At 42.8% G+C, this 72,089-nt stretch overlaps 2 protein-coding genes across 4 annotated transcripts; both read left to right on the plus strand.

Moving 5' to 3' along the window:
* Positions 1–4,250: 4,250 nt before the first annotated feature.
* Positions 4,251–55,165, plus strand: LOC131327055 (uncharacterized). 3 transcript variants are annotated; one of them, XM_058360048.1, is made up of 10 exons: positions 4,251–4,318; positions 49,821–50,141; positions 50,238–50,494; positions 50,645–50,852; positions 51,635–51,693; positions 51,846–51,941; positions 52,044–52,148; positions 52,250–52,498; positions 52,590–52,927; positions 54,574–55,164. In XM_058360048.1, the coding sequence occupies exons 6-10, from the start codon at positions 51,870–51,872 to the stop codon at positions 54,584–54,586; spliced, it is 777 nt and encodes a 258-aa protein (XP_058216031.1). In that variant the 5' UTR covers positions 4,251–4,318; positions 49,821–50,141; positions 50,238–50,494; positions 50,645–50,852; positions 51,635–51,693; positions 51,846–51,869; the 3' UTR covers positions 54,587–55,164. The 3 variants fall into 3 exon arrangements, with proteins under 3 accessions (XP_058216031.1, XP_058216030.1, XP_058216032.1); XM_058360047.1 differs by lacking the exons at positions 4,251–4,318; positions 51,635–51,693 and having other exon boundaries at positions 49,537–50,141; positions 54,574–55,153; XM_058360049.1 differs by lacking the exons at positions 4,251–4,318; positions 49,821–50,141; positions 50,238–50,494; positions 50,645–50,852 and adding an exon at positions 51,319–51,569 and having other exon boundaries at positions 54,574–55,165.
* Positions 43,645–48,789, plus strand: LOC131327713 (uncharacterized). Its single transcript, XM_058360852.1, has 5 exons — positions 43,645–44,394; positions 44,494–44,552; positions 47,702–48,271; positions 48,365–48,646; positions 48,732–48,789. Exons 1-5 carry the CDS (start codon positions 43,645–43,647, stop codon positions 48,787–48,789), a joined length of 1,719 nt encoding a protein of 572 aa, XP_058216835.1.
* Positions 55,166–72,089: the final 16,924 nt, after the last annotated feature.

Below are 72,089 nucleotides of genomic sequence, written 5' to 3' on the forward strand. Positions count from 1 at the left end.
TGATCCGACGATCAAACCCCCAAAGTACAAATCCTAACCTTAGGGTTTCGAGAAAGAAGTCAGTCAATCACCCTCAATCTGAAGCAATCAAACAATTGAGGGATCAAAGTGGTGAGGCCCAGGGCCTATGGTTTGGTTCTTTTATGCTTTTGTACATTAATCGTAGTATTTTGATTTTCTGTTAATCGTTTAGTCTGATGTGAGGAAGAACATTAGCTGGATCTTCGATCCTTCGGCCGATACATCAATCCAGAAGGATTCCTCGACCGTGATATCCATTCATCATCCGAGAGATCCATTCTCTGGGATAGTTTGTTTTCTTTTTTGATGCATGTTTTCATTACTATTTTGGCTCACCTTATCAACTGTTAAAGGTTAATAATTAGATTACGTGTTGAAGAGTTAAATAAAGCAAGTATACATCTTATGTCAAGCGATTATGGGCCAGTCTCATGACTAGGCAAAGTGGGGTGCCTAATACCTTCCCCTTATTGTACTTTTGGCTCCCATACCTCGAATCTTTACTTGTTTTCCCTAGTTTTTATAAACTAGGTGGTGACTCTGTTTTGATGATAACCATTATCGTGTGGCGATATTCCTAGCCATGGGAATATCCACGATCTTGGTTTATGAAGTGGAACTAAAACAAGCATGATCAATATGTATGGCGATGCCCCATTTGGGAGGTGTCTATACTTGAGGCCGAGAGGAGAGGCGGCTCGCTCGAGGGAGAGGATTAGCTATATAGTGGCGACCGGCCTGCCTCGGCTTTCTTGGATGCTGGCGGTGCACGATGCGTAGGGAGAGGCAGCTATAATTCAGTTTGAGCCAGCCTGGATGGAGTCTGCATGGGTCACAAGACCGGTAAGATGTATTTTCAACTTGTTCCATTCCTTATATTTGAACTGTATTCTGAAACTTTTTCTCCAAAATGTATCTCAGGTGCCGGTAGAGTGGGTGGAGGAGGCAGCTTGCCTGATGCTTGTCATGGAGAAGGAATTTCATAAGATAGCGGGCGGCACTCCCCTGCGGTTGCAGTATCCAGCACTAGTTCCACCTTTAGTTCAGCCAACCGTTGTACAGAGGCCTCAGGTATAACCCCAGAAACTTGTTCCATTCCTGCTGTAGGGAGGTATTTCCGAACAGGCTCAAAGAGGGCCCGAGCACGTGGTACGAGGGACCATGGTATAAAAATAATAGGGACAGTCGCCATGCAAGACGGTGTTCAGTGATATGGACCAGTGACATGAGAAGTCATTGGTCCAGGATGGTTGTACGGGGTCTTGGTCCAGTAAACATGAGAAGTTATTGGACCAAGAGACTAATAAAGGAACAGTGACATGTGAAGTCACTGGTCCAAGTAGCTTGTTCGGCAATGACAAGGCCGAACATGAGGAGAGCTTCTAAGAAAACATTGGTCCAAGAAATTGATAAAGGACCAGTTGCATGTGAAGTGACTGGTCTAGGCAGTTTGTTCGGCGATGAGATAGCCAAACAAGGAAAGAACTCCAATTAAGTGTTGGAGCAAAGGGAACACTCTGGAAGGGTCCAGAAACAGTAGTATTCCGTTAAGGAATGAGATCCCGAGAATGTAGGATCTGGGAAAGATATCCAACGGGAATGGTATGTTCGGTTAGCTATGGAAAAGAGTCCTAAAAGGACTAAGGTAATAAACTGATATGTCACGCCCTCAATTTTCAACATAAATAATAATACCATTTTAAATACAAATCCTCACAATAGTACATACAATACCCCCAAAATAGATTACAGTTCCAAAATCCACAAGTTTGTCCAACCGATACAGTATTCAAAAAATAGAGAAAACAATACAATACAATGTAATTTGTTTTACGAAGATAGACAAGTACTTCCAAAAATAACGTAGGTTTGTGATGTCTGCATGCACTCCATACTCTCCATGACTGCGCCCCTGTGATGTACCTGAAAATGATAGATTGAGCTACACTAGCCCAGTAGAGAAATCTATATGCAAATTATAAGAAAATATAATAAGTCATGCACCTAGAATGAGTGAATACGACGAGATACCACAAGAAACATGAGACTTCCACCACAAACGAGCATACTACAACCAGTGGACCATGAATTCATATGGGTATTCCTAACAGCTCATATGCCAAATTAGAAGCATAAACTGACTCAAATTATCCTAATTAGACCACAATTTGTCCGCACCCATCACTTGTCCATTGCTACACAAATACTCCATTCTCCCTCTATCTATATGTATATGTAATGATCACGCACCAACAGTAATATGTGAACAACAATAAATATGTACAATGAACCCCAAGATGTTAATGACAACGAGTATACCTCTCGGCAGAATAGTACAAACATTCACTAAATTCCCTTTTTGAACATAATCAATTCGTCTTGTATTTCTCAAGTATTAGACATTTTCTGTTTCAATACAATTCTAGGCATTTGGGACCCCATGCGTCCATTAAAAACCTTTCATTCTTGTCCAGGCGCTTGGGACCCCGTGCGTCCACTAGAAACCTTTCATTCTTGTCTGGGCATTTGGGACCCCGTGCGTCCCATGTTCATTTCGGCATCGCACCATCCAGTGGATCCGTGGCTTTCTTTGTATTCATGGTATCGTTCTATTTCTGGTTTCCCATTTCATATTTCTGAATGACCTCATTCTCAACTTATAACCAATCTATATCATCCATACAACATGCCACAAGATCTCATTATATCCACTTACCAATTGATCATTAACATTTCCAAGCACTCCGAAATAATTAGCCATATCATAGCATCAACTAGTAGATAAGTATACTCATTCACCCTATGTATATCACCACATCCTACACAACATACTAAGCTCATAAGTAACTTTACGACACACTAGCCACTAGCCTCTATACTAGAATCTCATAAAACGAGAGCCCAAGAAGTTTAGGAAGATGCGCGAGATGAATCACAAGGATACGTGTTACAATGGCACATTTCGGATCACTAGCCAGACTCACGACTACCCATCATACTCACCACAATGCCTCGTATAACCTATAGTTACACTACAACAAAAATGAGTTTTAATAGCTTTATTTTATAACGTTCTTTAAAAAATGTTGTAATCGTGTTGCATCTCCGGGTTAAGATAACGTGCACAGAACTGTAGTGGAGCGGAAGATTTTCACAGCGTTCCTTTAAACTCAATTATAGCGTTCACCTAATTAAAAAGGCGCGAGTCTTTCCGCGATGGGGAATTTTTAGACGCGAATCACTTGGTGGGAAATCCCTTCTCTCTCTCCAATTTCGTACATATTGTAATTCCAATTTCAATTTTAAACGCTAACACACTCTCTATCTCTAAACTAGATGGACAGTCGCTGATTCCCATCCATTGGAAGATATGGTGCCGTGAACTCATCGTCGGAAAACCTCACAAAAACAATCTTCACAACCACTACCGTCTCTTCCTTCGATCTCCACCTCCACGGTGTTGTTGCCGAAAAATCTACACCGTTTTCTCGGAGAGAAAGGGCATCACGTTTTGATTTGTGTTCCACCTAAAGGTTTGGTCATTTCTCCTCTATTTTTCCAACAATCTGATCTAAATGGGTTTGTTCCCATCTCTCTCTCTCTCTCTCTCTCTCTCTCACACACACACACACCCCGTTGATCTGCCATCAACCATCAGATTGAATCATCGCACTAACTCAACCATGTCGAAATTAGAGTGAGAAGCTTTTGATCATGTACGATTAAGCAAAACCAGCCACAAACCTAGTTGTAGAGTGAGAAGCTTTCGAACATGCACAAACCCAGCGATTTTGACAGTGATTTTCTTAAATATTTAACAGACATCTATGTACGGTTAAGCAATAACAGGGTTGGATTTTGGGGGTTTGTGATTCTGCATTGTTTATTAGAAATTAGGAGTTTTTTTTTTGGGTCTATGTGCTCTAAATGTTCTATCTTGTTTAAATCTCCATTTTATATAAATAGTTTGTTGAGAAAAGAGCATAATTTATTTTAAGTTACGTGGGCTCCTACCCTACCTTTTGTGAAACAACTATAAAGAAAAACTTTGAAGTGGTCCACTAGTTGTGTTTTAATGGCTGGGTTCTAGTGTCCCTAAATTATTTGAGAGAATATAATATGCTTATTAATGTCGATGCACAAATATTGGTGTATTATTGTAAGTGCATGGATTAACCTTTGTTTCTTTATTAATATCCTGACCTTCATCATTCGTTTGCTTCTTGATTCCACAGTCAGAGAAGAATACATATTGCACTGATAAAAGTAAACAGCAAGTTCAAAGAGTGCTCAACAGGTTTGATTTGATTTTTGCTAGGATTGGCTGAGTATTTAATTTTTCGTACATGCCTTACTTGCCTACATATGCATTATCTTGACATAGTGCCCAAGAGTGGATAGGTTGGTTGTTCTACAATAGTGCAACTTTAGAAGTTCACTGGAGTTTATGTAGTGTGTGTTTGTCTGAAGTTAATTAACTAATTGCTTGTTGGCTTTGTTACGAAGGGCTGCATTATAGACCAGAAGTTTACTAAATAAGGATATCTAATCTAATTAGTCAAAGAAAGGCTTTTTGGGATGAGGGGACGGAATCATATTCCATATTCCATATCAAAAGAACCAATAGGCAATGAGATCAGAATTTCTCTTTCTTAGCGCTCTGCTCCCTTGTATAGTAAAGGGAACTTTGGAAGCTCCTAAGGCTTCACGCGCTTCGGTGATTCACTCGTATGACCAAATCAAACCTATATATTTAACCTACCTTGACTACCACTTTTCTTTTTTACAACTTCTAATATGAAAACTCTGCCACGGCATCATGCCATCCTTCTTTATCTATACTACTCTGGTACATGATGACAGCATGAAACTGAACTAAAGAATTGGTTGAAATTACATAGCTAGTATTGTACAAGGCTAGAGGGCTTTTGGGTTCTAGAGGGCTTTTGGGTTCTTCCAAGTTTGGCACACCAAAGTCTGTCTTTCCACCGTATAAAAGTATGCTTTGTGGCTCGTGCACATGTTCAGTTGGATGTTGACCCCATTTATTAGTAAGCTGCCAATGTAAGAAGACGTGTTCAATATTTTCATCTTCCATTGCCACAGTTTCCTTAGTGGGCAAAAAGTGATGCAGCAAAACAGACTGCCATAATCCAATGACGTTTTCTGTCTAAATAATTGCTGCCAATGCTAAGAACAAGCTCCATGGCTGAAATTAAATCCTCAAAGGGGTTGTAACTTGTAAGACATAATTTATGGAATTGATGTAATATACTAACCAACAATTTATTGTTTGCATTTTGTCCGAGCCGCCTTTGAAGCACCACCTATACATTAACACAAAGCTTTTGGCATAATTATTGTATTTCCAAGAACGGTAAATAAAAATCAAATATAGTGTAGGACTTCTGACATAATTGCAATACAAACTAAAAGATAACTAATGAAACTTAGCATCAATGAGGAGGCTTATTGATCATGTCTTCAGCTAGTGGGCTGCATCAGTCTCCCCTAGTTGTAGAAAACTCATCCTTGATTCACATCTTGACTATTAACATTGCCACTAATTCCATGCTGAAGAGTTTCACTTGGGTTTTCCTTAACCACATATACTGTCGTGAAGTTTCCAATAGGATAAACACATGGTAGGAATGTGAATTACTTGGTGAACACAATCTTGAACTGCAACCCTTTCATGCTTAATAACTGCAACCCATGAAGCAGGAACACGTCGGAGGTCATATGCCAGTGTTAGCCACTTGCCACTCTGTTTGGACACGTGTCCAACACTCAAATCAAGTGTACATTTGTTGTTCTTTTCTTTTTTATATGGACACTCATGAGGCACTCTAGAACATGGTCGGGACACATTAGAAAACTTTCAGGACACCTATGTACACTTATGGAACATGTTGAGGTGTCAAATGAAATAGTAGGCTCTAGTTAAGGTTTCGAGAAGTCTTCTTCTCGTGAGATAGATGATGGTTGATATAATAGACAAGTGAAGAGGGAATGCTGTTTATTGGAACACTTTTTATTAGAATCTTTTATTTATTTATAATAGAGCATGTCAAAATGTCGTGTTGACTTATTGATGGACAAATACTACACAAAGGACCATTAAATGAAACATGAGCATATACGGAGAGGCTTATTGGCCGAGCCCTTAATCATAGCTAGCTGCGAACTTCGGAAAGCAACTATTGACATCAACTACACTTGGTGTTCCTACTCAAATTTGTTGTACACATATAATTGTCTTGATTTATCGATTTTGAATAAAGTAGCATTATTTGCACTTGTAAGGATGGGTAACACATTGTTAATCCATTGAGGTATCTTGGCAACAATATAATGGTTACATTTACATGGTTACATCTTTGACCTGGGTACTGGACCCTCCTTAGGTTTTAACACTAAATGTATTTGCCTGCTGGGGAAAAGGGGTGGCAGTAAATGTAGAGACCCATATTATTCGAAAATGGTTTAAAGGTTTTATAAATGCTAAAATACCGAATAAATGGGAAAATTGTGAGTTTATTTGATTTGGGGCTTAAATGATAGGATTGTTGTTTGAGGGAGTGTAAGTGTAATTGAGTTGGATGTTAGTATAAAAGGGGTGTATGTGATGTAGGATATCAAAAATCTCCCTCATCTTTCTCTCTCCCCAGCCGACTCTCCCCCCTCTCCTTCGGCTCTCTCTCTCTCTAGCCCCATCACACAAAACTTCACCCCAAAACTCAAAACCCATGAAAAACAACCATCATTCTACCTTCCTCGCGTGTTCTTGAGCTCGTTGTTCATGGGGTTCGGCTCGGCAATGAGTGTGCTTGGCGTATTTTGAGATTTGAGTTCTAGAGCTTGCATGGCCGATCTCTCTTCGTGTTTGCTTTCCGACTTTGAGGTAGGGATTTCTTACTCTCTCTATGTGTTTATGAGGTGATTATGTGCTTGGATCGTGCCTTGATTCGTTGTTGTTGTTGGGATTTTGTTTTTTGAAGTCTGAAAATTCGCTGAAAAACTCCGGGGTATTGATACCCCAAAACGGGGTATTGATACCCCAGCCTTTTCTGGACAGCAGCCGTCCAGGTATCAATACCTCATATTGGGGTATTGATACCCACCCTATTTTTCTGGACAGTTTTGACATGTCTTGCTCTTCTCATACTCGTTTGAACCCCGATCACTTTTAGCACTCTTTAAACACTTTTGAATCGCTTCTAAACTTGATTGTTCGTACCTTGAAAGATTTGTTGACCAATCGATCTCCTTGAGCTCTCGTCATAACCTAGAAAAGTGTAAAATTGAATGATAAGGATACTCGTGTATTATTTATGCTCTTTGTCGACTGAAGTAGATTTTGTGGCTTTTATTAATGATCAATATAGACTTGTTAAGTGTTATAACATGATGTGATGATTGGTGAATTGAGAAACGTACTATGGAATTGTCATTAAATATCGTAGGCCGTAAAGTTTATCGTGGGGTGCATGGTTGGTTGATAAGGGTCTGTCAAATAGTCTAAACGGTAATAGAGTGATTCGTATCCTCCTCATTCGTCGTGTTGATCTTTCAAACTTCCTTCGGTGTTCGTTGCACGGAATTTTAGTATAGAACCTAATGGGTGGTGCATTATAAAGTCATTAGTGGATTCGATGCATGACGTGGGACATTGTGATAGACTTAGAGGAATAACATGAGTTTAAGGTATTGATTTATGTATAAGGGGACGTGTTTATGAGTTTGTCATGCCTCGTGTGATGATAAATGAAAGAATGTGACCTTAAGAACGTTGTCTTCTTGTATGTGGCTTGGTAATGCGTGTGTGTATGTGTAAGTTGATAATTTTGAATTGAGGGTCCTGCAACGCGAGGTGTGGTAATGCGGAGACTCTAGAGGGCCCGCAACCCAAGGTGTGGTAATGCGGAAACCCAGGTGGAAAGAATTCACTGTAACGCAAGGGGTGGTAATATAGTTGAACGTCTCGTATGATGAAGGAAGTTATGATTGGTTATAGAAGTTCATGATGTTGTTGAGTTGTTTGTTGCTCGAGATGGTAACTGTCGAACGAAGAAATAAATGATTGATTTTATCAAAGTTTTGAAAAGAAAGGACTTTGGTTTTGGAAAAAGGATTTTTATGAAAAATCCTTCGGTATTCCTAAGCGAATCAACGGTTCCGGTATTTGGGCACAAATCAACGGATTCTGGTATTCAAGCGAATCAACAGAGCTTGGCCCGTAAAGGTCGAAAGTTTTTCTCAAAGTTATTTTGGCAATCAAAAGGAAATATTTTCTTTTTATAAAAAAAAGGCTTGAAGGTAAATGGTAAGAAATGAGGAAAGGTAAAGGTGGTATTCATTTAAGGAGTCTTAAAATGATTAGAGAAACAGTATTGGGTTGATTAGATTGATTTGTACTCAAAGTTGCTCCTAGTTACTGTACGAATGGTTAGGCATATCTATAAGGCGTATTGAATTCCGAAGTCCTTGTTTGTCGGTTCATTGTGCTTCTTGTATCTTCTATCGTTCATTGGAAATTATTCATTCTTATAGCATGTTTCATCGTATTTATATATAGCTTGAGTATAGAATTCTCTACTGGGCTAGTTGTGGGCATGCGTGCCCGTTTTCGGAATTTCTGGATTTCGAGACGCGAGGCAAGGGGCCCGGGTCGAGGGAGCGCGTGCGGGGAAAGCAGGCGCTCGCAAAATACAGAGTCGCCACTCGGGTTTTGAAGGTTCGACACCCAAGGAACCGTATTTCGAAGCACTTGCTGCGCTGTTTGATTTGAAAAAGTTAAGGTACTAGTCCGTCATAACCATATCTGGGTTCGGGAGCCAGGTTACGAGAGGGGAAGGGTTTTATGGCACCCCTCTCGCCCAATCCGGAGATCGGTCTCTACTTAGGCATTTGCGAAAGATGTTTGTTTGCGATTCTGTTTGATTAATCAATTCTTTAGCCATTTAGGGCGAGGGAACAGTTTAAGGGATTAAAACTGTAACAGTTTGCAAGATGTGATAGATAGCATGGATGAGTGAGATGACAAGTAATAAATGGAATGAAGTTCAAAACGTCGATCATACATCAAGATAGCGCTGTGTATGATTTTGGCACGAACGAACAGCCAGCTTGCATGCGTGAATTCATCCGCATGCAAGCAAACCATCGCGCGACATAACCATATACTCGCGCGAGTATTGACGCTTCACCAACGGTTTGAATTTCACCCCCTTCTGGGCTCTGGAAGGACCAGTGCTCACCCAGGTGCAAACCAAGCAGTTTATAGGTACTTGAAAGTAAACAATATTACAACAAACAGATGGAAATATTATAAAAATGCAACCCCTAAACAGTGGGGGTGTCTAAACAGAGGCCAAGGCCAAACTGCTCATGCAAGAGCAGTCCCTGGAAGACGGAGAACCATCGCGCGACAGAGTGACACAGGCGCGCGATTGTTCAGACTGGACTTCCAGGAATTGCTTTGCATACTTAGGGCTCTGAGACATGTTCAGGAGCATCCCAAGAGCATTCCAAACCAAGAGGTGTTATAAACTAAGCTAAACAATGATTTTCAACATGCAAAACAGCTAAGCGGTGAGCTAAAGCTCTTTAAAAGACTTTAAAAAGACTACAAACACAATAATAAACTTAAAGACCAGGGTCCCTTCCCCACGTGGTCCAATCTCACACGGACAGAATTGTCGCGCGAGTATATGGGACCATCGCGCGAGGGTTTCCTAGGTAACAGCTCTTGAAACCTTGCCAGCTTTAGGGCCAGAACTGGTATTGATTACCAGCCTTGACCCTGCCAGCCCCCCTCAGGGGTTCGAACAGTGAGCAGAAAGATATTATACCTTTGCTTGAGTGTCTTGGGGATGGCTTGAATGATGATATGGTGAGATTTGGAGGGTGATTATGTGGGAGTGAGTGGGGTGTGAGATGTTTGTGCTTGAGTTTGCCTTCTTCTTTCTTGGAGAGAGATTGGTAACCCTTTGCAAGGAAGCATGGGGGGGGGGGTATTTATAGAAAAAGGGGTTAGTGGGTGGCTAACCAAGGCCTTGTAACCAGCCAACAATGCTGGTTACAATTGCTTGGTGGAGGAGTGGGGTAGCAAAGGTGATGGGAGAATGGGGGGTGAGGTGGTGCAAGGGGAGCCCCCCCAGAACGCTGTTCAGCCGAGAAAATGGGGGCACATAGGCCTGTAGCCCCCTGACCACCACGCAATCTGGGTGAAAATGACAGGTGTTGACCATCGCGCGATGAAGTGAGAGCATCGCGCGAGGGTCCAGCCAACCCCGCGAGGGTCAATGGTCAAAGCTTTGACTTTGACCACCACCTGGCAGATGGACCATCGCGCGAGGGTCCTAGTGTGTCGCGCAACTATCAAACCCAAGGTCCAGGTTCTGATTCAAAGGTTTTAGGGCTAAGGATGGGTTCCTCACATGCCAAACTCAAGCCATTCCAAGTTCTCGAGACTGTTTCGACCTGATTCATCATCGGGGAATCAAGAAACCGAAGAACAAAGTAAAACGATCGGGAAGTCAAATTGGGGTGTCTACAGTAGTCCCTCTTTGACGGCACGCGGAGCACCATTGGCTGGTACGTGTAACGTCAAAGATTTCTAGACACCCATCCAATCCACCCAAAAGCCGATTTAAACGAAAAGTGCTAGCAAGTATATACAAATACCGTGCACCAACGGATTGGGGAGCAGATTGATTGCTGATACGAATTTGGACGGATGGATCGGCGAAATTGGACGAATGGATCGTCGCCGATTGAAATTGGACGGATGGATCGTCGCTGATTGAAATTGGACGGATGGATCGTCGCTGATTGATAATCGGACGGATGGATCGTCGCTGATTGAAATTGGACGGATGGATCGTCGCTGATTGAAATTGGACGGATGGATCGTCGCTGATTCGAAATTGGACGGATGGATCGTCGCTGATTCGAAATGGGACGGATGGATCGTCGCTGATTGATAATCGGACGGATAGATCGTCGCTGATTGATAATCGGACGGATGGATCGTCGCTGATTGAAATTGGACGGATGGATCGTCGCTGATCCATAATCGGACGGATGGATCGTCGCTGATCCATAATCGGACGGATGGATCGTCGCTGATTTTGGTGCGGGCGGACCACTGCTTCAAAATCGTCGTGGAGCCTAGACGAAGACCCGCGTGTTTTTAAAGGATGGATGAGCAGGATCGGGCCTGTCCGGAGGTTGGATTGGGCCTAAGGCCCACTTGAATCATCGCGCGACAGAGCCATACCATCGCGCGAGGGTCTCGCGCTAGGACTTCGGTCTGGGAATGGCCCAAACCCGGCCCAACCTGTTCCACGCTTTTAAACTTCCCGGGGACGTTACAGAAGCAGTTTTCAGTGATTTCGAAATCTCACAACTCCTCACCATTCTCAAACTCTCCAAACCCACAACTCAAACCTTTTGATTTCTTCACCAAAAACCGATAAACCCACGCCCGAACACGCACCCATGGCGGATCATAGCAATGGTGGCGGTGGAGAAGAAAGGGTTGATCGTCCGGAGGACGAGGGGGGACCCACGGAGGTCAATACAGGAGATCAAGCGCAGGCGGAGATGGCTGTAGATACTGATGCAAAGGTAACTGGCGGCGGCGATGGCGAACAGGGCCGCATGCAGGAGACTGGCGACGACTGAGATCATCGCGCGACGCAGTCAGACCATCGCGCGACAGTTGAGATCGGGGCCGTGAGGGCTGGGGTCGTGCAATTGGGCCCGAGCGAGGCCGTGAGTGGTTCGGTGGTAGTTGGTGGCAGTTCCGAGGGTGTAGGCAGTGGAGGCGCCGAGGATGGTGGTGCCGGGCCAAGCGGGACTCCGTTAAGGGATCCGGCAAAAGGCAAGGGTGTGGCGAGCGAGGAAGAGGACACCGCAGAGGTTCCGGAGGAGGAGGTACTGTTTCGGTCGGGGGCCACGTCATCGGGCCACAGGCCGATCACGAGACAGGATCTTGCGGAGTTTCTGAGCGAGGAGAGGCTAGCCCGGCTGCTTGAGGAGGATCCCATGATTGGGGCCGCCGTTTTGGAGGCTCGAGAGGAGCGAGAGCGGGAGATAGCCGCTTCAGAGGCTACGGCGAGGGCCGAGAGGGCGAGGGCCGCTGAGGAGGAGGTTTTGAGGGACGCGGAGGCCGAGGAGCAGGTTGGAGCGAGGGGGGAGGGACCCAGAGTGACAGCAGTGTCAGAGGCGGAGGGCTTGACTCGTGCTCCGTTTTCAGCAGAGGGGTACAGGTCACCAGTTCCACACCTGTTTGTACCGTCAGGTTTTGCGGCATACAAGCCACGGCAAGCGGAGTACGACCCCGAGCTCGTTCTGAGAGACCCCGATACCCACATTTCTAGCAGCTGGGCTGAGGTAAATTTCTGAGAATCCCCCATTTACTTTCGTGATTGCCATTTCAATACAATGCATGTGCTTGAATACCGAGGAACGTAGTGCAACCCTTTAAAGTAGATCTAAATAGTGACACTACAGTTCACATTAAATGCCATGCATGCGACATAATAACTTGAACCAACCATCTACTGCCAAGTTGTATTGATTACCTAGAACTTGAGAATGAAAGCCTCACATGCTGATATACCTCCTGTTGCTTGTTTCCGTGTCTAATGCAGGAGAGAGCGAGACAGAGGGACATTCGGGGTTTCGGGGGCGCCTGTAGCTCCTTGGCGTTGTACCAGGGTTTGCCGGAGAGGGTAAGGCAGTTGGTGGATATGGCAGGCTTTGGGGAGTTCATACAGACCCTGACTCGGGCCAGAAATGACCATGCGGTCTTGGTTGCGCTTGCAGAGAGGTGGAGGGATACCACCAACACTTTCCACCTATCGCTCGGGGAGATGACAGTGACACCCACAGACTTTGCAGCAATCACTGGTTTGAGAGTTGGAGGCGACCCCATCCCATTTGACTCGGGCATTCAGGAGGACGAGGCGGCCCTGGAGTGGTTCTTGGGAGAGGTGCCCAAGGTTGAGGAGGGGATGGCGAGATATGGGCAGTTCACCCGGTACCTTGCAAAGGAGGTGGCAACGGAGCAAGAGGCGGAGCAGATGGCCCGGGCTTACTTGCTGTACCTTTTTGGTGCCACCCTGTATCCGAACAGGCGCAGCAAGGTCCACCTATCGTACTTGCCTGCACTGAGGGATTTGAGGACGGCTTCACGTTTTGACTAGGGAGGGGCTGCGCTTGGCGCGGCTTATGGTTTCATGGGGGACTCGTCGAGGACTGAGATGAGCACTGCTGGCTACTGGCGGATTTGGGAGGTATGATCAAAATTGAGTAAAGCACATTTTCCATTATGTACTTATCTGTTTGAATACATAAACTGCTTAAATATATTCCTGCATTGTACTAATGATTTGAACCTTGATAACTGTGCAGCTCTGGGCCTATGAAGTTCTGAACATGTGCCGTCCAGTGACAAAGAGCCTGGACTTGGGGATCCTCCCACGTGCTCATATCTGGAGCAAAAAGAATATGGGAGAGAAAAGAGGGTGAGGCGACCTGAACGGCTTCAGGGTATACCTAGACGAGCTCCAACCCTCACAGGTATGACACGACTTCATCAAATATAAATATACGTCCCTTTTATTGCTTTAATGCTGTCGCTGACCGATGTTTGCATTGCTTGCTTGCGCAGGTAGAGTGGGATCCTTGGAAAGTGGCAGAGTCAGAGCCTGAGTACTTGGCCAGGAGCAGGGCCGTGACGGCGAGCAGAGTGCTGCTGGAGTCGGCTTTTGGTTGGCAGTGGTACTTGGGTGACCGAGTGACACGCCAGTCGCTTGGCCACGCAGGGTTCCAGGTGCCCGGACCGCTTCCACCACGGGCCTCACACACAGGGGAGTACACGTTGGCCGAGCTAGAGATCTTCACGCGGCCTGACACCGACTTGACACGCTACCTGCGTCCCGGCATGGACTATGCAGTTTACCAGAGAGAGCGCTTGGCGGGGCCGCTGAGAGTACGAGAGTTCAGGGAGGTCCGAAGTCAGGCCCGTGGAGCTGCTGAGGAGAGGAGGGCCGTCACTGCGAGGCAGAGCAGTGGCGAGAGTCGCGCGAGGCGGGGTCCGAGTGGACCTGTGAGAGGTGGGCCACCAGAGTTGACATGGCGTATAGCTGTGGTGGATTCTCAGGGCAATCCGGCCGAGCTACACCTAGTTCCTGCCAGAGTTGAGCCAGCGCCTGTCACTGTGCCGGTAAGGCATCGTACCCTTCATTATTGTACTTCCATAAAGCCTTGAAATATTACTCCATTACTTATGTTCAAGTTATCCTTGCAGGTGCCTAATGAGTGGGCGAACGAAGCCGTTCGGCGTATGCTCGCATTGGAGAACGTGATAAGACGGGCGGCAAGTGGCCTGCCTTTGGACTTGCAATACCCACCACCGGCAGCTCAGAGATCTCAGGTATATCCTTTAGAGAAACGATACATTCCTGCATTCGATACTTGACATATGCATGCTTTGTTCGATACATAGTGTACTTTGATTGCCGTCAACTTTGAAATTGATTGTACCTGCTTGCAAACATACAATACATAGAACATATACTAAATGTGCAAAATTTTACAATGCAGACTCAGGGACGGGCGGCTCCTAGGAGGAAGAGCGCGAGAGAGCCTCCACAGAAGAAGCTAGCAAGCAGGACTCCTGCTCCTCCACCTACTACTAGACCACAGAAGCGGGGCGTACAGCCACCCGCTGCGAGCGAGGAGGCGGCCCGAGAGGCCGTGGCGCGCACAGAGGAGAGGTATCAATTGAAGATGCGCCAAAGGCCCTCGCAAGACGAGCCGGTCCGCAAGAAGCGGCTGATCCTACCCGAGGATTCTGAGGAAGAAGAGGAAGAGGAGGGAGAAGAAGAAGAGGAGGATGAGGAGGCGCCTGACAGCAGTGGTTCAGACGATTCAGCCGATGATCCTGGTTTTAGACAGGATCCTAGAGAGAGAGACGACGACGATGACGACGACAGGGATGGTGACTGGTTCGGGGAGGACTGAGGGCTACTAAGAAGCCTCATTTGTCTTTCCACATCTTTGATTTTTGCTTTTGGGCTTGCGTGCCCGCGTAGATAGATGGAAGGCTGGAGTGCCTTAGTTGATACTTGATACACGTTTTTGGGGCCTGTGTGCCTTTTTGATTTGATGGGCGAGTGTGCCCGAGCTGACACGATGACTTTTGACTGGCCTAAGCGCCGCATGCATAGTAGTATTCTTTGCTTTAACATGGATGGATATGGATTAGCTATAAAATTTGCATTTTCAGTTCATTTTACTCTTGCAATGAACTTAGAATAAGTAAACGCTCGCCACTAATACCATGCTTGCATTGATAATGTACCGAGACTGTTCACAAACGCACACATACGTACGGACAGAACTAATCTCAGAGAAAAACGAAAATGAACCCCAGGATACGGTTAGGATACGAGGATACGAGGGAATGGAATATTGGACATTCAAAAGCCAAAACCCAGAATATTCTAACTTGGATAAAAAGAACACCTTCGTGAGGTCATGAATATACAAAATGACTCAAGAGAGCTGACGGACTCGAGGAATACCTCCCGAAACGCAAAATTGCCCAAAATCCTTACGAATGACACAAAAGGGACACGAGATGGGAAAACATGACTCTATTATGTCCCAAACTGAAACCGACACCTCCGTACAGTCACAATAGGTCACCATGACCTGTACGGCCTGAGACAAAAGGACACGACCCTCCGGAACGATTTTCGACCTTCCGAAACACACATTTGGCCTTGAAACGAGCCACCGAGGGTTCAAAAACCTCGTTAAACGTGATATCTCGAATCCGATGCTTGGATATGGTTGCATATGCTCACATTGACTTGCCGGAACCACAAAAGTTGCAAAAGTACCCTTGGAATAGGACGCGACCAAAATTGGACAGTAGCTGGTGAAATCTGTCAAAATGCAGGCTGAACCATCGCGTGAGGGAGTGAGAATGTCGCGCGATGGGGTGGATGTTTCTTACTCGCGCGATGGTTGGGCCGTGCCAGGCCACCTTATTTTGACCATCTCAGATTTTTGGACGTCCAAGCCTCGTCATCAACCTTTAACTGCTCAGAGTACTTCAGGGGGGGGGGGGGGGCAGTGCAGAGATGCCCTCACTTTGGAGAAGAAAACGCCACATGGCATGGATGTTTGTACTGGGAAGGGACGACACTCTATGCATTCTGCCTATAAAGAGGCCAATATTTTGCAAATGAAAGGCATTCCTCCCATAGTTTGAAAGTCCCACGAGGAAGCAGGATGGCAAATAACCTTCCTGCTTTAATTAGCCCCTGGCTCATGGCCTTTGTTGCTGGAGATTGGCTGTCATTCCGGTTTCACGGGCTGGCCGCATTCCGTTTCCTTCGCAATGTGAGGGTCCGTCCCGAGTTTCTGAGGGCAGCCCTACAATTCTGGGATCCAGAGGTTTATGTATTCAGGTTTGGGATTAACGAGCTGTGCCCAACCGTGGAGGAATTCCAAGCATACCTCCAAGGAGTTGCCTCGAGCGTGATTGTCGTGCCGCCTTATAGGAAGAGCATGCCAAAGCTGTTACAGTCAAGTCTTGATATTACTAGAGGAGCGGCCGAAAGTTTGCTAACTAGAGGGCAAATCAACATCATGCGCCTAATGGAGTGGTATGGGCCAGAAGGGGACGTAGAGAATATAGCCGTGCAGGCTCGACGTCGATTTGCCCTGGCAATTGGCGTGCTGGCTGCTTATTTACTGGTATCTCCAAATGGGCAAGTCAACCCCATGCTGGTGAGCGTCGCCGGTCAAATGGGTGCCCGGAGAAATGTGGTACCACTGGTTCTGGCAGAGACACTCATAGGTTTGGATTTGGTTTCTTCCGGCCAAACAGACGTGTTCGGCGGTAGTCCACTACTACTGCAGGTTAGCTTAGTTCTCACTCAGCTCACCTTTTTCCGGCTTTCACACGTTCTGTTTTTACCTCATCTCTCAGCTAAGGCTATATCGAAGCTCCTTACTTGTCTTTTCTCTCAAGCTTTATGTAACTTCTCACTTGTTTTTTTTTCACTCATGCAGCTCTGGTTATCTGACAAATTGGGATTGCTCACAGCACCGGAAGCAAACTGGCCTCATCTGCCCGGCCGAATGCACCAGCGGGGTATGATCTATCCGAAAATGTCTGTGAATCAATGGTGCGCATTTATGAGGGAAATGCTGCCGAACGAGATCACATGGCGGCATGAAGCTTTAAACATTCCAGACATGGCCCTGAGTTCTGCAGGATTCGAGAGAGTAGTGATAGCTGGGCTGACCGCTTTCACATTCTACATCCCCCGGACGCATCCTTCGTCAGCTAGGAATGAGCCAAGGATTCCACCGAGCTGGGACTAAAGATTTCCATGTCCCTGCTTTCACTGCCCAGAATCTGAGAGGGTATGAGCACGACTGGGGCCTGCGGCAACTCGGAGGAGCTGACCCAGACTTTAACACGGAACTTACGCACCGATATCAAACATGGCTAAGAAGGGAAATCGCAAGCAGGCAAAACAACAATTGACTTCTGACGAATCCTGATGATCTAGAATAAACCGTGAGCCTGTTAAGGCCTCGAGCACTTTATTCTGTTTTTATGCTTTAATCTTTTTAAGACTGCTCAGCCTGTGTAATAGAAGTTATAATTTGAATAAAAATGAAAGTTCGAGAGTTTTTCCCTTTTGATCCAAGTGTTGAACCGCCGTGTCACCCAAGCATCGGGTCAACTCCTGGTAATGGGAAACCGTGGATCAAGTTGAAGGATTGTGACCGAATCTCACGGAGAGATTGCCTACGTATCCCTTTTCAGGGAATCAGGTCAGCACGTAGTTCAGGCTAAGGTTCACTCGAGTATTTTAACTCTCCTTTTACGCTCTAAATTTTGCTTAGTGCTGCCACTTCGGGTTTTCAGCCTAGCGAGCTTTGATTAATGCCTATTTATTTTTGCCTAGACCGCCTTCTCAGGTTTTCGGTCTAGCAGGCTTGCTCTAATTTTTGCTTGGAACCGCCCACCCTTGTGGTTTTCGGCCCAACGAGCTTCTCTCAGGGATAGTATCGTTTGAGTTGATCCAGGTTAACCAGAGAGCTGAATTCGTTGCCGTCAAGATCAATGAGCTGAGCCGCTCCCCCAGAAAGGATGGTCTTGATGATGTAAGGTCCGGAACGTTTGGGTCGAAACTTGCCACGGGGGTCAAAAACTGGTGCCCGAATCTCTTTCGTAACCATGTCCCCTTCGACCAAGTCTCTAGACTTCACTTTTTCGTTGAATGCCCGGGCAATTCTCCGCTGATACCCCTGAACATGATACAGGGCCCGAAGCCTCCTTTCATCGAAAAGCATGAGTTCGACAAATCTCCCACTGAGCCATTCAGATTCCGAGAGTTCCGATTCTACCATGATCCTCAAAGACGGCACCTCAAGCTCTATAAGGAGAACTGCTTCCATCCCGTAGACCAAGGAATAGGGGGTTGCCCCCGTTGATGTTCGAATCGACGTTCGATAACCCCAAAGAGCTAAAGGCAGTTGCTCGTGCCAGTCCCTGGCAGACTCTGCAGACTTCTTGATGATTGTCTCGACATTTTTGTTGGCCGCTTCAACCGCACCATTTGTTTGGGGACGATAGACCGTTGAGTGATGGACTTGGATCTTGAATTCTTCGAAGAGCTCCAGGACCCTGCCTTTGAAATGACTCCCATTGTCTGATACGAACGCTTGCAGAACCCCATATCGGTAGATGATGTTTTTCCTGATGAAGTGAGCGACTTGAACTGCCGTTAGGCTTTTATAAGATTCAGCCTCCACCCATTTGGTAAAATAATCTATGGCCACGAGGATGAACCTATGACCATTTGATGCGGATGGTCTGACCATGCCGATGACATCAATGCCCCATACAGAGAAAGGCCAAGGCGAAGCCATGCCAAACAGGTTAGAGGGTGGAACATGCATTAGATTAGCATGAATTTGGCATTTGTGACATCGCCGCACATAATCTACACACTGAGATTCCATAGTAGACCAGAAAATAGCCTTGGCGCAAGATTTTCCCAGCCAGCATGACGCCGCTCATGTGAGGGCCACAGACCCCCTCGTGGATCTGCTCCATGATTCTAACGGCCTCGGCCCCGTTGACACAGAGCTTGTGCATTCCGCAATGAGACCTCCTATATAACTTTCCCCCACAAATGATGTACTGGGCGGCTATCCTTCGCAATGCAGTCTGATCCTTCTTGGAGGCCTCAGCCGGATACGTGCCATTCTCGACGAAGTTCCATATGTCATGGTACCAGGGTAGGCCATCATCGACATCATCGATGGCGTTGACATATTGATAAGCGGGGCGGTCCCGTTGTTCAATTAAGACTGGGTGGAGTTTGACTCCCAAAGGTAATTCGACCATGGAAGCCAAAGTCGCGAGTGCATCGGCAAATCGGTTCTTCAAACGAGTGATGTGGGTGAAAGTCACTTTGTTAAAGCGAGGAATTAGCCCCTCCAAATCCTGATGATAAGGTTTCAACCCCTCTTCACGCACCTTCCAGTCCCCATTGGCTTGAGATACAACGAGATTGGAGTCCCCGATGACTTCGAGTCGTTCAACGCCGAGCGTGAGTGCAGCCTCCATACCCACGATACAGGCCTCGTATTCAGCTTGGTTGTTTGTAACATCGAAGTTAAGTTTGAATGCAAGCGGAATATGAGAACCTTCGGGGGCGACTAGCAAGACCCCGATCCCAAATCCTTTCTGATTGGCCGCCCCATCGAAGTACAGAGTCCAGACGTCCTCGACAACTGTTAGCACCTCTTCATCTGGGAACACGAAATCTGCATCTTCCGGTCCATCCACAGGGTGATCAGCCAAAAACTCAGCGATGGCTCGCCCCTTTACCCACTTCCTCGTGACGTATTCGAGATCGAATTCTGCCAGAAGGAGCAACCAGCGTGCTAACTTACCAGTGAGAGCTGGTTTCTCAAACAGATACTTGAGTGGATCCATTCGAGAAATCAACTTCACTGGGTAAGCCAGCATGTAGTGTCTCAACTTCTTGGAAGCCCAAACCAAAGCCCAGCACGTTTTTTCCAAGGTGGTGTAGCGCTCTTCAGACCCAACCATTTTCTTACTTAAGTAATAAACGGCCTTCTCAACTCCCTGGTCACCCTCTTGAGCTAGCAAGCATCCCATGGATGTAGAACTCACAGATAAGTATAGAATCAAGGGCTTTCCGGGCACCGGTGGCATCAAGACAGGCGGGTTTTGCAGATAGCTCTGAATGGACATGAAGGCCGCCTGACATCTATCCGACCATACGAACGGGGTGTCCTTCTTGAGTAGACGAAACATCGGCTCGCAAGTTAAGGTTAACTTGGCGATGAATCTGCTGATGAACTGAACCTTCCCCAAAAAGCTTCGCACTCCCTTTTCAGTCTCTGGTGGCTTCATTTCAAGCACCGCTTTGATCTTAGATGGATCGACCTCAATCCCACGCGAAGTGATCATGAAACCGAGCATCTTACCTGCTGTGACCCCAAAGGTGCATTTCTGTGGATTGAGACGCATGCGGAACTTTCGGAGCCTCTCGAAAAACTTCCTCAGTACAGGAACATGCCCTTCCCGAGTTTTTGACTTAGCAATCATGTCGTCTACGTAGACCTCAACCTCTTTGTGCATCATGTCATGCAGAATGGTCGTAGCGGCTCTCTGGTAGGTGGGACCAGCATTTTTCAAACCAAACGGCATGACCAAGTAACAATAAGTCCCTCATTCGGTGATGAAAGTCGTCTTCTCACGATCTTCCGGCGCCATAAGAATCTGGTTATATCCAGAGAAACCATCCATGAACGAAAGCAGGGCATGGCCCGTCGTATTATCAACCAGTACATCGATATGTGGCAGGGGAAAATCGTCCTTGGGGCTTGCCTTGTTCAAATCCCTGAAATCCACGCACACTCGAATTTGCCCATTCTTTTTAGGAACTGGAACAATGTTGGCAACCCACGTAGGGTATTGAGAAACCATGAGAAAACCGGCGTCGATCTGCTTAGTGACCTCTTCCTTGATCCTCTGCACCCAATCTGGCCTCATCCGCCTCAACTTCTGCTTCACAGGTTTGGCATTTGGTAGCAAGGGGATTCGATGCTCCACTATTTCTGGGTCGATGCCGGGCATGTCTTGATGAGACCACGCGAAGATGTCACTGAATTCTAAGAGCAGCTCTTTGAAATCGTGATGTTCCTCTGGAGATAAAGTGGAGCCCACTTGAACCATTCGGGGATCATTCTCGTCTTTCAAGTTTATTAAAACTATTTCTTCTTTTAACGGCTGAGCATGCCTTTCGTCTTCCCTTTCGATGAGGGCACGGATTTCCTTGGGAATGTCCCCATCGAAATCTATCCCTTCATCGTCGGGGTCAACACAGTTTATATAAAGATCATTCAAGTAGTCAGAAGCGGATTCCTTCATTTCATAAGACCCTGCAGGGTCGCCAAGTACAAGGGAATCAAACTCAAAGTAAAAGCCATGACGTGGAGGGCCAAGAGGCACAAACTCCGACTCAGAGCTAGACTTAGACTCAGACGACTCAACAGACTCAGTGTCAAACTCTGATACATCATCAATGCAAGTAAGGCGTGGTTTGAAAATGCAATTTTTAAGGCTACCCTTTGCTTCTGTGATGAGGGAGAGGGGATCCTTGAGGTCGTCGGAACCGAGCATGAACACTTCGGCCTCTTCAGCTTCATTGGCCAAACCCACCTGGGAGAACTCATAAAATAGCTGCTCCAAGCTCCCTTGATCAAAAGACACCAGCCAATCAGTCTTTAACTTGGGCTGACTAAGCTTCCTTTTGAATTCCGCCCTTGCTGGTTCTTCATCACTGGAGGACCAAGTGTCATCAGCGAAAACCTCAAACCCAGGCAGCAAATCCCCAGTGACTGAATCGATAAAAGGCTCAGGCTGTCCGGTGTAGACGTCATTCCCCACTTCGCGCACAAAGTAGCTGTCGGGTTCACCATAGAGAGATCAAGGTTTTCCCGTGCATTTCCTTCTTTTGGCATCCTTGGTAGAGGAAGAGTACCCCAAACCAAAGCGGCCCTCGCAGGAAGGAAAGGCAGGGAACTCCGGGATCCCTTGTTGGTGAATCCCAAGACCAAGACCAGGTAAATAGGACATCCTCCTCATTATGTCCAAGGCGACAGAGCTTATGATGAAGTCCCCATCCACGTTGATAGTCAAAACCGAACCAGAAGTGTCGAAAGAGAAACCCCCAAGATCAACGTCTTCCTCGCCATGTGCAATCCCCAAAACAGGCGTGCCATCTTCCTTAAGCGGGCGAATGCCCGAGTCCCCGCAAATAGTCAAAGTTCCAGTAGGCAGTCCCAACATAACCTTTTGGTGAAGAGTAGACGGTACAGCCATGATGTCAGATCGGTGAAGCCACGGCCTTCCCAGCAGAAGATTAAAGGTGGCGGGGATGTCGACCACATGGAACTCAACATCCATCTCAAACCCCTCAGCGTCAAGTTTGAGCACGAGCGTGCCCTCGACCACGCGACGAGTGCTGTCGTATGCCTTAACAGCCAGATTGGAAGGTGCAAAGTCTTTCTTGGCCAGTCCCAAACGGTAAGCCACTCTCAACGGGCAAACATTGATTGCCGATCCGTTGTCGATCAGAACAGTGGGAATCCAGAGTCCTTTACTCTTAACAGTGATGTGCAAGGGGCGATTGTGATCAACCCCTTCGATCGGTAGATCCTTGTCGGTGAAGACCACGGTGTGCCTAGAAGTAGGCGGGAGAATTATAGATATCATTGCTTCAGGCGTGACATCCGGTTGGATCTCAAGGCGAGAGAGAGTGTGGCAGAACTTCTGACGATGTTCGCGGGAGGAACAGATTAGTCCCCAGAGTGATATAGCAGCAGGAATCCGCTCCAGTTGCCTCTGAATCATGTCCTCATTCGGGGGGCTAGAAGGTGCCTCAAACGGTGCGGACCTTGAGAATGCAGAAGGTTCGTTCCTTTTGTTAGAAGAATTGGACGAGCTCCCGGCCTGAAGATTGGAAGGCTGAAAAATTCGTCCACTCCTCGTAACGTTGAGAACGTTCTCTAAAGAGGGTATCGCTTGAAGGTCTTGACGGTCATCCCAAAGATCAGCAGGGACCTCCCCCAATTTGCGTTTTCCTTTGTCAGAAGGCAGTGGGGCTACAGGTGCTTCCATGCCTAGATCGAGGTCTTGAGCTAAATCGTTCCACAGCAGCGACTCCCAGAAATCTGGCTCCTTAACAGCTACAGCCTCCCCAATGGGCTCCGTGTTAGCAATGAATGAGACGTCCCAGAGTCCCCCATCGGCAAGAGAGCGGTTGACAGTCCAAACCTCGGACCCAACTTGGATATTAACCACATCATCAACATCCCAGAGGTCTGCTGGCGGAACAAGGTCCGTAACCATAATGTTGTGATCTTCCTCGGTCGGATAAGGCGGTGCGGGGCGCGAGAGTTCCTCACTAATGATGTAGAATGTAGGGTCGTACTCAGTGTTAGTTACAGAGCCAACCAGCCTGTCAAGAGTAGAAGGGAGAAAGCATTCCCCTAAGTCGCGAGTTTCCTCCTGAACGAGACCCTCCTCTATGAATTGAATCTCGTGATCGGGCAGAGCATATCCTTGAAGAGGATTAAGGTCGAACTCTAATGGAAACTGCCACGCGGGCTCGGGATCCCAATAGTACTCCTCCTCAGGCAGAACGGGTTCAGGCTGTTGAAAAAGCATGTTCAAAGAGAATCCATCCAAAGGGTCAAGCATGCCTGCCTCATAATTAGCCATCCAGGTGTCATACCAAGCATGGTTAAATGGGACATATTCGGGGTTCTGGGGGAAACCGTCTAACTCTAGCTCCGTCCATTCATGGATTATGGGGGCCGCATAATCGTCATTATCGGCGATAGCTCATCCTACTGCTTGCATATCAACCTGCCGTTCCGGTAGAAAAGGGACAGCAGACCTAAAGCGGCTTATCAAATTCGGAGAGGAGTTTGGATCCATCACATCGAAATACGGGCTGTCCAAGGAAGAAGCAGAGTTGAGCTGCACGGAAGGAATGGACTGGTGAAACAGTTCGCTGATGGAGGCATTGAACACAAACGTTCCATTCTGCAGGCGTGCGAGAGGCACATCGGGATTGGACGACTGTCCTTCTTCAAGATGGATGTAGAAAATCTCGGCTTCGGGCTGAGAAGGGATGGGCACGACTGGCCTGGGTTGGTTTGTTGAGGTTATATGGTCAGTGGGGTTGAATGTAGTGGAGCTAGGGTTGATATAAGTGGAGCTGATGGATATTTGGTTGATGCGGGAAGCAGCATTGTGCTTTGGCAGGGAGTTGGAGAGGATGTTTGGTTTTTGGGTTGGTGGAGGTGGAGCGTGGAGAGTTCCTTCATCTATGAGATCCTGGATCGCATGTCGGAGACGGAAACAAGAGTCCGTAAGATGTCCAGCCCCTTGGTGGTAGGCACAATAAAGGTTAGCTTTGAAGTTGGGTGAAGGGTTCTTAGGCATAGGAGTCGGGTCAAGGGGTTTCAGATGCCCTGACTGGATTAACTTCTCCATGACAGATGACAGTGGAGCTTCAAACGCGGAGAAACTGCGGGACTGACCGCGGGGCCGGTTATTTTGTGGGGTTTGCACCTGGTTAATCTCAGCGACGCGATTGGTTGTATTGGAAGAGGAAGCATTAGTGCCGCTAGTTGCTGTGTTGGAAGATGTCCCACTGCCAAACAACGCATTGGTGTTTCCTGAGTAGACCCGAGGCTTTGGTTTCGAAGGGTTAGAAGACTCCCCTCTTGACAGAATCCCGCTTTGTAGCACATCCTCGATGGCCAACCCAGATTCGAAGAAAGTATCGAAGTTGGAGGAAGCTTGGACAAGAACCAAATGCCTAGCGTAATCAGGTTGAAGATTGCGAGAGATGATTTGGAGCTGATCTCTCTCACTCGGGCGATCGGTCATCTGAGCAGCCTTCGTTCTCCATCTTTTGACAAAATCCGCAAAGGATTCCTTAGCTTCCATTTTCGTGGACTCAAGCTCTCGGGTTGTCATCTTGAGCTGGGAGTTATAACTATACTGCGAAATAAATGCAGCACCGATATCCTCCCACGTCCTCCTTTTAGCGATGTCGAGCGACAAAAACCAGTGAAAAGCGGGTCCTGAGAGAGTCTGAGGGAACAGCTGGGACATGGCCTCGGGTTCAACAGCCAAGAGTTTCATGGCGGCATGATAGCCATAGAGATGAGTCTTCGGGTCGCCACTCCCATCAAACTTGGCGAGATCAGGCATTTTGAACTTGTCGGGGAGCTTAGCATTAGGATACAAGCAGAGGCGATCTAAATCAATTCCCCCAGCGCTGATCTTTTCAGATTTGGACATAGATTCCTCCAGCTTGACGATCTTTGCCATGAGAGCAGTCATGTTAGGATCCAGAACGGGTCTTGCCACAGCAAGATTCAGATTCGCAGCCTCCGGGTGAGCCTCTCTCGGGTTGGGCTGAATTATGATCCGCCCTGCATGGTTAGGGTCTTCAACAAAGATTGGTTCCGCATGGTCATCCTCATCGACCTCGCCTCCCACTTCTGTAGTTGGCGGAAGACGAGTGTTAATAAGATCATTGAGCCTAGTGAGGTTTGCATCAGTCTGAGCACCCCTTTGCTGCATGGTGGTGATGCTGTTCTGGATGTTCATGAGCATGGTTTCGAGACTCAGTGGTTGCGGATGATCTGCCATAATGGAGGTCCCGGATGAGCTTGACAAGGACGGGGAGGTTGGTGACGCCGGAGATTCAATTTCCTGGGGAACTGACGGTGATCCTGATCGTAAAGCGGCCAAAAGGGAACACGGAGAGTCTTCCGTTGTGACTAACTGAGCTTGCAACCTGACTAGCCTTTGAACGGAATTCTGATGCAGACGTTCCCAAGTGGGTTTGGCTTTCTGCCTCGATACTTTCCTTGGCGGCACAATGGTTCAGAGTTCTGCTTTGCTTTGCTGTAAGAAAAGGTTCGATAAGGGCCCTGCAGCAACCTTACTCTAAGCAAAAGACTTTAAAGTGATAATGCAGCCATCGTCGTCAGTGTCGCCCTTAGACTCTAAGACTACAGACGAGTCTGTCTCATGACGTTCGGACACTGCCAAAATCCTCGGATTTCTTTTTGAGAGCGTATCCTCGTTTGAATCGAATAATACTAAGAGATGTCAAAAATAGCCTAAGCCTCTGACTTTTCCGTTCTTGAAGTTTCAACTTTGAACTTGGAATAACTCGGGGTGAATGACGTGACACCTTAACCGGGGCGGCGTAGGCAACACAGTGCCATAGCCTGAGCGGTGTACGTGCTGCGCACGATAACCAGGGTGGTGTGAGCATCACGGCATTCTCTTCGTCGTTCCTTGTTTTCTGTTTGAGACTTCAATCGGGACATAGACAAGGACTTAGAAAGTTTTGATTTCCCAAAGTCTTGCTGATCCTAGGACTTTTGAAAATCTGACAACATGCACCGCGAAGATGCATGACTCTTCATCGGACCTAGCAACGTCCTAATGAACATAAGACAGACTCGAAAGAGAGACAACCTAGAAGCCGCCCTAAACATGCCCCTACGCAAAACGGTATGTATGTACAATGCATGCGATAGGGAAAGCAGTAACACGTAGACAGTGTATGGGGGTTAGATGCAAGTAGATCTTAACCTGTAGGTACCTGTCCTAGTTTGGAGAGTTCTAATGCTTTGTATATGCAAAGGCTGGTTTTGGCTTGTAACGGGTTCCTCGGACTAGAGCCAAGATATACCTCCCGCTGCCCGCGTAATCGCAGAGCAACAGTCAAACGGTAGAATGACTCATCATCGTCGAAGGTTGTTGGTCATTCGGGGTCCCCGAGCTCCGGTAAACCGTGCCGGATTGCCAAAACGATCCAACGAGGCTTTATCCCACATCGATGCAAATGAAGATGTTAAAGAAGTTGATTAATGAAAATAGAATCGCAAATTTGCAAATGCCTTTTTCAAATTCGGCTCACTTTATTTAGTCAATGCTTAGAAGAAACTACATAAGAGAACGAACGGAAAAGTTCCAGATTGATTTGGCCGGACACGAGGTCCCGTTAAATCACCGCTCCAACCTTCGGTAGCGCGAAGCTCACCGTTTTGACAAACTTTTGTGGGATCGTTCTTCAAGTGTATTGAAATCTAAGCATAGACAAATATTGGTTCTATTCCCCAGCGGAGTCGCCACTGTGGGCATGCGTGCCCATTTTCGGAATTTTCGGATTTCGAGACGCGAGGCAAGGGGCCCGGGTCGAGGGAGCGCGTGCGGGGAAAGCAGGCGCTCGCAAAATACAGAGTCGCCACTCGGGTTTTGAAGGTTCGACACCCAAGGAACCGTATTTCGAAGCACTTGCTGCGCTGTTTGATTTGAAAAAGTTAAGGAACTAGTCCGTCATAACCATATCTGGGTTCGGGAGCCAGGTTACGAGAGGGGAAGGGTTTTATGGCACCCCTCTCGCCCAATCCGGAGATCGGTCTCTACTTAGGCATTTGCGAAAGATGTTTGTTTGCGATTCTGTTTGATTAATCAATTCTTTAGCCATTTAGGGCGGGGGAACAGTTTAAGGGATTAAAACTGTAACAGTTTGCAAGATGTGATAGATAGCATGGATGAGTGAGATGACAAGTAATAAATGGAATGAAGTTCAAAACGTCGATCATACATCAAGACAGCGCTGTGTATGATTTTGGCACGAACGAACAGCCAGCTTGCATGCGTGAATTCATCCACATGCAAGCAAACCATCGCGCGACATAACCATATACTCGCGCGAGTATTGACGCTTCACCAACGGTTTGAATTTCACCCCCTTCTGGGCTCTGGAAGGACCAGTGCTCACCCAGGTGCAAACCAAGCAGTTTATAGGTACTTGAAAGTAAACAATATTACAACAAACAGATGGAAATATTATAAAAATGCAACCCCTAAACAGTGGGGGTGTCTAAACAGAGGCCAAGGCCAAACTGCTCATGCAAGGGCAGTCCCTGGAAGACGGCGAACCATCGCGCGACAGAGTGACATAGGCGCGCGATTGTTCAGACTGGACTTCCAGGAATTACTTTGCATACTTAGGGCTCTGAGACATGTTCAGGAGCATCCCAAGAGCATTCCAAACCAAGAGGTGTTATAAACTAAGCTAAACAATGATTTTCAACATGCAAAACAGCTAAGCGGTGAGCTAAAGCTCTTTAAAAGACTTTAAAAAGACTACAAACACAATAATAAACTTAAAGACCAGGGTCCCTTCCCCACGTGGTCCAATCTCACACGGACAGAATTGTCGCGCGAGTATATGGGACCATCGCGCGAGGGTTTCCTAGGTAACAGCTCTTGAAACCTTGCCAGCTTTAGGGCCAGAATTGGTATCGATTACCAGCCTTGACCCTGCCAGCCCCCCTCAGGGGTTCGAACAATGAGCAGAAAGATATTATACCTTTGCTTGAGTGTCTTGGGGATGGCTTGAATGATGATATGGTGAGATTTGGAGGGTGATTATGTGGGAGTGAGTGGGTTGTGAGATGTTTGTGCTTGAGTTTGCCTTCTTCTTTCTTGGAGAGAGATTGGTAACCCTTTGCAAGGAAGCATGGGGCGGGTATTTATAGAAAAAGGGGTTAGTGGGTGGCTAACCAAGGCCTTGTAACCAGCCAACAATGCTGGTTACAATTGCTTGGTGGAGGAGTGGGGTAGCAAAGGTGATGGGAGAATGGGGGGTGAGGTGGTGCAAGGGGAGCCCCCCCAGAACGCTGTTCAGCCGAGAAAACGGGGTCACATAGGCCTGTAGCCCCCTGACCACCACGCAATCTGGGTGAAAATGACAGGTGTTGACCATCGCGCGATGAAGTGAGAGCATCGCGCGAGGGTCCAGCCAACCCCGCGAGGGTCAATGGTCAAAGCTTTGACTTTGACCACCACCTGGCAGATGGACCATCGCGCGAGGGTCCTAGTGTGTCGCGCGACTATCAAACCCAAGGTCCAGGTTTTGATTCAAAGGTTTTAGGGCTAAGGATGGGTTCCTCACATGCCAAACTCAAGCCATTCCAAGTTCTCGAGACTGTTTCGACCTGATTCATCATCGGGGAATCAAGAAACCGAAGAACAAAGTAAAACGATCGGGAAGTCAAATTGGGGTGTCTACACTAGTGTAGCTCAATCTATCATTTTCAGGTACATCTCAAGGATTTGACGCAGAGTGCTTGGTGTGCATGCGTGGTTTCATGCCCTTTTGAATGCCATCCTTGTGAAGTGATTCCATCATCTTTTGTATGATCTTTTGTAAAGATGTAATTGCAAATTCATTGAACTCTTTTAACTTCAAATATTATGTAACCTCAAAATCTACTCTTTTAATTAGCCATGGAGTTTGGGCCGTAGTGCCAATGTTGAAAAATTTTAAACGTGGAAACTGGGTTTGTAAATGATCATTTGGAACTCTCTCTCTTTGGGGTATTATCTGTAATATGCGAGGTTCATTTATCGAAATGAATTATTTATTTATGTTGAAAATCGAGGGCGTGACAGTAAAGTAGTGGGAATGGTTCTTTGTCAATCAATTGTCTTTGACTTACGTCCTAAAGCCTTTCTCCTTGAGGGAAATCTCTTTCTACTAGTATGTGTGTATATCCCTCATGTTCAATCCTTGGAAGAAATGAATTACCGATTCCCTTTCTTGGTATAAGACTCATAATTATGTGGTATTTACCAGTACTACATGGTATGATTCTTTCATATTTTATTTGATAAGCAATTCTTGTGGTTCTTTCACTGATATATAGGTTTTTTGAGATTCTTTCCCATATTCACTTGCCAGATTAGAAGGCATTGAACAATGTTATGTTCCATCCAATACCCACTTGTTACTTAATACATTTAACGGAACACTATATCAAGAAACTTACTACTGGAAAGTGAATGGTGCAATGAAGAACACCTAGTTATGGCAAATGGCAACCATAAAGATATGTGTCCTCAGTCTGAACATTTTATATGGAAATGCCTTCAATGGTATTTTTTTCCCTAGGAGTTGAACTTCAAGCTTCAGAATGTGGACATTTGAAGTCTAAAAGAGTGAAACTTGCTAGAAGTTAAAAGTTTTCCTTAGCACCTATAAGATTTTTTTTCCAACTCTTGTGACGTATGAACAATTGAATCTTTTTTTTTTCCTGATAAACCTTTCCGATTATGTTGAACGTTTTCGATTGAGAATATAGGTTGGATTTGTTTATATTCTACTGGTCTACTGCTCTCTCAATGATATTGATGCTATTTGGGTTTATGAGCTCTATAAAGAATCTTATGGGGTAATTTATAGGATTTTTTGTTGGCATCGTTCGCGGTTAATGTTCTAAGATGAATGGACTTACCCTATCTTATAAGTGTAACAACTTCGATTTTTCGTGCAATAAAAATCTCGTTGTTATTGAAATTTCTTAATTTCTCGTTGATGTTCTTATTTGATTTTCTTGTGGTTTGTATTTAAGCAATCGATCGCCTTATCATCGTAATTCTCGACTAGAAACCCTAATCGCACTTTGGACCCTCGAGAATCGTTTCTCGACTACTTAGTCCGACCTAGCAAGCCTAGTTAGCTTCTAACCGGCTCGATGGAGTAACCAAACTAGAAAGTCACCTAGTTACGTTTCCCTAACCGAAGATGGACCATTTTGCCCATCTTGAACCTTTTGAACCCTAGACTAGTAATTGTCTAATTATTTTCTTTTATTATTTTGGTTTTATTCTTTATCCATTGGACGATAGATGTTAGGGGAATTATTATCCATTGGATAATAGAAACCCATTTCTTTATATTAAAAGGATTTTTGAAAGATTTGAACAAGTACTTTGATCTTTTAAAGAAATGACATTTGAAAAGTACTTTTGATTATTTTTTCTAATAAAAGTACCCAAGTAACCTTGGACCATTGGATAATAACCATTAGGGTAATCTTTACCCATTGGACAAAAGCCTTTTCCTTATTTAATTGGTTAAGTACATATATATATAAACACATGGGATTTTACAAAAGGACATGTAGTCTTTCCAAAAACTTATTTTAGTATATAAAGTACCCGTACCTTATTATCCATTGGATAATAACCATTAGGGATTCTATTAACCATTGGGTAATAGGCTCATCTTTCAACCAAAGTACTTAACCCATTAAACTAATGTTTGTTAAGATTCCCGGGAGTACAAAAGTACATTATTATATTAATTAAAGTACGGTACTTTTTGTATTGGTTTAAAGAGTGAATCTTGACCCTTAAAGACTAAATTACCCTTTTGTACAAAAGTACCTATTATTTATTTGTATTCTTTCATGTTAGTACATACATATATATACATATATAGCTAGTACATGGGAGAGAGAGAGAGAGGAGAGAGGAGAGAGAGAAAGCCGAGAGAGAGGAGAGGAGAGAGAGGCCGAGAGAGAGAGAGAGAGAGAGAGAGAGAGGGAGAGAGAGGGGAAGGAAGAAGAAGATGGATTTGATGTGTGACATTAGTCTTTCAAAGTACTTCAAATCTTTGGTGATTCCTTTCCTAGCCAAATCTTAACCCCATTAACCTCCATTGTACAAAGCTCAATTGTTTAAGCCAAGAATCTTGTACCCATGTCTCCTCCATGGCAACAAATCTTCCAAGAATCCCATCCAAGGACCAAAGTAGCCATGCAAGCCTACCATTTAGCCATTGATCTTCCAACCAAGCCTTAACTTCACCCATCAAGCTTTCAATCAAAGCATGACATGTGAAATAAAGTGTGACATAGAGAGAGAGAGAGAGGGGCCGGCCAAAGAGGGAGAGAGGGAGAGCCTTGCCTATAAATAGAAGCTCATTCCAAGCTTAAACTCACACCTTCTCACTTTGCTCCAACTTCTCTCTAGAATTTCTTAGTGTTCTTGCTTTCAAAGTTCTTCTTTTCTTGTGTTCTTGAGTGTTCTTGAGAGAAACCACCAAACCACCTCCCAAAACCACCGTTAGATCTTTTAAAGTAGCTTAGTTAGTTAGAAAGTTGTTTCTAGAAAGAGAAAAGATCAACTCTCTTCCTTTCGAAGCAAACCGACGCCGTTACGCCGCCGAAATCCAAAACCGACGACCGAATCTTCTTAGCCAACTACTACCGCCAAGAAGCAAGGTAGGATTTCCTTAACTTCTATCCCGGTAGAAATTTCTTATCTCTATTCCTAAGTATAAGTAGTTTTGTATCATAACTCAAAAATAAGTTCATTTGAAAGTAACCTTGTTCATTAAAGCTTATGTAGATAAGGTTATCTTTGTTTAAGAATGTATGAGATGCATGATGTTGTTATTGTGATTCAAGCATGTTATGTGGTCAAGAGTTGGATAATATTGTTGTATTCATTTTTGAAATTTATAAATGCTCGTTTATGTGGAAAGTCCTACACCACGGAGTCTATGTATGTAACGTGACACGAAAACCAAGAGAATAGAGACATGGCACCTAGGGTGTGTTAACGAAGATAAAAATGTGTATCCGAGGGAGGAAATATTTTGAAACTACATAATGACCGGTTTTGGGTGCATTATGTGAGTTGTGTGTGTGTATGCCAATGGGAACCCGGCGCGGCGGAACCATTGTGAGGATACTCGGGAATCCGGCGCGGCGGAACCGAGGTTGGGTGTGTGCTTGGTTATCCGCGGTACGGAGCCAATGCGGTTGTGTGCCAATGGGAACCCGGCGCGGCGAAACCATTGTGAGGATACTCGGGAAACCGGCGCGGCGGAACCGAGGTTGGGTGAGTTAAAAAGGAGTTTTTGGGTAAAAAGGAAAGTGAAGTAAAAACACGGTCTACGATAAGTCCAAGTAATGAACACAACGTTAGTCAAGTAAGGATTGTAGAATCGAATATTTGTATGGACTATATGCATGATTTAAGTGGAATTGTTGTTATTATGTTCTTCGTTCATAAGTTAAGGGTTAGAGGGTTTGGATAGTTCTATTGAGCTTTTTGGCTCACGGTGTTGCCTTTTTGGTGACCCTGGCATATTATACCGGTGGCGACGCGGGTATAATATGTCAGATCTCATAGATGAGCAGGGCGAGCTTTACACCTTGGAAGCCTTCGGAGCCGAGGAGCTAGCGGTGATGGAAGAACAAGCGGAGCTGTAGATTAGGAGCCTTAGTTTCCTTCCGTTTGTAATAAAAGTACTCCTTTTCATGTTTTTGTTGTAATAAAAGAGCCAGACTCAGTTTTTATTTCAATAAAATGTTTTATTTAACGTACCCAAATTTCGGGGCGTTACAACTTGGTATCAGAGCTTTAGGTTCAAAACCTCGGCCATGGGTAGAATGGGTAGAACCACACAATAAGTTGACCGTTGCACAAACGTAAATTGAATTTAAGTTTACCGTCCCAAATTGGGTGGAATTCTGTCAAAACAATCTTCGGATTGAAGCAAGGCACGGAAATTGGCAGTACGGCCGAGCTGGGAATTCCCGAACAATTGGATGATGACTTAAATCAAATATCGAATGTGGAATGTAGAAACCTAAAAAGTTTTCTCTAAGTTTTACTAAAACTTCTTTTCAAAAATTTGACTGATAGAAATTTTTCCTTGTAGATGAATCACTTGAGTGCATACCAAATCAACCTGCTAGCCGAAGCACACCATCTCGCGAGTACCCTAAGGTCGATGACAAACCAGCTGATAGAAGATCCTTACTTTCCTTATGCCTTTCCTTACACCAATGACTTCTATCGAGAGCATGGCTCGATCATACTTCCCGAGGGAGGAGGTGATGTCGAAGCGGCACCAGTTCTAGTCCAAATAGCACCTCCCATTGACGTAGAATTCCTAATGGAGGGTAATGGAGAAGACAATGCGGGAGCAGCCCTCGCCCAGATTCCGATGATCCCACCCATCAACATGATTGCTGGAGAACCGGAAGAGGACCCCGAGGAAGATCCGGAAGAACCGGAAGAGGACCCTGAAGAATTCAGCGACGAAGAAGATTGGGAGCAAGCGATGAACGGACTTGATCTCGATGCACCGACCGATGACGAAGATTGGGAATCCGATGAGGAGGCAGAAGCATTCCAAGGAGCGGAACCCGAAGTCATGGATATAGCCACTGACTCCGGAGACGTGCCACCACCACCTTTTGAGACCGACATAGGCGCTTATCGGATGGAGTTCCCTAGGATTTTCTAGAGTAATTAAGGAAGCTTAAGTAGTAGTTGGACCCTTTTAATGTAATCAGTTCTAGTACGAAGTTGTGACTAGCAAAGCCTTCTATGTTGTACCTGTTTATTATGAAATAAGAGACTTGTGCTTCTATTAGACTTGATCACTGTTTATGTTTAAATTGTATGCATGCGATTGCATTCCACCATCTTAAGTCTAATATATAACTTCCTTATTGTAGATATGGATTGCCGTACCCTTATCACCGTAGCAGACCTGCTGTACTACAAGACCTTGATATCACCTGAGAGCCCTATTCCCATCCCACACTTGGGAGTTTGTGACCCCGAGACTGGTGAACAGCTATACGAGATAGTTGTAATGACACCCTACACCAGCGAGGATCAGTACTTGGCGCTCGATCCTCAGGACTCACCACTGAGGGAACTTGCGGAGAAGATTCACCGCGAGGGAGAACGTTGGCTCGAGATCCGGGAGAAGGAGTGGATGGAGCAGCTGAGAGAGTCATTCGGACTCATTCCACCTCGTCAGTAGAGTAGTAGTGTTAGAATAAGGTTTTGATAGTTTGAGTTGCCTTTGAAGCGCTAAAGCTAGAAGAACCATGTAGTAGGATCATTTCATCTTGTAGTAGGAATCTCATTTTCAATCTACTTGTTTTATAGTAGAACTCTATGCTTATGATTGTAATTTCTTGCTTATCAATGAAAAGCTTGTTTTTTTTTTACTATTGCTTGTTATATGATAAGATTGCGTGTACCAAAGAAAATGTTTTAAGTAGACTAAACCGCCCCCGTACAATTTTTACTCGTAGATGGTGAACCGACGCAGCGGACTAGGATACGAGAACGGAGAATCCTCGAACACTAACACCGACCTAGCTCAAGTCATGCGAGCACTCGTAACCGCCCTGAACGCTAACCGCCATAACCAAAACCACGATGATGGACCAATGACCCGCACCCGGGCGATGAATGAATTCTGCAAGCGTCGACCCCCGACCTTCAATGGAGATCCTAACCCTACCATGGCGGAAGCCTGGCTGAAAGAAACCAAGGTGATCCTGGACACCTTGGAGATCACCCGGAACGGAGACCGTGTGGCCTTAGCCGCTCACCAGCTGAAGGGAGAAGCTCGTTACTGGTGGGAGTTGATGGAAGCCACCCATGCCATAGCCACCATGACATTTGCCGAGTTTGAAACCCTTTTCCTCGACAAATACTTCCCTACACCCCTTCGCCTAGCCAAGGAGCATGAATTCATGAACCTGAAACAAGGGACAATGACCGTGACCCAGTACGCGGCCAAGTTTGAAGAGCTGTCCCGTTACGCCCCAACCGCTGTGGCAACAGAAGGCAGCAAGGCAAGGAGATTCGAGTGGGGGCTGACTACTGCTCGAAGGGCCGTAGTGGCACAAGCCTTTACCACCTATAATGGTGTGGTTCAGTGTGCCCTCCGCCTGGAAAGCGAGGAGGCTGACTTCAAGACTCGATGGAGGAAGGCAACGGGCAACACTGGCGGGCCAATCCGAAACCAGCCACCCAACAACAACCGTGGACCTTACCCGACCAAGCCATTCACCTCAGCTCAAAGCAACCAACCCTGGAGGACTGTTGCATCCGGGCATAGTGAACAACAGAGGGGCAGCCAGAACAAGGCATTTGTGCAATGCTTCAACTGCCAGGCCATGGGCCACTACAAGCGTGATTGCCCCCAGCTTCAGAGGGAGAGGAATGGGAGCTTTGGGAACCAGAAAACTCAACAGCTCGGGCAGGCCAGCTTTGTGAAGCAAAACCCTGGAGGCCCACCGCAGCAGCAGAACGGGCAGAACAAGGGAAAGCAGCCCATTGGAACCCAGCAAGGCACTGGAGGGCGTATCTTTGCCCTGCAGACCGAGGAGCAGGAGCAGGACTCCTCTGTGATCCAAGGTACACTACTATTGTATAGCACCTGTGTACAAGCTTTATTCGATTCTGGAGCATCGCATTCGTTCATATCTACTACTTGCGTAACTGCCCTAGCACTAGAAACGGAACCCCTGAGCAAAAGTACTAAAGTAGTATCACCAACGGGGGGGAGCATAACTGTTAATCTAGTGTGTAGAGGGTGCGAGTTAGAAGTAGCCAACCTACGCCTGACCTGCGACCTCAGAGTGATCGACATGGTGGATTTCGACGTGATACTAGGCATGGACTGGCTATCGGCTCACCGAGCAGTCATAGACTGTCACCAGAAGACAGTGACGGCCTACGCCCCTGAGGGAACTCGTTTTCGTTTTAAGGGGGATAGAGAAGCAGCGAGTTTGACAACGAAGAGATCTAGGTGGCAGAATCAACTATTTGGATGGCTAGCTAGTCTCCAAATGGAAGAAACTGACAGAATGGAGTTAGGATTACCTCACATCGTGTGCGAATACGCCGATGTTTTTCCTGAGGAACTTCCTGGCTTACTTCCTCTTAGAGAGATAGACTTCTCTATAGAACTTCAACCAGGAACGGCTCCAATCTCGATGGCGCCATACCGAATGGCCCCGGCCGAACTAAAAGAGCTCAAGACCCAGTTGCAAGAACTGTTGGACCAGGGATTTATCAGGCCGAGTACTTCACCGTGGGGAGCGCCCGCTCTGTTCGTGAAGAAGAAAGAAGGGACGCTGCGATTGTGTATCGACTATAGGAAGTTGAATCAAGTCACAATCAAGAATCGATATCCGTTGCCTAGGATCGATGACCTTTTTGATCAATTAAGGGGAGCAACCTGCTTCTCTAAAATCGATCTCCGATCAGGCTATCATCAACTACGGATTCGAGACGAGGATATTGCCAAGACGGCTTTTCGTACCAGATACGGCCACTACGAGTTTGTAGTAATGCCATTTGGGCTGACCAATGCTCCGGCAGTATTCATGTGTCTCATGAACAAGATCTTTCAACCCTACTTAGACAAGTTTGTAGTGGTGTTCATTGATGATATATTGATATACTCTGCCAACAAAGAAGAGCACGAAGAGCACCTTCGGATAGCACTACAAGTACTCCGAGATAACCAACTCTACGCCAAGGCAAGTAAATGCGAGTTTTGGCTAGAAGTGGTTAAGTTCTTAGGACATGTAGTATCCAAGGAAGGGATTGCAGTGGACGAAGGAAAGGTCGAAGCAGTGCTGAACTGGAAACAGCCGACCTCAGTGTTCGAAATCAGGAGTTTCCTAGGATTGGCGGGTTATTACCGAAGATTCATCCCGGACTTCTCAACCTTGGCCAAGCCAATGACCAAGTTAACTCAGAAAGGAGTGAAGCTGGATTGGAATGAAGCATGTGAGAAATCTTTCCAAGAGTTGAAGAAAAGACTGACCAACGCACCAGTACTTATCGTCCCTGAGCGAGGAGTAGATTATACCGTTTATTGTGACGCTTCAAGAGATGGTTTAGGATGCGTGCTGATGCAGAATGGGAAGGTCGTAGCCTACGGATCTCGACAACTTCGACCTCACGAGAAGAATTATCCTACCCATGACCTAGAATTGGCCGCAGTAGTGTTCGCCCTTAAATCTTGGCGATACTACCTGTGGGGAGAACAATTCGAAGTTTTCACCGACCACAAGAGTCTCAAGTATCTTTTCACTCAGAAGGAGTTGAACTTAAGGCAGCGCCGATGGATGGAATACTTGGAGGACTACAAGTTTACGCTCCAGTATCACCCTGGCAAGGCCAACGTGGTAGCTGACGCTCTGAGTCGAAAGGACAGAGCACAGAAAGTCAAGACTGCCATCAAAGAATGGGAGATGGTGGACACCCTGAACGAGTTCAACCTGCGACCATCATTAGAGAGCGGAAACGCACGACTGTACGCTCTAGTTGCGGAGCCAGCACTCCATCAGGAAATTTTTGCTAGCCCAAACCTTCGAGCAGAATTGTGAGTTCGTCCGACATCGAATCCGAGAAGGAAAGGCGGTGCCAGGATGGACTATCGAGGAGAATAACAGCCTGAGATTCAAAGGGAAGGTATTCGTGCCTAATGTTGGAACCCTTCGAGAAGATGTACTCCGAGAAACTCACCATTCGAACTTCGCAGTTCACCCCGGCGGTACAAAGATGTATCATGACTTGCGGAGAACGTACTGGTGGGAAGGAATGAAGAAAGATGTAGCACGGTTTGTGTCTACCTGTTTGGTGTGCCAACAAGTCAAGGCTGAGCATCAGAAACCTGGAGGAGATCTTCAACCCTTACCAATACCGACCTGGAAGTGGGAGCACATCTCGATGGATTTCGTGACGGGACTGCCAAAATCTGCCAAGACCAACACAGCCATCTGGGTGATCGTAGATCGACTTACCAAGTCTGCACACTTTCTGCCTGTCAAAATGACAGAAAACATGGAGCAACTAAGCATGTTGTACATTCGAGAAATCGTACGCCTCCATGGAGTACCAATCTCGATAGTCTCCGACAGGGACCCACGTTTTGTATCACACTTTTGGAAAGGATTGCAAAAAGCATTGGGAACAGACGTAAGGCTTAGCACGGCCTTTCACCCCCAAACCGACGGACAAACGGAGAGGACTATTCAGACCTTGGAAGATATGCTGAGAGCCTGCGCCTTGGATTTCTCTGGAAACTGGGAGCAGCATTTACCGTTGGTGGAGTTCGCCTACAACAACAGCTATCAAGCAAGCATTGGGATGGCACCATACGAAGCTCTATACGGTCGACCCTGCCGATCTCCAGTCTGCTGGACCGACACTGGAGAAACAGGATTGATTGGGCCTGACATAGTACGAGATACCACGGAAAAGGTCAAGACTATCAGACAGAGGATCCAGACCGCTCAAAGCCGACAGAAGAGTTATGCGGATAAGAGGAGCCGACCATTGACTTTTGCTGTGGGAGATCATGTGTTCCTGAAAATCAGACCAAGGAAAGGAGTCATCAGATTCGGGAAGAAGGGGAAGTTGTCTCCGCGCTTCATCGGACCATTTGACATCGTGGAGAAAATCGGGAAGGTTGCATACCGCCTCGCACTACCACCCCAGCTGGACCGAGTGCATAACGTGTTTCACGTTTCCATGCTTCGCAAGTATCTAGCATTACCCACCCATGTTCTCAATTGGGAAGATATCACCGTCGAGGAAGATGCGACATACGAAGAGGAACCGATAGAAATTCAAGACCGAAGCGAGAAGACTATCCGAAATAAGACCATTAAGTTGGTACGAGTTTTGTGGAAGCACCGAGGAGCTGGAGAAACCACATGGGAGAGGGAAGAAACCATGAAGATGAAATACCCTCATTTATTCGAATCCTAGCGTACACCTAATTTCGAGGACGAAATTGTTTAAGGGGGATAGGTTGTAACAACTCCGATTTTTCGTGCAATAAAAATCTCGTTGTTATTGAAATTTCTTAATTTCTCGTTGATGTTCTTATTTGATTTTCTTGTGGTTTGTATTTAAGCAATCGATCGCCTTATCATCGTAATTCTCGACTAGAAACCCTAATCGCACTTTGGACCCTCGAGAATCGTTTCTCGACTACTTAGTCCGACCTAGCAAGCCTAGTTAGCTTCTAACCGGCTCGATGGAGTAACCAAACTAGAAAGTCACCTAGTTACGTTTCCCTAACCGAAGATGGACCATTTTGCCCATCTTGAACCTTTTGAACCCTAGACTAGTAATTGTCTAATTATTTTCTTTTATTATTTTGGTTTTATTCTTTATCCATTGGACGATAGATGTTAGGGGAATTATTATCCATTGGATAATAGAAACCCATTTCTTTATATTAAAAGGATTTTTGAAAGATTTGAACAAGTACTTTGATCTTTTAAAGAAATGACATTTGAAAAGTACTTTTGATTATTTTTTCTAATAAAAGTACCCAAGTAACCTTGGACCATTGGATAATAACCATTAGGGTAATCTTTACCCATTGGACAAAAGCCTTTTCCTTATTTAATTGGTTAAGTACATATATATATAAACACATGGGATTTTACAAAAGGACATGTAGTCTTTCCAAAAACTTATTTTAGTATATAAAGTACCCGTACCTTATTATCCATTGGATAATAACCATTAGGGATTCTATTAACCATTGGGTAATAGGCTCATCTTTCAACCAAAGTACTTAACCCATTAAACTAATGTTTGTTAAGATTCCCGGGAGTACAAAAGTACATTATTATATTAATTAAAGTACGGTACTTTTTGTATTGGTTTAAAGAGTGAATCTTGACCCTTAAAGACTAAATTACCCTTTTGTACAAAAGTACCTATTATTTATTTGTATTCTTTCATGTTAGTACATACATATATATACATATATAGCTAGTACATGGGAGAGAGAGAGAGAGGAGAGAGGAGAGAGAGAAAGCCGAGAGAGAGGAGAGGAGAGAGAGGCCGAGAGAGAGAGAGAGAGAGAGGGAGAGAGAGAGAGGGGAAGGAAGAAGAAGATGGATTTGATGTGTGACATTAGTCTTTCAAAGTACTTCAAATCTTTGGTGATTCCTTTCCTAGCCAAATCTTAACCCCATTAACCTCCATTGTACAAAGCTCAATTATTTAAGCCAAGAATCTTGTACCCATGTCTCCTCCATGGCAACAAATCTTCCAAGAATCCCATCCAAGGACCAAAGTAGCCATGCAAGCCTACCATTTAGCCATTGATCTTCCAACCAAGCCTTAACTTCACCCATCAAGCTTTCAATCAAAGCATGACATGTGAAATAAAGTGTGACATAGAGAGAGAGAGAGAGGGGCTGGCCAAAGAGGGAGAGAGGGAGAGCCTTGCCTATAAATAGAAGCTCATTCCAAGCTTAAACTCACACCTTCTCACTTTGCTCCAACTTCTCTCTAGAATTTCTTAGTGTTCTTGCTTTCAAAGTTCTTCTTTTCTTGTGTTCTTGAGTGTTCTTGAGAGAAACCACCAAACCACCTCCCAAAACCACCGTTAGATCTTTTAAAGTAGCTTAGTTAGTTAGAAAGTTGTTTCTAGAAAGAGAAAAGATCAACTCTCTTCCTTTCGAAGCAAACCGACGCCGTTACGCCGCCGAAATCCAAAACCGACGACCGAATCTTCTTAGCCAACTACTACCGCCAAGAAGCAAGGTAGGATTTCCTTAACTTCTATCCCGGTAGAAATTTCTTATCTCTATTCCTAAGTATAAGTAGTTTTGTATCATAACTCAAAAATAAGTTCATTTGAAAGTAACCTTGTTCATTAAAGCTTATGTAGATAAGGTTATCTTTGTTTAAGAATGTATGAGATGCATGATGTTGTTATTGTGATTCAAGCATGTTATGTGGTCAAGAGTTGGATAATATTGTTGTATTCATTTTTGAAATTTATAAATGCTCGTTTATGTGGAAAGTCCTACACCACGGAGTCTATGTATGTAACGTGACACGAAAACCAAGAGAATAGAGACATGGCACCTAGGGTGTGTTAACGAAGATAAAAATGTGTATCCGAGGGAGGAAATATTTTGAAACTACATAATGACCGGTTTTGGGTGCATTATGTGAGTTGTGTGTGTGTATGCCAATGGGAACCCGGCGCGGCGGAACCATTGTGAGGATACTCGGGAATCCGGCGCGGCGGAACCGAGGTTGGGTGTGTGCTTGGTTATCCGCGGTACGGAGCCAATGCGGTTGTGTGCCAATGGGAACCCGGCGCGGCGGAACCATTGTGAGGATACTCGGGAAACCGGCGCGGCGGAACCGAGGTTGGGTGAGTTAAAAAGGAGTTTTTGGGTAAAAAGGAAAGTGAAGTAAAAACACGGTCTACGATAAGTCCAAGTAATGAACACAACGTTAGTCAAGTAAGGATTGTAGAATCGAATATTTGTATGGACTATATGCATGATTTAAGTGGAATTGTTGTTATTATGTTCTTCGTTCATAAGTTAAGGGTTAGAGGGTTTGGATAGTTCTATTGAGCTTTTTGGCTCACGGTGTTGCCTTTTTGGTGACCCTGGCATATTATACCGGTGGCGATGCGGGTATAATATGTCAGATCTCATAGATGAGCAGGGCGAGCTTTACACCTTGGAAGCCTTCGGAGCCGAGGAGCTAGCGGTGATGGAAGAACAAGCGGAGCTGTAGATTAGGAGCCTTAGTTTCCTTCCGTTTGTAATAAAAGTACTCCTTTTCATTTTTTTGTTGTAATAAAAGAGCCAGACTCAGTTTTTATTTCAATAAAATGTTTTATTTAACGTACCCAAATTTCGGGGCGTTACAATAAGAGGAGATATTCCATCTTCTCCACATGTCTTATATGGCTTATTATGCTGATTAGTACCTCTAAGTATATGTGCAATTAATGATATAACTCTATGTGTTACTGGTTCAATATATTACATGTATGATTGTGTGATATCAGGAAACAAGCTTGGTGTTGTTAAGATGGTGAACAAAGATTGGGTGCATTTGAATAGGTAATAGAAAATACTTATTTAGAGTCTTAGACAACTATAGATAACTAGTTACATATTCTTAAAATATTTAACACACTTAGCTTGTACATTTGTAGATGCACTGACAAGTATATGAACGCAGCACTGAACTTTGTGGAGATGGCTAATCAAAACGCAGGATATCTAGGAAAGATTCTATGCCCTTGCAAACATTGTCGGAATTTGAGTCACCATCGTGTTGATGATGTTTATGAACACTTGGTCATAAATGGACTGGATCCTACATACACAACTTGGTTTCATCATGGGGAGGAGCCAAGTGCTGCACAAAAACCTAATGAAGCAGAAACGTGAAATGCTCATAACTTATACAGTGCGACTTATGCACGAGATGCAGACCATCTTGAACCACTCGACGAAGCTAAAGATGAGGTCTTTGCAAAAGCATTAGGGGATGCAGAAACTCCATTATACCCTGGTTGTGAACACTATACGAAGTTGACAGCAATTGTCACTTTGTACAAGATCAAAGCTGAAAAGTGAATGGACAGATGAGAGTTTCACTATTCTTTTGGGGAAACTTCACGATATGTTCCCCAAGGATAATTCACTGCTATGCTCTGTTCGTGCAGTTAGAAAGTTCCTAAAAACATTTGAATTGGGTTACGAGAAAATTCATGCTTGTGTGAAGGATTGTTGTTTATTTAGGAAAGAGAACGCAGAATTGGAGAATTGTCCAAAATGTGGTTGTTCAAGACGGAAGGTAGACGTATGCACAAAGAAAATAAAAAAAGGGGTTCCAGCCAAAGTGTTGAGATATTTTCCAATAATTCCAAGGTTTCAGAACATGTATAGGTCATTGGAAGTAGCTAAAGATTTGACATGGCACTCTACTCATAGAAGCAAGGATATGCCAAGATGCGACACCCGGTAGATTCACCAACTTGGAAAACAATCGATGATAAGTGGCCATCTTTCTCAGCAGACCCACGGAATCTAAGACTTGGTCTTGCTACTGATGGTTTCAATCCATTTCGGAATTTGAGTTCGACGTATAGTTGTTGGCCCGTTATGTTGGTTATGTACAACTTGCCACCTTGGTTATGGATGAAAAAGGAAAATGTTTTGTTGACACTTTTGATCCCAGGACCTAAGCAACCGGGTAATGATATTGATGTATATCTACGACCTCTTATCGAAGACCTACAGATTTTGTGGACCAACGGAGCACCTGTCTATGATAGGTTCACTAACTCTACATTCAATTTGAGGGCAATTTTGAAGTGGACAATGCATGATTTTCCAGCATATGGAAATGTTGCCGGGTGTACGACAAAGGGTAAATTTGCATGTCCTATTTGTGGTGAAAATACACGTTTTCTATGGCTGAAATTCAGTAGGAAAACTGTATATTTGTGTCATAGGTGCTTTCTTCCACCGTCTCGCCCCTTTAGGAAGAAAAAATCATGGTTTGATGGAAAGGAAGAAAAGGGGAAAAAACCTAGAATCATGACTGGCAAACAAATTTTGCATGCTCTGAAAGATATTAAGAATGATAGGGGGAAAGGTGGAAACGGAAAAGAAGGAAATAGAAAACGAAAGCGAGACAATGAAGATAAACAAAGGTGGAAAAAGAGGTCAATCTTTTTTGATTTATCATATTTTGAGGTAAGTGTTATCAACCAGCATTTTGATCAATCTATATCTTATATTTACATATATTGATCTTATTATAGTTTATGATTGTTTCTCTACTATTCTTTGTAGGAATTGCTAGTACGTAATAACTTGGATGTCATGCATATCTGTAACGCCCCGATTTTTGGGTACGTTAATGAGGCATTTATTACATAATAAAGAGAGTCTGGCTCATTATTACATCATAAATACATCATAAGTAAAGGGTACATTTACTCAACAAGGAAGGAAACTAGGGTTCCTAATACTACTCTGCCTGCTCTTCCATCCTAGCAAGCTCCTCTGCTCCAAAAGCTTCCACGGTGAACTGTTCGCCTTGAACATACAAGGTCTGACACATTATACCAGCGTCGTCACCGATATAATATGTCAGGGTCACCAAAAGTAACACCATGAGCTACGAAAGCTCAGCAGAACAATCCCATACCCGTTAACCCATTACTTACAAACAACAGGTTATACAATCATCGATTTCCACATGATACATGTATACACAGCTAACGACACATCCATATTTGTTAATCAACTATCGTTGGTGTCTAAGATTTTCTGAGTTTCTCCTACGCGACTCATCGTAGACCGTGTCAACATTTTCACATACCAATCCATCTTTCAAAATCATTTGTTTAACACACCCAACCTCGGTTCCGCCGTTCCGGTTTCCCGAGTATCCTCGCAATGGTTTCGCCGTCCCGGGTTCCCATTGGCACACATTGCATTGGCTCCTCTCCGCGGATAACCAAGCCATTCCTCACCATGGTTCCGCTGATCCGGGTTCCCATGGGAACGCACACAACCTCACAATGGTTCCGTTGATCCGGAATCCCATTGGAACACACACAACCTCACAATGGTTCTGCCTTTCCGGATCTCCATTGGAACACACACAACCTCACAATGGTTCCGCTGATCCGGGTTCCCATGGGAACGCACACAACCTCACAATGGTTCCGTTGATCCGGAATCCCATTGGAACACACACAACCTCACAATGGTTCTGCCTTTCCGGATCTCCATTGGAACACACACAACCTCACAATGGTTCCGCTTTTCCCGGATCCCCATTGGAACACACATAACCTCACAATGGTTCCGCTTTTCTGGATTCCCATTGGAACACACACAACCTCACAATGGTTTCGATTATCCCGGATCCCCATTGGAACAAACACAACCTCACAATGGTTCCGCTTTTCTGGATCCCCATTGGAACACACACAACCTCACAATGGTTCCGCTTTTCCCGGATCCCCATTGGAACACACATAACCTCACAATGGTTCCGCTTTTCTGGATTCCCATTGGAACACACACAACCTCACAATGGTTCCGCTTTTCTGGATCCCCATTGGAACACACACACACATTCCCACAATGGGCAAGTCCGGCCACATTGGGGTTTCAAAACTTTTTCTCCTTTTCAAAACACGCCTTGTCATTAACACACCCTAGGCATCATGTTTCTACTTTCTTGATTTCCGTGTCTCGTTCTCATGCATAGACTCCGCGGTAGGACAAAAGTAAGCATGAAACATTCTAACAAGATCATCCAATTCTATAATATACCACAAGTAACACAATCGATTCATGTATGCAAGCTCATACTCCTTGGAATATCAAAATACGAATACTTCGATTCAATTAGTAATGTTTTAACTTTCGAAAACCGTTCTTTCTCAAAGATCAACAACATACGTTTTACTTGGAATAAGTAAGTAAGTAAGTAAGTAAGTAAGGATTTCCTTACCGTTCTTCTAGGCAGTAGTAACGGCTTACGGACGGTAATCGGCGGTCAGACGGAGTAACTTCCTACGGGAGCTTCCGGTAGCTTCGAAAGAGAAAGGTTTCTCTCGAAACTTGACCTTGACTACTACTACTACTACTTTTGGATCGAGAGGGTGGTCGGGTGGCGGTTTAGTGGCGGCCTTGGATGAGTTTCTTGAAGAACACAAGAAGAACTCAAGAACATGAAGAACAAAGCAAGAACAAAGGAAATTCTAGAGAGAGAAGTTGAAGAATGGAAAGGTGTGAGTTGAAATGCTTGGAATGGCTTGCTATTTATAGGCAAAACCTTGGCTCTCTCTCCTCTCTTCAAGGCCGGCCCCCCCTTCTCTCTCCATACCTCAAATTTTGACACTTGTCATGCAATCTTGGAAGATCAAGGCCTAACCCTAGGCTTGCATGGCTAAGATTTGTACCAAAGATTTGATTATGGAAGATTTTGGAAGATTTGATGGAGAGAAAGGATAAATTGTACAAGATTTGGTCTTTAAACAATAATAGAAGGACAATTTGGAGGTAGATTTAGGCTAGGAAGAATATTTACCCATGGATTTGAAAGGATGAAGAAGATCATGGTGATCAAAGGTGGTACAACCAAATCTCTCTCTTTCTTCCTTCCTCTCTCTCTCTCGGCTAATCTCTCTCTCTCTCTCTCGGCATCTCTCTCTCTCTCCTAGTACATTATATATATATATAATAATGGCTAGGTACAAAAAGTACTAGATTTTCAAATCCAAATACCCCATTAAAGAATTACAATTAGGCACATGCCCTATTAAACAAATAGATGTTGTACTAACAAATCTAGGGTTTTGATATATGTGCACAAATGCCCAATATTTAAATATAGAAGTGGTACAAAGTACCCCAATTAAATAAAAGGCTAGGATTCTCCCCATTAAAATAATAATAAAGTATAAGTACTATTTTATTCAACAAAGTACTAGGAAATCTAGGGTTTAGATATACCCCAATATTTTAATGCATAAAAGTACATGGGAAATCCATACTTGATTATTAAAACAAAGCATTGTACTTTGTTGGAAGATTGGGGCTATTACCCAATGGATAATAATTCCCCTAATGGTTAATAACCAAAGGATAATAGAAGGGTGGGAGAATCCCCAATAAACAATGCATAAATGTACTTGCACATGTGTTTAAAACATATATAATACTATATCTTTGTACTATCAAAATATTTTAATGAGAGGCCTAATGTCCAATGGACAAAGATTACCCTAACATCTATTGACCAATGGGTAAAGGCAAAAGGTTCAAAAGGTTCATCTAGTAACTAGGTGAGTTTGGTTGCTCGGTTCCTCCAAATAGTCGGTTGGAATCTAATTCGATTGGCCTCGAAGGACTAGAATCTAATTACGACGGATTACTGAAAGTAAAAATAAGTAATTCAAATAAAATTCAAATATTTAACGAAATTTTTACTGACCGAAAATTAGGGCTGTTACAATATCATTAAAAATATTATTGAGAGCCTTATTGGTACGTCGTTGGATATTAACGGAAAATCCAAGGATGGTTTAAATGCTCGCAAGGATATGCAAGATTTAGAAATAAAACACGACTTGCATCTGCAAGATCGAGGGTCTAGGACATATCTTCCTCCAGCTTCCTATACACTTTCCAAGGATGAGAAGCGAATATTTTGCAAGAGGTTGTTTGACTTAAAAGTACCTGATGGGTATAGTTCAAATATTGGGAATTGCGTATCAATGGATGAATTGAAGGTCACGGGTCTCAAATCTCATGACTATCATGTGCTAATGCTTCAGTTGTTGCCTATAGCCTTAAAGAGGTTACTACCAACAGGACCGAGAAATGCAATACTTCGCCTTTGCGCATTCTTCAATAGATTGTGTCAAAGAGTTATTGATCAAGAAGAAATGGCATCCATTGAGGATGAGGTGGTTGAAACGTTATGCATGCTTGAGAGGTTCTTTCCACCTTCGTTCTTTGATATCATGGGGCACTTAACAATTCACTTAGGAGGAGAAGCACGACTTTGCGGGCCAGTCCAATATCGTTGGATGTACCTTTTTGAGAGGTGAACCCTTTTTGTTATTTTTTTAATGCATCATCTATGGTTCCGTCCATCATCTATGATTGTATAATGTCAATGTACTTTCTTCATGATTAGACATATGAAGATATACAAGCAAAGTGTTGGGAATCATGCACGACCTGAAGGTTGTATAGCTGAACGCTACCTCGTAGAAGAGTGCATAACGTTTTGCAGCCGACACATGAAATCTGTGGAAACAAACACTAGGGGACCTCGCAATCAAGATTTTAAGAACGATGTAATTCTTGAAGGTCGTCCAATATCAGCTGCCACATCCATCACATTGACTGATGAAGTTTTAGAAAGTGCACATCGTTACGTGTTATTCAATACAGCCATAGTGGAACCTTATTTGGAGTAAGCTTGATGAAATTCTGCTTTCAAAATTCATAAATTCTCATACACGTGTGAATCACTTACTCATTCTTTCTTTTTCTATTAGGATGCATATAGAGGAGTTAAAGAATTCGGATGCTAGTCTTGGTCTTCAAAAAAATTAAAGTTTACTTTTGAAGAGGCACGCCGACAACTTTTCAAAATGGTTGAGGGAAAAGGTTACCACTTATTTTGTTTGAGGTTTATCAAGTTTAATATTGTAATCAGTATAGTATTAATTGGGTTGCATATACTTGAACAGATTTAGATAAAAGCATGCACAAATAATGAATTGGAGATACTACAATGGCTTGCTAATGGTCCTAGGAAGCATGCTATGAGTTATACGGGTTATATCATCAATGGGCAGTAGTTCCACACAAAGGAAGCTGAGAAATCAACCCAAAATAGTGGTGTTTCCATTGACGCGGCAACTCTATGTAGATCAAGTGTGAAGGACAATGCACAAGTTGTTGATGTAGTTTCATACTACGGGGTGATAAAGGATATAATTTTGTTAGATTATCACACATTTCAACTACCAATGTTCAAGTGTGACTGGGCAAACATTGGCCATGGTGTTAGGATGGAAGATGGTTTTACACTTGTTAACCTACACCAAGGTTAGACCCAATATGACAAAGATCCATTTATCCTTGCATCCCAAGCAAAGCAAGTTTTTTATTCAAGGGAAACCAAATCTTCGAATTGGTATGTTGTATTAAAGGCACCTCCTAGGGGATTTTATGACTTGGAAATGTACGAAGATACTATGGATACAGCTTCTAGGCCGCAAGATGTTTCAGCCCTTGGTATGAATGATGACAATGATGATGGAAGGATAACTAACGTTAGAGGAGACTGTGAGGGTACATGGATTGAGGATTTCTAGTGATCGCGCCTTGTAACTTTTGGTTTTTCTTTTTTGGTTTGTATCTTGCTAGGATCTTTGTTGGTTTGTAACTTTTGGTATGTTGTACTAAAGGCACCTCCCAGAATATTTTGATTTGTCTTTTTTGGCTCATATCTTGCCATCGTGCCTTAATTTGTTGTTCATATTATACTTGGATATTCGTTAAGTTAATTTCTTGTTCCTGCTATATTATTGAACATTGTTGATTTATTTTTTGTTAACTTGTTTCTTTTATGTATTCAGTAACATGAATATCCAGCCGGGGCATTTGCCCAAAATGTTGACAGGCTATCAAAGGTTAAAGGAAAAAAGAATGGAACAAAACTTAGGAGAATTGAAGGTTGCTGGAATCAAGAATGTGCCAAAGTCATTGTTTGGCTTAAATCAAAGTGGTAACGGAAAAGGTAATGATAAGGAAAAGAACGACATTGGGCGCTGTGCAGTCAAGATGGAAAAGGGTGGCAGCCCCCAGGGAGCAACCCAAGCTCAGCAGCTTCCCACATCACCTGCTAAACAAACAGACATGTATGTTTTGCAGCCCACATACGGTTGTCGGCTGCGTAGGTGAGAAACAATATTATGAGTTAATTTCTTCTTTGTTTACTTTTTTTTAATGTAATATTTCATAAGTACATTCATATCCAATGCCAAATTCTACAGAAACTCATGCAATCCCTTCAAAAGCATCACAAAATCTCAAACGCAAAAGAGGCCCGACCAAGCTGAAAACCATTGCTGTAGATGGAAGTAGTCGGATTGAAGTTATGTTTGACGAGAATGGTCAACCAATAGGTGAGGGATCAATCAAGTTGTCTTCTTTCTTGGGACCTCTAGTTCGAGAGATTGTACCATATACACTTTCGGATTGGCGAAAGCTTCCTTCAGGAATGGCAGAAATCCTATGGCAATGCATTAAGGTACGGTATAGTGCCCAACAATAATGCTTTTAGTTACATGATGATAGAGTTACATGATAGAATCTTATGACTTCAACTCTTTTTTTTCCCCAAATTACTCGTGGAATTAAAAATTTTAGAATTTCATGCAAGTTACATTCAAATTTTTAGGTAAGATTCAATCTTAATGAAGAATGGCATAAACAAATGGTTTTCCGGAGAATGAATGAAGATTGGAGAGCCTCAAAGTCGATATTAGTAAAAAAAAATAAGAAACGCTTCAAATGAGGAGGAAAGGCTAAAGCTACAGCCTGATAATGTCAAATCACTGCATGATTGGAAGAATTTTGTGAAGGAAAAGACTAGTGAACAATTCAAGGTATGTGCACCCTGTTCATCCCACTCCACCACTTTATTCCTGAAAATTCTGTACATACTCGATTTTCTTCATCTTATAGACAATAAACATGTCTATTGAAATGGTATTGCATTTCAAGAGACAAAGTGGCAAGGGCTAAAAGATCGGGATAACTTTAAAAGAATGATTTTGATCAAAAGAATGGTTTCGATTTTAGTTTATTCTTGACTTTAGGTTAAAAGCGAGAACTTTAAAGATATGAGAACTCCAATACCATTGAACTAGGAGTAGTAGGTGCACACCGGGTGGGGAAGCACATTGGGTGGTTGTTTCTGTGGTTAGGTTGGTTGGTGGAGTTTGGTGTCTAGGCAGTCTGTTATATAGTTTGTTTGGGTTTGATTTTCTGGGTTGAGTCTGTCTCTATATAATTTTTGCTTTATTATAATAGTTCTAGACTTGTAATTTGGTGCATTTCAACTCTTTTGGGGCTATTTTTTACGGCCACGGTCCAAATCTGTCAAATCTTTGGGGCTGATCACTTCTAAAGGGTTTCCTTAGTTCTACACTTGCATTTTGGGATCGCTACTGCCTTTTCTAGGTGGGTACATAATCTATGGCTACAGTTCATAGACCAGTGCTGCCGCTCTCACACACATTTAGGATTTGTTGCTGCTCTCACAGGGAGGAACACAATCATTGGGCCTCCATTCTACTACTTTTTCTTTGCTATATTTAGGAGTTGCTACTACCCTTCTCTGCTGCATTTAGGACTTGCTTCACATCCTAAGTTGACACCTTGATAGAGGAGTTGGATGTTTGTACAGTGCTTCTAATTGGAGCCACAAATTACCTTTGATCCTTGGTTAGACACATGCAATCTGTTGTGATGCCTTTCCCTCTCCCAGTTCCTGTACTGTTCTTTTGGATATCAATAAAACCTTATTTTCGCCGTTCAAAAAAAAAATGGTTGTGATCAAGAGAATGGTTTTGATTTTAGTTTATTCTTGACTTTAGGTGACAAGCGAGAACTTTAAAGATATGAGAAGGAAACAGTTGGAGCTGCAGCATACCATGAGTCGTAAGGGATATGCACGGTTGACTGCTGAACTGGTAATACCTCTATTATTTTGTTCATTATCAAAGGTCATTGGACTTCTTATTACAAACTATAACTTCAATTGAATTCTGATCAGATATTTGTTTTTACTCTAGAAAACGAAAAAAAAAAAGACCTCCATAAGTAGAGCCGTTGTTTGGGCCGATGGACATAGAGACAAGAATGGTAAACCCAAGAACAAAAATGTTGCTCAAAAGATTGTAAGGCCATGGCTCATTCCTTATTTGTGTGTTTTATTTGTTACATATGTTTGACAGTCTCATTAGTCATTTACATTGTTTTTTTATTATGCCGTTTTTAGGAAGATATGGGAAAAATTGAACGGAATGGACAGAATTCAACTAATCTGAAAGAAGATGTTGTTTCTAAAGTGCTTAGTGCCGAAAGGCGTGGCCGTTTAAGAACATTTGGAAAAGGAGTCACACTAACAAGATTAACTATATTATCACAAATGAATGGTCAGTTTGCTCAATTACGTGAAGAAAATGCTAAGATGAAGTCTCAAATGTCGCATATGCAAAATACATTTGACGAGTTCAAGAAAAGCCAAGTAAGTTGGTTATCATTTTCTTCATTGGTGGTCATTTCGGACTAGTTTGATTAATGACATTTTATTTGTTTCCCGTTGTTGAACTTTCTAGGTTCAGAATCCAGTGACAAATGAAGCAACACCTACACCCATTATTTCTCCCTCGGTAAGAAGTCATCCTCAGAGTGACATTACCAAGTGCAAGTTGCTAGATTGGATGGGGACAGGAGACCTAGTTGCTGAGGGGCGTTGGGCTTCAAGTGATCCAACTTCGTGTGCTCATTGTATTCCGATTGGACCTAATGCAATGAAAATTTGGGTGGATGTAGCAAAGAAAACTAAAGTGTATCTGTGGAGGGCTCCAAGTGATATGATCTATATCGAAGATGCTGTGGGAACTACCATCGCATGGCCTGCTGACTTTGTTATTATGGACTCTTCTTCGCCAGGGTATTATACTTTTATTCTCTCCTTCATATCGAAGTATTCTCTTGGATGATAAATGTATGCCTGATTGCTTGTGTTAATGATCTCCATGTTGGAGGGTAGATTCCTATACTAGAATTTATGCATAACTAGTTTTAGTGTTGTCCATTTTTGGCTAGTTTAGTGTTGACCAATGTTGTTTGTCCATTTTTGGCTAGTTTAGTGTTGGCCTATGTTGTTTGAAAGCTGACTCTTGCACAAGTGGAGCAAGGAAACATTAGTTACCTATTTGGGAGGACATTAGTAGGCATAAGATGATGAGAATGCAGAAACTTGACGATAAAGTCATTTTTAGGAGAAAACGGTTAATAGCTTTGAAAGGAACATTGACTATGAAGGTGTTTGATCAAAGTAATGCATGCTTTTAAAAAGAAGAATATGATGCTTTTCTCTATCTACATGGACAGCTCGTTACTAATAAAAAGAAGAATTTGCTTTTCTCTATCTATGTGGACATCCCGTTACCAATATGGTATTGAATAAAAAAGAAGGATACGATACGTTGGGGGATATGTTGAATATAAAAGTAAATAAAAAACATATTATATATATAATTTACGCTCACGCGTATCCGATGGAAAGCCCATTCAGGGACTTTGTTAGCTCACTCTTTGAGAGCAGGTTAGAGGCAAGGAAATCTGGTAATGAGGCCTTTGCCTATGTGTACAAGATCCTTATGAATTCGCTATATGGTAGATTTTGGCATTAACCTTTAATGCACCACTACCGAGGTCTGCGATGAAGATTGATACAAACATTTGATTAGGCATAGTGAGTTGATATTCGGTGATATGCTTAGCGATAACTGCTACATTGTTGCCTACCATAGCAATATCGGGACGGGCTCAGATTATTGGAACCCACCGAAGAACTCTGCTGTCCAACTAGCTGCTGTGATCACTACTTCTGCTAGGATCTATATGTACCCTTATATCTCAAGAGAGGACTGCCACTACACGGACACATACTCAGCTGTGCTTGGTTAGCCACTACTTGAAGAAGTGATTTCTTCTTCAGTCTTGGGTAAGTTTAAGCTAGAGCACAGAGTCATGAAAGGCTACTTTTTAGCACTGAAATCCTATTTCTAATCACAATGGATGGCACCAAAGTACTCAAGTACAGAGGACCAGCGAAAAGCTTGGTCAATCGCACGTCCAAAATGTATCGAGATGCCAAAAAATAATTCTAAGAGCTAAATACTTTTAAAAAATGTATTGGATATGTATCCGGAGAGTATCGGTATCTGTTACGTGACACGGAAGTCAAAATAGAGTATCCGTGCTTCGTAGAGTCCAAGTAAACCAAAACCCCTTAGAATGAATATCTTCTTGATGAATAATTGAATATCATGGGGGCAAGCATTAAATTTAGGGGCAGCTTGAGCATTAAATTTAGACTCATTCGTTATTTGTGTGTTCGATCTACTTGTTATATACGTTCACGGTCTCATTGGTCATTTACATTGGTTTTTTATCATGCAATTTTTTGGATGATATGGAAAATATTGAACAAGATACACCAAGCTCACCTTCGACTAATCTGAAAGAAGATGTTTAGTAGAAATTGTTATGACTCCATCAAATTGATATGTTTGCTTCAACCATATGTAGGTTTTTGGGTTGATAGAGAAGTGCTGTTGTGACTTTTTGCTGAAGATATAGGTATGATATGATCTTACTAGCGTGTTGGTTGTCATGATCGCTTGGTTGGTTGAAGCCTTTTTGTTGATACTTATTGGATGGATAGATATTTTGGAACGACTGTTTTGGTTGAATCGCGCCTTTTTGTTAATATTATGGTGCCAAGGTTTGAACTCCACTTTTGGGATACATAGATGTTTCGGAAGGCCTTTTTGTTGATATTTGGTGAAGAGACTTGTACTCCACTTTTGGGATAGATAGATGTTTCGGAGGGCCTTTTTGTTGATTTTTGGTGACAAGGCTTGTACTCCACTTTTGGGATAGATAGATGTTTCGGAGGGCCTTTTTGTTGATTTTTGGTGACAAGGCTTGTACTCCACTTTTGGGATAGATAGATGTTATGGAGGGCCTTTTTGTTGATTTTTGGTGACAAGGCTTGTACTCCACTTTTGGGAAGGATAGAAATGTTGGAAGGACATGTAGTATACTGATTTTCTTCTATGTAATGGTAATTCCTTTAATGTTTGGAGACATTTTGTTGGTTTTGTATGCAATATGTGAATATATGCCAAGGAAGTCATTGGAGCCATCTTTTTTTTATTTTTAGCATTGTATGGGCTTGCTATGTAGAATGTTATTCAGGTTATTGGATTGTGGGTTGTATAAAGTAAAGAAAACTGTTAAAAATCATTTTACGTAGCCCGTATAGAATGCTATGGAAGGTTGAACAAATATAGCGGGCCAAAAATGCAATACAAAATCATAAAAAAAAAGAAAGAAAAGCAGGCTGAAAATGCAGTAGCAAATTTACAATGGATAGTGGGCCGAAAACGCTATAGAAAATTTGTTGTGGGTAATAGAAATTTTTTAATAGATAGCGTTCCGAAAACACTGTAGAAACTTTACATTCTATAGCGTTCTTGGAACGCTGTAAAAATGTCCAAATTTATAGCATTTAAAGAACGCTATAGAAACTTTAAAATTTATAGCACGCAAAGAATGCTATAGAAACTTTCAAATTTATAATAGGCAAAGAACACTGTAGAAAGTTTCAAATTTATAGGGTTCAAAGAATGCTATAGAAAGTTTCAAATTTATAGCATGCAAAGAACACTGTCTAAAGTCCAAGACTTTTAACAACATCGGCTAATACAGCGTTCCACATAACGCTATATGTACCCTTCAATAGCGTTTTTAGAACGCTGTAAAAAGTAATTTTTCTTGTAGTGTTACCTAAACATCCTTACGGTACATTTTCCATTTATAACTGTGCTAAGATTACGCTTAACAAGTATCGAGGGAATGGAATGATCAACGAATCATTGGAACCCAAGTAATCAAGTTTAGGGATGGTTTAACAATGTTTAGAGTGTGTTAGAAGTAGTTGGGAGTCAATACAATCGAAGGGAATTCAACATCCTTAAAACTGTTTTCTAGCCACTGGGTACTGATAGCACAAAACATAGGTATCGGTACCAAACCAATCCAGAGAGCAATCAGAAATCAAGGTACCGATACCTCAAAAAGTAGGTATCGATGCCGCAAAAAGTAGGTACCGGGACTAATGCATTACTGCAGGCGATTTTGTAGAAAATTGAGAATGAGCACAAAGTCAAAATCCAACGAACTAAAACACGATTTAGGCACATAGCCATCACATAAACTCATAACAAGAGTAAGAAATCCCTACCTCATGTCAAGGATCTAAACCCACGCGATTTGAGCAAGCCCTAGTTCTCCAAACTTCGAAATCAACCGAATACTCCTCCTCCGAGCGAAACCCGCGAAAATCAAGCTCAAGACTACAGTTGAGGGGTGGAATGGAGGTGGATCTTGGTGGTGTTTTGGGGGAATTTTGGGTGAGAGAGCAAGGGAATGAGAAAGAAAGAGAGAGCCGAGAGAGAGGTCGGGAGATGAGAGAGAGAGGTTTGGGGAATTTTTCTCCCCTACACATCCACCCACACATATATATACTCACACAATCACAAATTGCATATGTACCCCTCTACAAACAACCTTCCCACATTGACCCTAAATCAAATAATTCAATAAATCCCTCATTTATTCCATGTTCTAACATTATAAAACCTTTAAACGACTTCCAAAAAATACGGGTCTCTACATCTTACCCGCCTTAAAGAAATTTCGTCCCCAAAATTTGCTAAGCTAAGATCAACCAAGTCACCAATCGCATTACATAACCTCATGCCACATTTCTATAACCACGACTTCATCCTCCTTTCCCTATGTAGACCTCCCCTTACCACTCAACAATCAATCTCGTATGCCTAGAATGCTCACCGATTTCTCCTCAAGAACTACACTAACCTCTAATCATTCTCACAAAATCCCAACCTTCATTGACACTCAAATTTTAACACTCACTTCGAGATTCAACGACTTATACCTTTTCTTTTCCCCAAACTTTGAATTCCACGTTCTCTTTTTCCTAATCAATGCCAACTGTCAATCTAGAAAATCCCAAATAATCTCTACGGTAATAAAACCAAGAAACCCAATATCCAATGATTAGACTTCACAGTGACCATCACCCTCTGCTCAGTTTTTAACCCCAGTTCTATATAATTGAACTTCTTACATCTCAAAGCTATTGACATCCTGTTTAACTCCCGAAGTAAACACATCCCACAATCGATCCAATTCTATTAATAGTACTAAGGATTGACACCGACACCAAACATACATACAACAAACCAAACGTAAATAAAACAAACTGCTAGCCACAATCTCCAACTCACACCTCTTTTTATCCACATAACCCTCTCTTATGAACTATGCACAAACCTTAAATATCTTATCGTCTTTCTAGCATTCAAATACAACCAAGATTCTAATGTTTTTCCACTTCTCTCGTCCCACTCAGCATCACTACTAACTCCTGTTCGAGAAATCCTAATTCACTCGTATGGTAATGTGTATCTCTTACCTACTCAATGTGACACAATATTGGAACCATTCCCATAACTCTCAAATCCACCATTTTCCCTTAAACTTAGCTCCCCGCGTAATACTGTTGCTACTCAAGAAAAAACACACACCAAATTTCAACTACACGAAAATAATTCCTCATAGCAAATACCCACATACGCTTCATTGTTTATTCTACATTGAATACTAGAGGCAAACTTCACACATTTAGACTACATAACAAGTCAAACATGTAGGTTTCAGCTAAATAGTAACGAATTTCATACACGAAATATCCCAACAAACCAATCGTACCATTTAACAGCTTACACGACACCAAACATATTCACACATTAACAAGCTCACTCCGTATCCAACGGACTCACCATGTATCCAACGGTTCATAATTTGTGGCTTTAAAAGCCCAACAGTTATCTCGTCCTTCTAAAGCTCGTAATACCTCACACAATGTCTATTCACTTTACCAATCTCAAGCATTCCCATTCATTTAGTCAAAACAAATCATGTATTTCTCATATTCATAATCTTAAACATCACACCGCAGATACACGTATTATTAATTCTAATTGTTCATCTATTCCAACAACATAACAACCTAACAACATGTCTATAATTCTCGTTATATTCTAAGACTCCAACTACTTCGTTACTTAAGAATCAATCTCACTTGCACTAACATCTGCTAACAATTCTTCTTACCACGAGTTCATAGCTCACAATTGTCTCCCAATTAAGTAATCACATCGACCTCAATATTCCTCAGAGGCATTCGCCACAATAACTTCCATTACCACCACCACCCCTGTTATCACTGCTATTATCACTACTATCTTTTAATCTCTCTTAAACAAACTCATCATCACAATGGCATACCTCAACATGTCTTACACTGTCATTAGTCTAGTCTACATTCTCGACTACACACTGTACACGATCTCTACACTCCGATCCTTCAATTCACGACATACTATTTCTCCACATGCCTCTCATTTCAAGGCTCCTACCATTTCCACTCAGGGCACCAATTACACTTTGCCTCATTGTTAACCTCAACAGTTCACATTCGTATCGCCCTCACTCCAAACAAGTTTCTCACCACACACTTACTTCAATCACTCGACTCAAGTCACATCAATATAGTTCACCTAGAGTCTCGATGTTCCTCTCACTAAACAATATCTTCACTATTCCCTATAAATCTGCCATAATGACACCATCACGACATTCACCTCAGCAATGACGACTACAACACTATAACTCTTCTCAAGCCTAGAGATCTAACCCATACACACAATCCTAGTGTCCAATTGACTTTCCTAGACTTTCGTCTAGAAGGAGCGGTGATCAAGCGCCTCTTCTAGCTGGATCTCATCGATAGTCGCTTGGGTGTCCAAAAGACACATACTGTATCCTGACACCCTACCTATAACTTTCATCTTCCTAAATCAACCTCAGATACATATAGCTCTCTATATGGGCTCAACCCGCCTTACCTATACTCACAATCGCTATCTCGATAACTACCATAACAACAACTAACCACAAGTAGTATCACAAGAAGTCATACCCTTTTCCACACATGCAAGGCACACGCTAACTCACCTGCTAGCTATGATACATCCCACTCGCTTTCTGGACAAACTATAGTTCCTGTCACACCTCACATCACATAAAAATTACTTAAAGTATTTGAAATTTAACAAGTAATCTACACAATTCAAATAAAACACATCATTCACTTAGCTCACAAAATCTTACTAACAATCTAATACTTCTATTACATACTAACGTATATCATCCCTCACATTTTAACCTCCACTACACATACCCATTACAACAATTTCACCCCTTTCAGATTCTTTCCTGCCTAACATCTCATCTAAAAGGGCACCTTACCACAAATGGCTCAAGATCAAAAACTACCAACAGTAACGATAACAACAACGGTCGCAACCATAGTCACTGCAAAGAGGTCAAACTCCTCTTTCTCTCAGACACGAGCATCAGCTTTTCATCGTTTCATGTAGACATAAATGCAACGCCAATTCAATGAACACACATCAGTCATGCCAGCTCACACATGTTTTTGTTAAAATGTGCAATGATTTTTGAACCCCGTGAGACTAAGTCTCCCCACGGTCTCTAGGTATTCTAAACCAAATGCTCTGATACCAATTTGTCACGCCCTCGATTTTCAATATAAATAACAATACTATTTTAAATACAAATCCTCACAATAGTACAAACAATACCCCCAAAATACATTACAGTTCCCAAATCCACAAGTTTCTCCAACCGATATAGTATTCAAAAAATAGAGAAAATAATAGAATACAATGCAATTTGTTTTACGAAGATAGACAAGTACTTCCAAAAATAACGTAAGTCTATGATGTCTACATGCACTCCATACTCTCCATGACTGCGCCCCTGTGATGTACTTGAAAATGATAGATTGAGCTACACTAGCCCAGTAGAGAAATCTATACGCAAATTATAAGAAAATATAATGAGTCATGCACCTAGAATGAGTGAATACGACGAGATACCACAAGAAACATGAGACTTCCACCTCAAACGAGCATACTACAACCAGTGGACCATGAATTCATATGGGTATTCCTAATAGCTCATACGCCAAATTAGAAGCATAAACTGACTCGAATTATCCTAATTAGACCATAATTTGTCCACACCCGTCACTTGTCCATTGCTGCATAAATACTCCATTCTGCCTTTATCTATACGTATATGTAATGATCATGCACCAACAGTAATATGTGAACAACAATATATATTTACAATGAATCCCAAGATGTTAATGACAACGAGTATACCTCTCGGCAGAATAGTACGAACATTCACTAAATTCCCTTTTTGAACATAATCAATTCGTCTTGTATTTCTCAAGTATTAGACATTTTCTGTTTCAATACAATTCTAGGCATTTGGGACCCCATGCGTCCACTCAAAACCTTTCATTCTTGTCCGGGCGTTTGGGACCCCATGCGTCCACTAGAAACCTTTCATTCTTGTCCGGGCATTTGGGACCCCGTGCGTCCCATGTTCATTCCGACATCGCACCATCCGGTGGATCCGTGGCTTTCTTCGTATTCATGGTATCGTTCTATTTCTTGTTTCCTATTTCATATTCCTGAATGACCTCATTCTTAACTTATAACCAATCTATATCATCCATACAACATGCCATAAGATCTCATTATATCCACTTACCAATTGATCATTAACATTTCCAAGCACTTCGAAATAATCAGCCATATCATAGCATCAACTAGTAGATAAGTATACTCATTCTCCCTATGTATATCACCACATCCTACACAGCATACTGAACTCATAAGTAACTTTACGACACACTAACCACTAGCCTCTATACTAGAATCTCATAAAACGAGAGCCCAAGAAGTTTAGGAAGATACACGAGATGAATCACAAAGATACGTGTTACAATGGTACATTTCGGATCACTAGCCAGATTCATGACTATGCATCATACTCACCACAATGCCTCGTATAACCTATAGTACACCTAAACATCCTTACGGTACATTTTCCATTCACAACTGTGCTAAGATTACGCTTAACAAGTATCGAGGGATTGGAATGATCAACGAATCATTGAAACCCAAGTAATCAAGTTTAGGGATGGTTTAACAATATTTAAAGTGTGTTAGAAGTAGTTGGGAGTCAATACAATCAAAGGGGGTTCAACATCCTCAAAATTGTTTTCTGGCCACTGGGTACCGATACCACAAAACATAGGTAGCGGTACCAAACCAATCCAGAGAGCAATCAGAAGTCAAGGTACTGGTACCTCAAAAAGTAGGTACCGGTACCAATGCATTACAGCAGGTGATTTTGCAAAAAATCAAAAATGAGCACAAAGTCAAAATCCAACGAACTAAAACACGATTTAGGCACATAACCATCACATGAACTCATAACAAGAGAAAGAAATCCCTACCTTAAGTCAAGGATCTAAACCCACGTGATTTGAGCAAGCCCTAGCTCTCCAAACTTCAAAATCAATCGAATACTCCTCCTCCGAGCGAAACCCACGAAATTCAAGCTCAAGACTACGATTGAGGGGTGGAATGGAGGTGGATCTTAGTGGTGTTTTGGTGGAATTTTGGGTGAGAGAGCAAGGGAGTGAGAGAGAGAGAGCCAAGAGGGAGCCGAGAGAGAGGTCGAGAGATGAAAGAGAGAGGATTGGGGAATTTTTCTCCCCCTACACACACACCCACACATATATATACTCACACAATCACAAATTGCATATGTACCCCTCTACAAACAACCTTCCCACATTGACCCCAAATCAAATAATTCAATAAATCCCTCATTTATTCCATATTCTAACATTATAAAACCTTTAAACGATTTCCAAAAAATACGGGTCACTACATGACAAGGGAACGAGAATCCAAGATATCCTAGGTCTTCTTTACGAGATAGGAATCCTAGGGCAACAGGGATGCTTGGGCAGCAAGCATCTATAAATTTATAAATACGAGGTAAATCTAGAGGTAAAAGGTATGCAATACGTTGCATTCATATCATTTTCCTGCTGATAATTAGGGTTTTTTTGCTAGTACGTGATACTAACTTAGGCATCGGAGGCCCTTTGCCACTAGAGGCAAAGGTGCACTCACCCTTTGTCTGCTTTTTAGATTATGGTTCCGACGACGAACTAGGGTTCCGGTGAAGAGGCACGAATAGCTGTAGCAATCTAGTGTTGTTTAAGCACCAATTGTTTTCATCCCTGTAACGCCCCTAATTTTGGGTACGTTAAATAGACAATTTTATTAAAATTCTAAACAGAGTCTGGCTCTTATTACATCATAATTCTCACAAGAGTACTTTTATTACACGAGGGAGGGTAACTAAGGTTCTTAACTACATCTCCACCTGCTCCTCCATCCTTGCCAACTCTTCGACTCCGAAAGCCTCCAAGGTGTACAGCTTACCCCGTTCATCTACAAAGCCTGACACATTATACCAGCGTCGCCACCAGTATAATATGTCAGGGTCACCAAAGGTAACACCATGAGCTACGAAAGCTCAGCAGAACAATCCCATACCCGCTAACCCATAACTTACAAATAGTAGGTCATAGATATAGCACACAAACTCATGATTGTCACATAACTCATGCATAACTCATGCATAAATGAATAACAATGACATATCCACATTCGCTATCTTCCTAGTGTTGGTGTCCATGATTTTATGAGTTTCTCCTACGCGACTCATCGTAAACTGTATCTCATTTTCACTTTTCATATACCGAATTATCATTTCCAAAATCATTTTTACACACCCAATCTCGGTTAAGCCGTTCCGGTCTCCTGAGTATCCTCACAATGGTTCCGCCGCACCGGGTTCCCATTGGCACACAAAACTTTGCATTGGCTCCTCTCCGCGGATAACCAAGCCATATTACCAATAAAACTATCATGTCCGACCACATTGGCAATCTTCACAATGGGCTACCAAGTTCGGCCACATTATGGTTTTCACAATCCACGCAATGGGCTACCAAGTCCGGCCATATTGCGAGTTTTCATCCACACAACGGGCTACCAAGTCCGGCCACGTTGCGGTTTTCGTAATCCACACGATAGGCTACCAAGTTCGGCCACATCGCGGTTTCCACACACACAATGGGCTGCCAAGTCTGGCCACATTGCGATTTCAAACATACTTTACTATTAACACATCCTAGGTGTCATGTTACTACTTTCTTGATTTCCGTGTCTCGTTTTCATGCATAGACTCCACGGTAGGACTTTTCACAACCATAAATCATTCATTTGAAATCTTAAAACTAAACTAGCAAGATCATCCAATTCTATATTAGTAATCATGCTCATAACCATCTTAAAGATTAAAATACGAATACTTCTATCAACGATAAGTCTTATCTTTCGAAAGCCGTTCTTTCTTCCTTTTTGGTAAGTTCTATACAACACATGTTTATTGAAGTAAAAGTCAATTATTCCAACATGCTCATACTTCAACTATCGAAAATAAGATTGTTAACAATCATGCATTACAAACAATGTATACTTAGGGATAGTGAGTAGAGAAAATCTACCTTGATCCGAAACTAGTCGGGGCCGAATAAGCTAGTTGGAAAATTCTACGGGTGGTGAAACTCGCAAATTTGGACCAAACTTTGGATGGCAGTAACTCAGTCAATCTTTGGCCGAATATGATCGTTCTTGGGTCGAAATCGAAGCTCTAGAAGCGCTCTACAACTTTTGTGAAGGAAGTTGATCCTAGAAACTACTTTAGGCAGGAGAAAAATGGTGATAAAGGCAGAGATAGTATGCTGTCTAGAACTGGAAATTCGAGATTTTTACTGAACTTCGGATGTCAGTATCTTTGTCATTTCTTGACCGATTAGGGTGGTTCTTGGGTCTAACTTGAAGGTCTCAAAGTGCTCTACAACTTTCCCGAGGGGAGTTGGTTCTAAGAACTATTTTAAGCAGGAAAACGAAAATGGTTTCTAGAGAGAAGTGAGAGCAAAGGAGTGAAGGTGTGAGAATGGCTTGGAATGGCCTTGTATTTATAGGCAAGGCATGTCCCTCTCTCTCTCTCAACCGAAAATTCTCTCTCTCTCTCTCTCTCTCTCTCTCTCTCTCTATATATATATATATATATATATATATATCTCATCTTTTTCTCAATTTTAAATCTTGATGGAAAGCTTGATGGGTTAGTTTTTGGTACTTTGGATTGGATTTGGAAGGATTTTGTGTAAGAAGATCAAATCTCTCCCATATCTCTCCCTCTCTTTCTCGGCCCATCTCTCTCTCTCTCTCTCTCTCTCTCATGTACTAGTATATATATATATATATATATATATATATATATATATATATATATATATATATATGCACAAGTAAATATATATAAGTACATGCAATCTATTAAATCCTCTTTTAAAACAAACCAACAAGATAGTGTAAAGATTTCCTAATAATCTAATAAGCACATGCTCTATTTAGAATATTATATTTGGGTACCTAGTTCATATATTTAATAACACAAGGGTACTAAGTGTGTGTGTGTGTGTGTGTGTGTGTGTGTGTGTGTGTATATATATATATATATATATATATATATATATATATACATTTAAGTACTATACAATCTAGTAAGATTTTCAAGTATCAAGATTTTCTAATAAACTAATCAAATAACCACATGTTCCTATTACATTATTTTATTAGTGTACTTATAAGATCTAGGGTAACAAATCTACATGGTACATCTACATACATATAAGCACATGAAAAATCTAGGAATGAATTATTTAGTAAATCCTAGTACTTGTTGGAAGATTGACCCCATTATCCAATGGATAATATTTTCCCTAGTGGTTATGGACCAAAGGTTAAAGAAGTAAAGTAATCTATACTTGAATTATATATGCATGTACTTTAGGCATGTGTGTATATAATAATATATAACTATATATATGTACCTTTAACAAATCTAGTAAAGTATTCTTGGTAGAAAACTTAGATTTACTCTATTATCCAATGGATAAAGATTTTCCTAACATTTATTGACCAATGGGTAAAGGTTAAATGGTTCATCTAGGGTTAGGAGGAAGTAATTAGAGGAATTGGTAATTAGGTTCCTCTAACTAATTGGTTAGAATCTAACTATACTTACCAAGTAGAATCTCTAGCCAAGAAATATAATTTTATAAGTCTCAAATCTAGTTATGACGGATTATTAAAGTTAAAAAGGAATTTTTTTTTGGAAGCAAATCCAAGTATTAAAATAAAATTCAAATTTTTAACGAAATTTTTACTTACCAAAAATCAGGGTCGTTACAATCCCCCTACACCTGCTTTCAATAATAGATAGGCCTGCTTTCGATACACGATATGCTCAACACATGATATGCTTAACAAACCCATTCTTGATGCTTGATAGATAGTTCCTGCTTTCAACATTTTGAATATATACAATGGCAAATGCTAATAGGCATTACATGGCACCAGATAAATGGGCCTCTTTGGGCAGATTTATGCTTCTTTCCGATTTAAAGTACTGAACAATGACATCACAAAAAACGTTTATAGATGATTTTAAATGTTTGTCCTTAGTTTTGTAACTAATAACAAACCAACCATTAATTTATCTCAACATCCTCTTTTCTCTCCCTTCTCTCTAACTTTCTCTCTCTAAAAACAATCCAAATCCAGGTTTCTGGTTAGGGGAAGGGTTGCTCCCCCCACCCCCCGCCCAACAGAGCTGCTTGAGGTCAGAGATGGAGTAGGTCTGGAGCCTTAGGGCTCAGTTTAGATCCGCCGCACTCGGCGGTAACACGGCTGAAGGCAAGTCTTGTTTCTCCATAGCTGTAAGGAAATGTTGGGTTTCCATCAGCAGATGGGTTTGTTTATCCGCTGCCACTCCCACTCTCTCTTCCTCTGCCGTGTCTGTTCCCTGCTTCGGCATTCGTTTCTCAAGCGTATGAGGCCTCTTTCTCTGGCGTAGTGTGCTCCGACGACCCTATATTTCGCCGCCAATCACACATGCAATCTATTTTGTCCTTCTTTTTCCATTTCCTTTTTACTTAGAACCCAAGAAGAATAGTGGGTTCCATCATTGTCGATTGTGTTTCTCCGGCAAGGGTTCCATCATAGTCATTGGCGATTTCGACGAGGATTTTTTGGGATGAACTGGTTTAGGCATTTGAGGGCTAAGACAGTGGTTGGGGTTCGGAGTTCAGACTTGTTGATTCGTTAATGGTTCTCTGCTTCTCCAAGATCGATCAATTTGTTGTTTGATTTGGTAATGGTTTCTGCTTGATTTGTTTCCATTTGGGTATATATTTGCCTTTGTTTTTTTTAATTATCTTTTTTCTATATGAATGGGTGTTGATCGATTTGGTGCCAGATCTGGTGCAACCTTTGTAGTATCGATTTCTTCATTTCATTTTTTGGTGGTTTTGATTATTGTTGTGTATGGATATGGATGTGTATTTTTTGTGTATGGATATGGATGTGTATGTATATACCTTTGTATAAATGTGTTTCATCTCTTTAAAAATAAAAATAAAAAGTACAATGGCAGGCAGATAATGGATGGATGGACAATTGTTTCCAATGATGTTTGTGGCTTTAGATGTTTAGACATGGCGTTGCTAGAAAGTCTAGGCTCTGGACGCATGTGGACTCACTTCGGGTCCAAAAAAATTACATAAAAGTTCCATTAATTTTAAGATAATTTGTTTGGAGTTCTATAAAAAATCAACACAAACATATATTGGTAAATATTTTTTTTCGGATTCGTAGGGTGAAACTACTCAGTTTTGCCTTTATGATTCCAGAATGAGCAGTTTTGCTATACAAATTCAGTAAAAATATTTATCGATATCAATTGGAGCTGATTTTTTACAGGGTTCCATAAAAAATTATTTTTAAATTTATGAATATTTTTTTGAATTTTTGTGATATTCGGAATGGCCTACACCTGTGCGGTGATTATAGCACTGTTTGTGCGAGTAAACCTAGAAAGAAAAAAAAAACGTGGAAAAGCTAGCAAAAAGTGTAACTTTGAAAAAGATACACAGTGTAAATAAAAGAAAAAGTAAGGGAAAGGATAGATTTGGTAAAGCAAAAGACTATCAAAGACTCAAACTCATGATGGTGACATAAAGTGAATTAACTACCACAAGAAACGATGTTAAATGGTGCACTATAGCACCCGTTAGCCGAACCGATATACAATATGCACAATGTATACTAAAATGATTGAATGACATGACAATGCAAGGACAAGCTAGGGCAGCTCTTAGGCAGAAGACTGTGCGGCCTCCTCCTCAAAAGAAGACAACGCCAGACACTTCTACCACTCCTGCCGCAGCCCAGAGACAGGCGAGCGTTTCACGATCAGCAGCGAGTGTGTAGAGGGGCGCAGAGAGTGCAGACCGCGAGAAGACAAGGTTTCAGATAAAGCTGAGGGAGAGGCCGTCACAATCGGGGCCAACTCAGAAGAAGAGGAAGGGAGCCACGACATCTCAGCCTGTGGAGAGTGAGAGCAAGGAGGAGGACGAGGAGCGCTCGCCTATTAGCAGCGGCTCGGATGACTCCGCTAGCGATCCTGGGTACAAGAGAGACCCAAGAGAGAGAAAGGACGATGACGAGGAGGACGACGATGACGATGACGATGACGATGACTTCTTCGACAATTAAGGGCTACCACTGAGCCTCTTTACCTTACTGTCATTTTGCTTTTGATTTGGGCTTATGTGCCCACGTAGATAGACTTTAAGAGCGGGACAACGTGCCCTAGGTTAACATTGGTTAGGAGTAGCTTAGGGCTTGCATGCCCTTTTTGACTTTTGGGCAGATGTGCCCCGTAGATATTGCTTTTGCTCAGGCCGTTGTGCCATGACGTACATTAATCCACCTTTTGCTTTATGGATATTGATTAGTAGTATATAAAAACTACATCTTCCGGTTCATTAATTCTCCTTTTATTTGATAAAAGAAAGTGTATGTAACAACTCTGATTTTTAGTAAATAAAAATCTCGTTGTTCATTCTAAATTCTCTAATTTCTCTTGGATGGCTTTATAATTTTCTCGTTAATTTCTAATAATCCGTCATGATTAGATTTGAGGCTCCTACATTATATTTCTTGGCTAGAGATTCTACTTGGCAAGTATAGTTAGCTTCTAACCAACTAGTTGGAGGAACTAAACTACCCATCCATTTAGTTACCTTTTAACCATTACCCATTGGACCATAAATGTTAGGAAAAACTTTATCCATTGGACAATAGAAAACCTAGATTTTCTACCAAAAGTACTTACTAGATTTTGTTAAAATACCCATATATAGTTATATATACACATGCCTAAAGGACATATGGTATAAATTTTAGTATATATAGTACCCCACCCTTTTATCCATTGGTCAATAACTACTAGGGAAATTATTACCCATTGGATAATAGAGTTAGTCTTACCAACAAGTACTAGGGTTTATTAAATAAATCATTTTCTAGATTTCCCATGTGATGATATACTTACATATATATATGTACCTAGTAGATTTAATACCCTAGATTTCCTAAGTACATAATCTAATATTATAATGGAACATGTGCCAATTTGGACTATTTTAATAAAGGATTTTGATCTTATAATTTTTTATTGGATATTGGGAAATCTACCTAGATTGCATGGTACACACTTATATACACACACACACACACACACACTTATATTATTACAAAAGTACACATGTGTTTATAGGAAAATCTTGACTTGAAATCCCATTAGATCACATAGTACCTTAAGTACATTTTTTATATACTTAAGGTACTATGTGTATAAAAAATCTTGACTTGATATGAGAAATAGACTGAAAAACTAGAAAACTATCGCAAAAACGGACATAAGACACCAAAGATGACCAATCTAAGTCCCGGACTAAAATGGACACCCCCATACAGTCAAATTAGGCCCATATGACACATACAATATGACAAAACTTGGCAAAAGTCCCTAGAACGGATTTCGAGTATCCGAAACCTTGATTTAAGCTTGAAACAGGCCATCGGGGGTCCAAAATCCTCGTTGAGCGTGACATTTTTAATCTGATGCTTCGACACAGTCCCAAATACTCTTTATGACTTGTTGGAACCATCAAAAGTGAAAACAGGCCTGGAATTAGAAACGAAGTTTCGAAGACAGTAACTGATTGCTACTATTTTCTGTTGTATTAGACCTGCGTACGCAGGTTTATAACTTGTGTGCTGAGATAAGTGGATACGCTTACGCATGTCCCCTACTGGTGTACTCTGGTAATCTTTGCTGCAGGTGCTTTTGTTTGACAAGTCTCCTTTTGGGGGAATAATGCTTTGTCACTCCTTCACATGGTTGGCACACAGTTTTGATCATCCGAATGAAGTGTCCTTGCGTGCAAAGGTGGCGGGCCACCAAGGCATAGGTTTAACTTTGGCACGTGAACTGGGGTTGATATTTTTGAAGTTTTTGCCTATAAATGGAAGGAATTAGCAATATTGAAACCACACTCTCACTTCCCATATTCAGAAACCTTTGGCATCCTCAATGGAAAATCCACTTCCAACTTTGCTTGAACCTTGGTTAACGAGGTTCAAAACCATTGATTAGGTGAGATCTCGATCACGAGGTCTAGCCTCAATTCGAGACCTTTAATATGTGGGGCCACGCCTTGATCTCCTTTGAGCTGCTCTTGCATACTGGCATCCTGTCATGCATGTTTTTCGGTTCGACGATGACGAGATGTGTCTAACGGTTGCGGAATTGCAAGCCTATTTTCGAGGCTTTACTGCTTCCCATGTCCTTGTCGTTCCCCTACTTCAAAAGAACATGAAAAAACTTTTGCGGATGGCACTTGACATTTCTGGAGGGGTGACAGCAACTTTAATCCATAATGGCGAGCTTGATGTTGCACGCCTCATCAAGTTATACAGTCTGGATGGAGACTTGGAGGATTATGTCGAGCAGGCTCACCGACGGTTTGTCCTTTCAATATGTGCACTAGCCACCTACATGCTGGTTCCTGCTGACGGAAAGGTTAGCCTTACTTTGATGAGCGTCGCTTCATAGATGGGGGCTTGCAAAAATATAATCCCCATAGTCTTGGCGGAGACCATGATGGGGTTGGATTTGGTCCAAAACGGCCTAGCAAACATGTTCAATGGAAGTCCACTCTTGCCCCAAGTAGGCTCTCACTCAGCTCACCTTTTTCTGGTTTTTGCACTTTCTCATTCTACCTCGACTCTCGACTTAGGCTGCTCTTAGTTCCTAACTTGTTTTTCCGCTCGGGGCTTTTCTGGCTTCTTACTTGTCTTTTTGCTCATGTAGCTATGGCTTTCAGACAAGGTTGGATTGCTCGAAGAGCCTCAGGTGGGTTAGGACCACTTCCCCAAGCATATGCTTTAGAGGTCAATGTTGTATCCCGAAATGGAAACAGAGGAGTGGTTCGCTTTTCTGAATGATATGTAGTCTGAGGATATCGTCTGAAGGTGCCCTCGGCTAAACTTGTCCGACATGTCTGTTAATTTCGTAGGTTTCGAAAGGGTGGTAATCGTCGGCCTGACGAGCTTTACCATCTATATTTCTTGGCGTATACTCCACCAATTTGGCATGAGCCAGGGATTACACAGCTCCAGAATTGAGGATTTCCATCTTCCTAACTTCGACGTTCGAATGCTGCATGACTATCGGTCCAGCTGAAGTAACGGAGTGCTTGAGGGACCCCTTCCTAGTTTCACAACATGGCTGGAGAGACGCTACACAAAGTGGCTTCACGAAGAAGTCAGAGCAAGATCAGGGTACTACTGAACTTCAAGAGTTTTGCTGTGTTAGAATAAGCTGAGAGCCATTAGTCTTTTTCAAGCATTTTGTTCTATTTTTCATGCTTCTAAGTTGTTTTTAGGCTTTTTTGCTCAGCTTGTATAATAGAAGTAGTAGTTTGAAATAAAGTTAAAAAACAAAGGGCTTTCCCCTTTTGATTCTCCAATGAAACTTGCCTTGCTCTTGACCTTCTCGACCTTTGATGTGCCAAAACGTCAACCATGGATCAACTTGATAGATTAGGACCGAATCTCAAGGAGAGATTGCCTACGTATTCCTTTTCAGGGAATCAGGTCAGAACGTAGTTCAGGCCAAGGTTCACTCGTGTGTTTAACCTCTCCTTTTACGCTCTAACTTTTGCCTAGAACCGCCCATTTGGGTTTTCGGTCTAGCGAGCTTTCGAATATTGCCAATGTACTTTTGCCTAGATCGCCTTCATAGGTTTTCGGTCTAACAGGCTGGCTCTAACTTTTGCTTGGAACCGCCCACCCTTGGGGGTTATTCGGTCCAATGAGCTTCTCTCAGGGAAAAATAGCTTTTGAATTGATCCATGTTGACCAAGGTATTGAATTTGTTGCCGTCAAGGCCGATGATCTTTGACCGCAACCCTAGATAAAAATGGCTTTCCTAATGCAGGGTCTAGAGTGCTTTGGCTGATACTCCTTGGTCCAGGCCATTTTTACACTTTCTCATTTGTGCTTGGTGGAACACTGCTTTGCTGCTACCCTGAACATGGTACTTGACCCGGAGCAAGAGAATCTAATGCTTCACAATCTCAAAATCAAAGCGAGGCATGTCTTGATGAGTCTATGAATTCTTTTCGTAAGCCTGACCGGGCACGATGCTCCTCTGGGGACATCGGTGAACCAATTTGAACCATTTAGGGGTCTACTTCATCTTTCAAGTTTATTGAAATTACTTTTTTTTCCCTTTTAATAAGCTGAGCATGCCTTTCGTCTTCCCTTTCGTTGAGGGAACACATTTACTTGGGGATGATCCCATCGAAATCTATCCCTTCATCGTCAGGGTCGATACAATTTATTCAACAGCCAGTGAAGTGCTTAGAAACAGGGCAAACCCTCGAGGGAAAGCCAAGTACAGCAGACTCAAACACAAAATAAAAGCTATGACGTGTAGGGCCA

The sequence above is a fragment of the Rhododendron vialii genome, chromosome 5a (assembly GCF_030253575.1).
Source record: "Rhododendron vialii isolate Sample 1 chromosome 5a, ASM3025357v1".
NCBI lineage: Eukaryota > Viridiplantae > Streptophyta > Magnoliopsida > Ericales > Ericaceae > Rhododendron > Rhododendron vialii.

Coding starts and splice junctions, on each gene's coding strand:
- LOC131327713 (XM_058360852.1), top strand. CDS start 43,645: ATGCGACACCCGGTAGATTCACCAACTTGGAAAACAATCGATGATAAG. Junction 44,553..47,701: donor TGTAACGCCCCGATTTTTGG/GTACGTTAATGA, acceptor TATTATTGAGAG/CCTTATTGGTACGTCGTTGG. Junction 48,272..48,364: donor TGGATGTACCTTTTTGAGAG/GTGAACCCTTTT, acceptor CTTCATGATTAG/ACATATGAAGATATACAAGC.
- LOC131327055 (XM_058360048.1), top strand. CDS start 51,870: ATGAGAAGGAAACAGTTGGAGCTGCAGCATACCATGAGTCGTAAGGGA. Junction 51,942..52,043: donor CACGGTTGACTGCTGAACTG/GTAATACCTCTA, acceptor TTTTTACTCTAG/AAAACGAAAAAAAAAAAGAC. Junction 52,499..52,589: donor ACGAGTTCAAGAAAAGCCAA/GTAAGTTGGTTA, acceptor TGAACTTTCTAG/GTTCAGAATCCAGTGACAAA.